This window comes from Mytilus galloprovincialis, chromosome 3 (genome assembly GCF_965363235.1).
Source record: "Mytilus galloprovincialis chromosome 3, xbMytGall1.hap1.1, whole genome shotgun sequence".
NCBI classification, from domain to species: Eukaryota; Metazoa; Mollusca; class Bivalvia; order Mytilida; family Mytilidae; genus Mytilus; species Mytilus galloprovincialis.
This window is the reverse complement of record NC_134840.1, coordinates 80,967,058-81,039,146: the sequence shown is the minus strand read 5'-3', so window position 1 is coordinate 81,039,146 and position 72,089 is coordinate 80,967,058. Positions and strand designations below refer to the sequence as shown.

Below are 72,089 nucleotides of genomic sequence, written 5' to 3'. Positions count from 1 at the left end.
AATGTGTTTAACATCCTTGAAATTTTATTTGTTTTCAATAAATCGTCTATCACACTTTTAAGTGAGCAGTTTGCAGTCTTTCTAAGGATATATCTCATCCTTGATTTTTTTTGTTATACGTTTTACAGTGTCCAATTATTTGTTTTTCATTTATAGGAACAGTAAATATTCGGTTACGGTTATAAAAACCAGTATGCTTTATAAATCTTATTCAATTTAGCTTTTCTTTTTTTATCCATGAGAAATTATAAATCTTATTCAATTTAGCTTTTCTTTTTTTATCCATAAGAAATTATAGAATATTATATGGAAGAATTTTGTCAGACAAACTATGGTATACCAGAGTCATTAATCTGCTTATAGGCTTTGTGATTTGCGGCATGGTATTTGGCTATTATGCTATTGTTGGAAACTAGCATCTGTAAGAAAATCGAGAATTTCACTATTATTATTTGTTTCTATTAGATACTAATTTTAAAATCGTTTTAGCTTTCAATTAGTGTTGTACACACAATCATGGAAAGGAACTACTGAAAAATTATTTGAAAACTTGAAAAACAAACAAACAAACAAAAATACGAAAAACACACAACAAATCTTTAAAAAAGACTAACAACAAAACAAAAAACAGCAGTTCATTTGTAGATGTGAAAACACATTTTTTTTTTATAAAAATCTAAACGCTTAAAAAGGTTTTGAAAAAATTGCTTAACAATATGGTAAAAAAATTGAGATGTATATCGTTTTCTTTCATTAATGGGCGGAGCTTCAAGATGGTCTATCACAATATGTTCGTTTTGTTTACAACTGATTACAGTGAAACATGGCTGATAACCACCAGATAGTGTCTTTCTGTTGTATATTCTTTTTAAAACTGATTTGTTATATCATAAATGTGGTAAGTTTTTTTTCACATTTAAACTATAAAATACATGTAACAAAAATACAAATTACTTATGTTTACATGCTTATAAATTGGGTTAGTTCTTATGCTTATGAAATAATATGCGTAGGCGAGAACAACTTTATTCCTGTTTTCACGGTTTCTTGTCACGAAATTTGTCTGTGTATTGTAAAGGAATGCTTCTTTGCGCCTACTGATTGCTTTATTTGTTCTTACTTCGAATGTACATTCCTGTAGTTCTATAAATACGTAATACTTAAAGTAAATAGTCATATGTAGTGACCTGTCTAAGAGAGGTCCTGTGTTTTATATCTGTTGTTTATTTAGAAAAGGTATGGGTGGGTAGGCGCTACAACAATAGTTCGCCTGATTATTAATCATTTAAAGGAAAACGTCTTTCGAAAGGAGTGTCTGATCTCATAGTCTCTCCTCAACCAAAATTTTCCACTGCCAAATGAGTGTAAAAAGTTAGCAAATTTAAATGTAATTTTTTAAATGTACAGCATATTAATCTGTTCATGGTTGATGGGAATAAAAGAAACCACTATGTTTACGGTAAATATCAGTTGTCACGCTGTTTGTTATGTTTAATATACACGAAAGAGAATACTAATGTACTAATACTTGTATAGTACATGAAGTAGAAAAGTCTACTGAAGAAAAGACAATCATTAATATAATTAATAAAATGTATAATGCATACAGTCTATTTAATTTGATTTGTCACACATGTCCATGAAAAATCTCCGCAGAGAAAAATGTTTGAAGCTTCCGATGATATGCCTGAAGTAACACACATTTTGCTTTCATTAAAAGTTTTAATTCTTCAATTTTTTTTTAGATTCCATGGTTAAGTAATGGTTCCATTCCAAATCCGTCCTGGATTATACAGTATCTGTTACAAAAAACGTTTAAAGATGACAAGTTGAAAAAGTTAGAATTTCTAACACAACTTTACCACAAGCAAGGTTTATTTCGTTTTGACAGTAAAATCTATATTTTCAACCAGAAGCTAGCACAAACAGCTATCAACAAGTTGGAAAAAGGAGCAGAAAATTACCTAGACAACTCTCCACTTAAAGATACATTTTTAGGTTCATCTCAGAAAAGTCCCGAAACAAGACGTGCTATCGCATCCTTGTTCAGAAAGACATCTATAGAAGAAAGGGCATCATCGATGACAGAAGATATTAAAAAGATGTGTTTAAAAATGAAGCAGCAATCACTTAGATCTGTAAATATAACTCATTGGTCGTTACGTCTAGCTTTAGACATTGTCGGCCACGTGCTTTTGCAGTTAGATCTGAATGCATTGGACGGCGAACAAGATGAATTATTAGAGTGTATAGTGACAATTCTTCATAAATGTTACGCTCTAAATGAAATTTCAACAGACTCTGACGAATTTAAGCAAGCAAACGAGGGCCTTGATCGGATCACTTCAAATATACTTAAAGATGCTCTAGAAAAAGACGATACTACAATACAGAAACGGCTGGTTGTTCAATTGCACGAGGCCTGTGGATTTGAAGAAGTGAGTATTTCCCTGTAGCTATCAAATTGCATAGTTTTCACAGGGACTTTCTATGATCTTCTATGCTCCCTGATTTCACTAACAAAAGTTGTTTTTTTGTGAAACCCAAATTCAGCAATATTTGTGTGTGTAAAGGGAGAATAGACAAGGGAAAGAATACTACATATTACTGTGTCCAATCAAATATTGAAAACCTATCAGCAAGTCTAGAATAAACAAATAGATTTGTTTTGCATTTCAATGTTGAAACACTTCATTAATCATCTTGTCTTATAATGTAACAAATAGACTCCTTCTTATTATTTCAGGCTAAGGACAATATGAAGCTATTTTTGATGGCTGGAACAGAAACAACAGCTTCATCTATTCCCGTGGTGTTCTCATTGCTAACTGATTATCCTAACATTCAGGTAAGTGCTATCTTTTCGGATTTTGGTTCTGGAATTATTTTTTTTATTATTGGATATGTCACATTTCCGTCTAACCTTGTAAGAGTTGTCTTTCCGTATGATAAATCTGAAGTTATTAACCTCTAGATCTCATTATGCTTTTCTTAGTCGGTTGTTTGCTACATTTCTTAAAGCTAATACACCTCCTTTATGTCTTTGGTCGACACTGTTTCACATAAGACAACGCAAAACTGTATAATCTTATATGTTCAATTATAGCTAATTTTGATAATAAATCTTAATTTTTCATACTAATTGACCAAAAAAAAACAACAACAAAACACACATACAGCACTGTCATTATATAAATAACACATAAAAGTGCACTCTCATAGTGGTGTGAGATTCGCCAAAAGTTAACACAATCTGCCATTAATAAAACATTTTGTTTTCGAAGGAAGAACTAAGAGATGAAGCAATAGATCGATGGTCGGAAATTATGGCGGAACCTACCACGTCTTTACCAAAAATAGAAAGCCTGATCAAAGAGGTCCTACGACTTTATCCAATAGCACCTTTCATTAGCAGACAAAACAATGTTCCTGTAAATCTGGGCAACATACACTTAGATGAACATGTTAGTTTCAAGAAAGAATGCAGTATATTAGTAAACCTAAGCTACATTCACTTATTCAACTTGTCAAGTTTGTACAGATAATAGTATACAGTGTCTTCTATACTACCTACAGTACTTATATTATTTGGTATTTTACAAATAATAATGAATTCAACGCAAACATTTCATATTTATGTATAATCCTTTTACTACAGAATTAAACTTATTGTGTAGAAGTTATCGATGTGAAACCGTGTGTCGAAAAAGTCGAAGTGTAAGCTGGGAACTGTATATGTCAATGTATATGTTCCTGGTGTGAGTCACTGAGCGGCCCAGTTTACTCCTCCATAACCTCTGCAAAGTTTATCATCCCTTTTATTCTCATTTTTGTGTCTTTTATTTCCACTTTCTTGGAACCCCAGGATTGAATTCATGTACATCCTACAAGTATATAACACAGTGATATCGACATAGTGTTGTCATAGGTTACGAAAGTAGTTTTAGCAACGTGGTGTATCAAAGTGTAAACAAAGTAAAAAAATTCTAAGGACCAATCACATTCAAATATTTATAAATATGTTATTAAAGCCATTTAAGAATGATAACATGTGGTAAAACTTTGAAATTTGAAACTATATCTATTAAATGAAAAGCGAAAGATATAAATGAGATATTCAAACAAATCGAAATTAAGCTAACAATGCCGTGGCAAGAAACGAAAAATGACCAAAAGACAAACACCAGTACACGAAAGCCGAATCACAACATACAAAACTAAAGACTGAGCAACAGGAACCCAACTGTCATTATCCTTTTTTAATCTTTGCGATGAAATAGCAGTGCGCGATCAAAACCTCAGAAATTGCAGGACATTAAACACGGAATATGTCTTCGTGATATATAATAGGAATTGATTTATTGAATAACACAAACATGTCCCATTCCTCATTTAGGTTACGTTTGATAATATGATACTTCTAGTATATGCTTAATTTTTGACAATATTTCATTTCAGAGTGATGTCGTTATTTTCACCTGGGGAATTCACAGATCTCCGTACCTGTGGAAAGATTCAAAAGTTTTTAAACCATTCCGCTTTCTTGGAGAGGAATCCTTGCAATCCAACATGTATATACCATTTGGAGCAGGATCTCGAGTGTGTATCGGACAACATATGGCTGTACTGGAACTGCGATTAGCTATTGCAATCTTACTTCATACATTTACATTTTCAAAGAACCAATCCACTCCAGACTTAAAGTTTGTTGTTGACTGGGCCCATGCTGTTGTGCACCCAGATAAAGATATGATGTTTACATTACAGAATGTTTAATTGTCTTTTGAATAGGGCTCTTCACAGTTAATTCGGCCATATTGGATAGGGGCAGATTTTTATAATGAAGGTATAAAGGTAAAAATGGTGTGAAAAATACGGGAAAACATCATTAAAACAGAGCAGTTGCTTGGAAGCATGCATAGGATTTCCCATAATTTCATACTATTTCCACCTCTTTTAAAAAAAATCTTCCCCTCTCAAAAATATAGCTGAACTAACCGCAAAGAGCCCTATTCTTAATAACATGCATTTCAAAACAGCTTGGACAAAAGATGCATTGGCTAACGGGTATTGGTATATGGTAACTGAATAATATTGCTACATTTGTCGATTGGGCTATATTCATGACCAATTTCAGAAAATTTAAAAGTTACAATATGAGCACTAAAACGAGTAAAATAAAACATTCAGTGCCAAATATTTCTTTGTACTTTTTAGCAAGACATTTTTATCCATAGTCGATGCCAATCACGATAAAGTTAAGCCGTCATTCAAATCCATGACTCATTCATTGCTGTGACTAATGCCGTTTTGCATTAGTATATCTATTCAGGAATGTTTAGATTAAGTTAGTGTTTGAAAATTGAGCTGCTTGAGAAAATCTATACAACAGGACAAACTTTATCTTTTATTGCGTATTTGAATGTACCAAAATTTATCAAAGTCGTAGACAAGCACATATATAAGCGCACTCGCATAAGGTTGGTTTCTATCTGATATTTCAGCGCAGGTTTGACGGCATGTATGCGTTCCAAAGTACGATACAAGAAAGTTCTGTATTAGACGATTATTGCTTGCAGATTTCAACATAAGGTTGAACATGTTTATTTAGTCTAAGATGCATGCTTTTTTTATTAGTTGTTAGTGGCTTTGGACTAGCTGTCAGTAACTGCGAGTACTCTCAGATCTGTATTTAGTGTATTTTTGTTGTTGTAATATGCAAGTACCTGGCCACGTCAACTCTGTGAAATATTTGAATTTGTATCCATTTGTTGAGGTAAGCCTTCTCAACTGATTTTTATAGTTCATTCTTATGTTGTGCTGTTACACCACTGTCCCAGGTAAGGGGAGGGTTGGAACCCCGCTAATATTTTGCATGTATGTGCTTGTCCCAAGTCAGGAGCCTGTAATTCAGTGGTTGTCGTTTGTTTATTTGTTATATATTTGTTTTTCGTTCATTTTTTGTACATAAATTATGGCTTTGCTCATTGTTGAAGGACGTACGATGACCTATAATTGTAAATTTCTATGTCATTTGGTCTCTTGTGGAGAGTGTTCTAATTGGCAATCATACCACATCTTCTTTTTTATATTATAAAAGAATACCTAAGTCTTGATGACAGTTGTATTGTGACCTGTTCAACATGCCTACGAAATAAACCATTCATATTTTAGAACACATAATCATATATAGCAGTCCACACGACAGCCTAAGTTATTAAGCAATAACAATGACAACTGTTTAACAAAATAAGTTGTTCATTTAAGGTTTACCCCTGCACACGTTGTTATATAAAAATAAGGATGAGTGGTATGATTGCCAATGAAACAACTATCAGCCAAAGTTCGAATAAAGTTGATATTTTATACTTATTGACTGAGTATGAGTAGTATAGTAAAATTATTGTACACCGAGGTGCAACTGTTGATCGGGGTACAATAAACTTACGGGTCACCCGAGGCGTAGCATCTTCATGGTTCCATGAAGTTTAACTGGAAATTAACTACTAGTTCTAGTATTACAACAGTTGTGAAATGAACAAATTAATTGACAATAGCATGGCTTTAAATCGGTGGTATGAATTTTCGCAATGGATTTTGAAGTTTCAATATAAAATTGAGAATGGAAACGATGATTGTGTCAGAGACAACAAACCCGACCAAAAGCAGGTGCTTAGTATTTACGAGTTTAAGAGATGTGCGAAATAGATATTTTAGGAGTTCTTGAAACAATTTTAAACCAAAAAAGTAACATTTGTAGGTCCGGCATCTATTGCATTTCAAGTGATTCGTCGTTTTACATCAACATTTACACAAATATCAGAAAATATTATTTTGCTAGAAACATCATGCAAAATATTTAAGATACGTTTTTGCTAAAGCTCGAGATACTAACATATGAACCCACCATAAACAAATTAGAATATATTTTACTCAATATAAACTTTTCATGTGCTTGGTTAAAAGTACTAGGCATAAATTGAATTATACTTGTTGCCTTGAATCATATTGGTTGCTTAAGTATCAAGGCTCGTACAAGTATATATGTGGTCTAGCGGGACGTCTACAGTGCAGGCGATTTGGTATCACGATATCTCAGTAGCATGGGTTCGAATCCCGGCGAGGGAAGAACAAAAAAATTGCGAAAGCAAATTTACAGATCTAACATTGATGAGTTGATGTTTAGAAGAGTCGCTCTCATGGTCGTAGAAAAAATCGCAATCAAAGAAAATTTCGGACAAATCATACCTATATTTCGGACCTAATTTCTATTTCAAAAAACAACGGCAGACATTATCTGTTAACAAAGCTCTGTTCATTACCGATTAATAAGTTAAATAAAATTTTAGAGGATTGCAACACAATTTCATATAGTAGTCCTAAGTATGAAATCGTTCAAATTATAATGGCATATTGTTATTCTAAACTGTTTCCTAAAATTGATCGTCCTGAAGATCATAAAAACATTTTATTAAAATAAAGTATGTCAATAAAGGTTTTGATTTTGTTAATATTACTGGTATTTTTAGGTCGTATTTTTAACGACCATTCTGTTAAAGAACAAATTCCTGCATATTTTGATAATACTGAGCTCCCTCTTATTTGTTATATTTACAAGTAATCTACCCGTAAATTTGTGTTTAATTACAGCCAATTGTGTAAAGATGTTAATATTAGTGAAAATACACCTACTTCATGTAATTGCAGTAATTCCAAATACATTTATGGACCCATTTCCCATGTTATAACATGAGATCTTAACATCGTTCAAGACCGAGAGTTGAAATCATTCCTCAGTAAAGGACCTAAATATCGACCCCCTTCAACTATTGATTGAAATGAGTGTCGTGATATCATCCACGACTCACTCCGTACTTACTGTTTGAAATGGACAAAACGGGAAAAAGCTGACAAAAAATCTTTGGACTCTTTTTTTAATTCAGTAATAAAAATTGTTGATATACGTATTCAACATTTTAAAGAACATTTTACTCTTAACAATAACCACAATAAACCTATTTCTCGTATCAAACATAGAATGAAATTCAAAACAGTGTGGCTGTGGCCATTGATTGACACATTAACTTCATCCATTGACTGGGACAATTTACGTGAACGTTTGTCTGTAACGACCACTTTTCACGACGTACCTACGATAGACATTTAAACTGTGGGGTCACCAAAGGTTTCTTAACGCCTTTAATTATAAAATAATTCGAAAAATTAATCATGAATAACCTTTATGTTTTGATTTATATAATTGATATAAATCAAAACATCGTGTTATTTCTGATTAATTTTTCGAATTACTTAATTAAGGTGTTGAGAACCTTTGGTGACCCCATATTTTAAGTGTCATTAAAAAGTACATAGTGAGCAGTGGTCGTTACATACAAACGTTCACCTAAATTGTCCCAGTCAATGGATGAATTTAATGTGTCAATCAATGGCCACAGCCACACTGTTTTGAATTTCACTCTAAACTAAAAGAACTAGCCAAGGAATTTGTTTTTGTCCCGGCCGATAAAGCTGCTAATAATATTATTATTGTTTGACGTAAATTTTACATTGAGGTTCTACAAAAAGAAATCACCAATTCACCAACATTCCAACTGACTCCATTTTCAGAAAACGACATCTGTAACAAACCTAAACTTTTAGCTACCGCTTTACAAGCAGAACCAAAAACAATGAAAGTCCCAACTATGTATTGGCTTCCGAAACTACACAAAACACCTTACAAATATAGATTTATTTCGTCTTCAAGCCGTTTTCCACTACTAAATTATCTATTCTTCTTACCAGTACACTTGGTACAATCAAAAACCTGATAATAAATTGTTCAAATAAGGCCTTAGAAAATAGTGGAATTAATTACTTTTGGAGTGTCAAAAACTCGTTGGAAGTACTTGATAAATTGCATGCTTATATTGGTGATTTTGAATCTGTTCAAAGTTTTGATTTTTCTACCCTATATACCACATTGCCTCACATTCTCATTAAGAAAAAATTCACACACCTAATTAAATGGGCATTTAAAAAGTCAGAATGTAAATATATATGTTCAAACTCTTTTAGGTCATTTTTTAGTAGCAATAAACAAAAACAAAACTATGTCAATTGAACATGCTTTGATACTATATCTGCCCTTGAATTTTTATTAGATAACATTTTTGTTCGCTTTGGAGATTCCGTATATCGTCAGGTTATCGGAATTCCAATGGGGACTAACTGTGCACCACTTATTGAGGACCTTTTTGAGTTACAATTTATGACAAAATCAGCAAAGACCCATCGAAACAACATCTGATACAAAAATTTAATAATACTTTTAGATATTTGGATGATACTTTAGCTCTCAATAATGACGGCTTCAGTATGTATACTAAAGAAATTTATCCTGTTAAACTTACTTTAAATAAAGCTAATATTAATAATGACCACTCCCCTTTCCTCGATCTTGATATATATATCATTAACGGAAAGCTTAGTACTAAAATTTATGATAAAAGAGATGATTTTTCATTTCCTATCGTTAATTATCCATTTTTAGATGGTGACGTTCCCTTGTCACCATCTTACGGTGTTTATATATCTCAACTTGTACGATTCGCTCGTGTATGTTTTAGATTTTAGATTTTAACGAAAGAAATTTATGTATTACTGAAAAATTATTACACCAGGGTTTTCGATATCACAAACTAGTCAAAACATTTACTAAATTTTATCATCGGTATAAGGACATCATTCGTAAATATAGCTCAACATGCAGACTTCTTATATGTTCAGGTATTTCACATCCAATATTTTATGGAAATATTCTTCATAAAGCACAAAAATGTCAGTATTCACCTCAGAAGCTAACAAAACCTTTATATAGACTTATTAAGAAGGGATATAGTTACGATACTGTTGTCAGGTCATTACAGATTGCATATTTTGGCGTTAATATTGATTCACTTATAGGGTCTTTGCATCGGAACTAAATACATTTAATATTAATAAACCAGTTGTTGGCATGACACGGGTTATGTTCTTCTCATATATGTTATGATGGTATGATACTAAACCCCTCACGGGGAGGATTGTGCCTTATATTCATATGATGAAGACATAATTTTTCAATCAGTTTAATTGAGGTCCGGAGCTGGCATGTCAGTTAACTGCTAGTAGTCGTCTGATGTTATTTATGTATTATTGTCATTTTGTTTATTTTCTTTGGTTACATCTTCTGACATCAGCTTCGGACTTCTCTTGAACTGAATTTTAATGTGCGTATTGCTATGCGTTTACTTTTCTGCATTGGCTAGAGGTATAGGGGGAGGGTTGAGATCTCACAAACATGTTTAACCCCGCCGCATTTTTGCGCCTGTCCCAAGTCAGGAGCCTCTGACCTTTGTTAGTCTTGTATTATTTTAACTTTTAGTTTCTTGTGTACAATTTGGAGTTTAGTATGGTGTTCATTATCACTGAACCAGTATATATTTGTTTAGGGGCCAGCTGAAGTACGCCTCCGTGTGCGAGAATTTCTCGTTGCATTGAAGACCTGTTGATGACCTTCTGCTGTTGTCTGCTCTATGGTCAGGTTGTTGTCTCTTTGGCACATTCCCCATTTCCATTCTCAATTTTATTGTATATACATAATGTACACAGCCATGTATCACCATCATTGCTGGTGATCCGATGGATAAATCTGTTGTAGAGTTGTCACTGACTCAGACGTACTTATGTATATTTAACGCATTTAGAACTAAACTGTGCGAAAAAAAACAACCCCAAAGCATAAGGAGGCTTCCCCGAAAAAGTCACCATTCAAGATTTACACACAATAGCAAAGTTTAACTTTAATCTCTCTCTTCTCTCTTTCTCTTTCTTAATTTTTTCATTACTTTTGGTTTTTTATTCGTATAGAAAGCAATTGCAAATTAAAACTTGCACGGATTGCCATATTAAGTGTGTACTTCGAGCACATTCGAAAAACTTAGTCCAGTTAACTAATCAAATATGAAGTTATGTAACCTAAATTTTTTATTACTGTCCTGTAAAATTATTACAACATAAGTTTCAATATAGCAAGATAATCGCTAATACCGCCTACGATCTTCTATAATGTTCAGTCTATTTTATTTGATATGATTTATTAGATTTCTTAAGAAATAACAAAACATAATATTTGGGATATGTTTTAAAAGGCTGAAAATAATAATAAAAAAAAACACCCCAGCAACATTGGGACATTCAATAAGATATGTGACTTATTGTGTTAAAGCTAACATCCCTTGAAAAGAACCCTGCATTAGTAGTAAAATTTATTGGGGTATGTTGGGGTAAAATTTTCTGCACATAAATGTAACTCGTTTCTAGGGTTCGTACCAGAACTGTTTTTATTTCTTAAAACACATAAATTTCAATATCTATACTGAACCGCAAAATAAACGTCGTTTTTTTTTTTTATGGAAAACCCAAATTTTCAAATGCATTGAAAAAAAATATTTATGTATTTCGGTTTAGGTAAATAACCTTCATATGATGCTAGGATTATGTCAAAATCTCTGTTACGGCTGACTGCTTTCATTAATTCGGGCGTTCTCATAGTGGTTTCGCTGAGTCCGTGGGACGCGTTTCGCAGTCAAATGTTATTATGATGAGATACACGTTGAATCCGTGCCTCTATAAGGGTATTCAAGAGGTGCGAAGTTTTTGTGTCATCATAATCTGTTTGATGCAGTACCGATGCCACGACTTAACCGGGGACTTAACCCACTACACAGAGAACAGGCAATATGACGTTTGAATGCTAGAACGTTTATCTGAACGCCACAATGCAACAAAGAATACAAATGACCGTCCACGTACTCAACGCTAATGGCGGACACACACGCTACTGACTGATATAGTGATAAAAAACTTTATCGATGAACAGTGAATGAACTGAAATGATGAGAATTTGTTAAATAACAAGGTTTTTTTTTACGCCCATTCAATAAAAAATGTAGCATTTATCTTTCGTTATGTTTGCCTTAAATTACTGCGACGTTTCTTTTGCGGTTCAGTATATATAAAAGTGTATCTATAAACTGCTGAAAATTGTCTGTTTTTTTTTTTAAAAAAATTACAAGTAATTTATTAAAAAAGGACATAAAAGCTAGCAACGTATAATGTCGCTGGTCGCACAATTTGATGGCTTGGAAATTTTGAAATTAGTTTAATTAATCTAAGAACCCAAATGATAACTTAGTAATTTTATCAGTGATATAGTTTACCTACGGTCAAAATGATGGACTATTTCACATCATAATGTTACATTCTCATGTACTATAATCAACCTTGATAGCTGGTAACGTGTTCTCATTTGGTCCGGTTATTTAATGAATGGGTCTGAAACTGCCATATGGTTCCCAAATATAGAAATTAATGACCAATTTGGTGAGAATCTCAATTCCTTAGTAGAATGAAACGTGCTTCAAGGTCATAAGTAAAGATGATCAGATACGTTCATGGTTTGAAGAAATTACCAGAAGTATATTTGTGTAAATCTAAATAATGGTAATTGTGTCACCTAAAAAATCCTTCTAAGTTCATAAATATTCTATTATAATGCATCAATTAAGTCTTTGTGTCTTCTCTACTATTAATTATCTTTTTGTCTTTTTATTTTTAGCCATGGCGTTGTCAGTTTATTTTCAATCTATGAGTTTGACTATCCATTTGGTATCTTTCGTTCCGTCTTCTTTGCACCAATTAAACTTTATTCTGGCGTTTTATTGTCAATGGGAATTACAACATCAAACCCATAATTTCCATTTTTTTTAGTTTATTATAAAATTTTTCTAAAAGACTTAATTTTGAACAAGGATTTGAAGGAGTTTATTGGTGTGCAAACTCGACCATGCAACTCACTCTTAAAAAGAGTGTACTAGTATTATTAATAATGATGTAAATATACTGCATGTTAAATGGAATGTTTTTAAGAGCGAAAGGCAGTATTTATTTATTAGCAAACTCCGTATATCGAGTTTAATTCCCTAAAAATGCATTGAGCATTTTGTCTATATCTAAAGATTTATGAACGCATAATGAACTATTTCGCCTATGTATGAATTCATATTCATGACTTCAAGATACTGGCTTATACTCGTAGCCGTTCCTTTTTTTTTTTTAGATTTTTGACCGGTATGAAATCAGGCTGTCTGGAAGGCCACATAGCACATAGCGTGATGTGAAAGTTCATGCTTTTCGTACTATAATTGGTTATTTGCTAGATCCACGTCCATTGTATAACATATGAGGACGAGAAAAAAATATAAATCAAATAAGTTGATTCTGCAAAAAAAAGGAAAAACAAGACCTGGGAATGAGATGAAGCAAGAAAATGTAAATCAGATTTATCACAACCTTATATGCAATTAATACTGACCAAATACAACCATCATAAAACCAAATTTAGAATACAAATATAGATAAAAAAATGTGGTATGAGTGCAAATAAGAAAACCACTATAAAGGGCCAAAAATGACTAGTATAAAACAATACCGACAGGAAACCCAATGGACCAATGTATAAAAAAAACTTGAAACGAGAAACACTTACGAACCACACCAACAAACGAAAACCACTGAACAACAAGATAAATCTGATATCAATTAAGTTTGCATATTGATTGTTTTTTAAAGACTTCGATATGTATCAAGGGAATCCAGGTGCCGATGTTGGCGCGGTTCATCCTTATGACCCCAACTTACTGGGTTTTCTCCGATTCGATAAAGTCTAGAAGGTGAGACAGGTATGATGTTATCTGTAGTGGTTTTAACAAATTTATTAAGTTTATTTATTAAGTTTGTGATTAGGTCAGTGTTGGTGTAGTCTTCAGTTTTCTATGTTGTGTCACTTTGTATTATTATTTGTCTGTTGGTATTGCAACCAGGTGGTTAACTATGCGGAACATCATTATGACTTTGTTTGTAGTTCTACGCTCTCATAGGGTTGGTCATTGCAGCTGGTGTATAAGGTTTGTTACACTGGTGGTTTGGTGCTAGTCACCAGTAACAAATCTTGCTGCCCTACGTTGTACCATTTCCAAGTTGTGGATGTTGTTTGCTGTGTTTGGATCCCAAATGATGCTTGCATACTCCATCTGTGGTCTCACAAGGGTCTTGTAGCATAGTTCCTTGGTCTTTCGTGGGCATTGCGATATAGTCTATTTCTCTGCAGAAAAGCCCTGGTGGTGTTGGCTTTCCTTACTACTTGGTCTATGTGAGTAGTCCAGTTCAGTTTGTAGTGGATGTTGGACACCAGATATTTTGCACATTATACTTCCTCTAAGACCATGGATGATATATGACTCTCTAATTGGTTTTCTCTTGTTGGTAATGTGAATGACTTGGCACTTTTTGGGATGGAATTCCATGAGCCAATCATTCTTCCATTATTGTAGGGTCTCCAGGTCTTTTTGTAGTAGTTCTGCATCTGTGGTGTTTTTTATTTCCCTGTACAAGACGCAGTCATCGGCAGAGTCTAACTGATGATTTGTTTCATATTGATAAGTGAAATGAGTAGGTCAGTTAAGGACCGATTTTGGCCTCAAATTTTAGGTTCATCTAACGAAAGATTTTGAACACTTTTTAAACACTTAAGTGTCTATTTCATATAAAAAAAAACATGTAGTATGATTGCCAATGAGACAACTATCCACAAAAGACCAAAATGACACAGACATATACAACTATAGGTCACTGTACGGCCTTCAACAATTAGCAAAGCCCATACCGCATAGTAAGCTATAAAAGGCCCTGATAAGACAATGTAAAACAATTCAAACGAGAAAACTAACGGCCTTATTTATGTAAAAAAATGAACGAAAAACAAATATGTAACACATAAACAAACGACAACCACTGAATTACAGGCTCCTGACTTGGTACAGGCACATACTTAAATAATGTGGCGGGGTTAAACATGTTAGCGGGATCCCCCCTAACCTGGGACAGTGGTATAACAGTACAACATAAGAACGAACTATAAAAATCAGTTGAAAAAGGCTTAACTCAGTTGATTTAATTAGTTTATGTGAAAGATTTTAACAGAAACGCTCCGATTCAAGTTTAAATATGGAAAATCTATCAAATATGCTAAAAAATGTCACTTTACAGATGCTTTTTTGTCACAAATGAAAGTGGCTGCATCCGTGTTCATCCTTGTTATGTATTATCATCAAATAAAACTTACATTTCAATATTAAGAATGAACACGAATGCTGCAACTTTCATTTAAGACGGAAACCGTCTAAAATTTAACTAAAATGTCTTCTCGTTTAATAGTATAGATGTTAAAATTGTGAAGATTTCAGTAATTTACCATGACTTAATGATGCTAGTACCCGATATATGTGCATTGTATCGTTTAAAAACCAGCTAATATTTATGTAGCAGAAGCATTCTACTTTCCAATAAATAACTAAAAGTTTACATTTTAACAATTTTGTAAAACTGCTATATTTTGGGGCCAAAAAGGGGTCTTACTGAACCAACTCCTTTCACATGTGGAGTAGGAAATTGCCACATGTGGAGCAGGATATGTTTACCCTTCCGGAGCACATGAGATCACCCCCAGTTTTTGGTGAGGTTCGTGTTGCTGAGTGTTTAGTTTTCTATGTTGTGTCGTGTGTACTATCTTTCGCCCCTCTTTATCAAATGTTATGAAAAAATAAAAGTACAATCCAATATGTTCATGCATAGATATATCATATCAGTGAATAAATGAAAATAAGTGCAATCATACACGGATAATATTTCATAATCTTAAATGAGATAAGAAATATTATGAACAGTACTGTTAGGGCCAAAATAAGTGATGCAGTCAGTTTGAACACAGATTCTCTTTCTGGACAAATACAGCGTAAAAGGATATTGTCATTATTATTGAACCCATTGGTCACCATGTCTTTAATCTAGGGTCAGAAGTTTGCGGCTGTAATCTTGATAATATTTGACCACGGTGTACCAAATAACCTTAATGGACTCAACAGAGATAAGCCAATAGAAAGACAAACTTTTTCAGAGAGCCACCACCGGTGTTGTTCTGGTGTTAGGAAGGCCAGGATAGGTATGTTTTTTTTCAGTTTGTAAATTATTTTAAAGGTTTAAAGCAACATAAAACAAACATACGAACACAAATTTTAAAAGTTTTGTAAATACACACACACTGCACTGTTCCTTGCAAGTGTGAGCTAGTAAATTGAGAAATATGTTCTTGGCATTAAAACATCAAGTAAAAAGGGAAGATCATCTAATGACATACATGAAAATTACCACATACGAAAAAAAGCACACTTTTTTTTATTGTTGTTCTCTGTCTTACAGCTGAGTCTCTTTCGTTTTAAAGTGCAATTCTTTACCTTGGTATTCGCTGATTCGTGCACAGCAATGAACAATATGCCAAGAACCACTTCCCGTTCTTCTTGCATTCTATTGATTATGACTTTCTAATTTTCTTATAATATTATGTTTTTTAAACCTGATATTCAAAGATTTAAATGTAAAAGTGCGATTTAAAAAAAAAAAGAAAAAAGAAACTGTTTACCAACAGAAAAGTTAAATTCTGCAGTCGACGAGAGGAGACCAGCAAAGAATTGCAAAACAACAAAACAATGAAAATTTACAAAACTAACCACAAACCGGGGGTAATCTCTGGCGCTTCTGAAGATGTTATCAGATCCTACCCATGCTGCTAGGGGTGACTAATTTATTACATGGTGATTAAAGAAGAAAAATAAAAAAAAAAATTGCATTGAAAAAATGTCAGTCCTAAAGATGTTGTGAAAAATCCAGAATCTGAAATAACTTATACCGTCAAACCAAAAGGTTGTCCCAAGCATGAACAGCAGAAATGTATATTTATACTTTCTCTGGAATTTTGCTAAAAACTGAATTTATTCAAGCAATGTCACAATCAAAAGTTTGCACGCAGAAAATTACGTAATTTAAAAAAAAAAAAAATACGCTGAAAAATTAGGGTCTAAAAAATTGCTTAAAAATATAACCAGCTTCAACAACTTTTTGTTTATTCTAAGACGTGCAAAGGATTAAAACTGGCCCTTTCATTTTGGTATTATCCTAAGTTGGACATTATTCTACTAAATTTAAAAAGAAATATTGTGAAAAAACGATAAACACAACTTTTATTAGGTACAACACAGTATATATACTAAAATTATGAATCCTAAATGATGCCAAATTTGTATTATAACGTCAATTTTTGTTTTATTTTTCAGTATTTAACATAAATATTTTTGGTTACCCCTGCTCCAAATTCTGTTTGTATCTAGGGATTATCGGTACCCGTTAGCACATTTGTTGAAGAGCTTTTTTTATTGTAAGTTGTGGCAAATGTTTTCAGAAGCTTTAAAATTATGTCTGCAAAATACACAAAATCCTAAATTTTTGAGCACATTTCCCGAATCTGTTGACTATGGAGCATGTTATGTTCTTTCACTAAATTATTTGTTTTACACAGAATTAAAGCTTTAAAAAAGAAAATGACTTTGTGTGAAAACTCAAAGTGTATTCTTTTTTCGAATACTAAAAAGTAATTTAATAAAGTTGAAACTCGACAATATTTGAGGACAACTGAAGCTATGAATAAAACCGGGAGTCAAGTCAAATGGACACGTCATCTGTTGTGTACGCAAACTAGAAGCCACATTCTATTTTTAGAATGAAATTCAAAACAGTGTGGTTGTGGCCATTGATTGACACATTAAATTCATCCATTGACTGGGACAATTTAGGTGAACGTTTGTATGTAACGACCACTGCTGACTATGTACTTTTTAAAGACACTTAAACTATGGAGTCACCAAAGGTTCTCAACACCTTAATAAAGTAATTCGAAAAATTAATCAGAAATAACACGATGTTTTGATTTATATCAATTATATAAATCAAAACATAAAGGTTATTCCTGATTAATTTTTCGAATTATTTTATAATTAAAGGCGTTAAGAAACCTTTGGTGACCCCACAGTTTAAATGTCTATCGTAGGTACGTCGTGAACAGTGGTCGTTACAGACAAACGTTCACGTAAATTGTCCCAGTCAATGGATGAATTTAATGTGTCAATCAATGGCCACAGCCACACTGTTTCTTCACATTTCTTACTTCAGACAAGTTTAGCTTTATCAATTTGTAATTTACATTTCTCATACCAAGCTGACATTTCTTCCTTTCATATTGGCATTTCTAACTTCGTATAAAAAAGAAGAAGTGGTATGATTGCCAATGAGACAACTCTCAACAAGAGACCAAAATGACACAGAAATTAACAACGATAGGTCACCGTACGGCCTTTAACAATGAGCAAAGCTTTCATGTGACATTTTTTACTTTCAAGTTTTCATTTCTAACTTCGTTGTTGACTTTTCTCAATTCCAAGTCAATATCATTCACTTTACCGTTGACATTACTTAATTCCAAGTTGATATTTCCCAATTCAAACTTGGATGTGATCAATGTAAACCTGAACAATTCTCAGTTCCAAATTTTATGTGATGAATTAAAAATTGACATTTCCTCCTTCCCACTTGACATTGCTTATGCTGTTCCAACTTGAAAGCGAAAATGTAAACTTGATAAGGGTGGACGTTTGGTTCCATTAAAACGTTAAAACACGCTGCAATTGTTTGCACCTGTCCTATGTAAGGAATCTGATGACCAGTAGTTATCTGTGGTTTATAAGTGTTTCTCGTTTCTCGTTTTGATATAGATTAGACCGTTGGTTTTCCCGTTTGAATGTTTTTACATAAGTACTTTTTGGTGCCCTTTATAGCTGTGCGGTATGACCCAATGCTCCGTGTTGAAGACCGTACTTAGACCTATAATGTTATGGTTTACTTTTATAAATTGTGACTTGGATGAAGAGGTGTCTCATTGGCACTCATACCATATCTTCTTATATCTGTTGAAAGTGGGATATTTAAACATGGAAGTGAGAAATGTCAAGTCTGAATAGAGAAATTTTAGCTTTTAAATGAGAGATTTCAACAGCAGAATATCCCTGCCGATCTTTTATTTTTCGTCATTATTTTAAAAATGATTATAAATGTGGACGCATATCAGTGTGGATAGTATGTTGAAATGTTTGACTCAATGCTCTTATACTTTGTACTTGTTTGGCTTTATAACTATTTTGATCAGAGCGTCACTGATGAGTCTTATGTCTAGACGAAACGCGCGTCTGGCGTATAAAATTATAATCCTGGTACCTTTGATAACTTTTTACACCACTGGGTCGACGCCACGAGGGTATCACCAGTCCAGTAGTCAGCACTTCGATGTTGACAGGAATATCAATTATATGGTCATTTTTATAAATTTTCTGTTAACAAAACTTTGAATTTTTCGAAAACTAAGGATTTTATTATCCCAGGAATAGATCACCTTAGCCGTATTTGGCAACAACATTTTGGAATTTTGGGTCCTCAATGCTCTTCAACTTTGTACTTGTTTGTCTTTATAACTATTTTGACCTGAGCGTCACTGGTGAGTCTTATGTAGTCGAAACGCTCGTCTGGCGTATTAAATTATGATCCTGGTACCTTTGATAACTTTTTAAATAATTGTTCACACAAACAGCCAGCACGCGGCTAACGATGACATTATGATGGACATATACACATGTAAGTGCACTGAGTAGCGGTCAATATGAATTTTCAATGACGGTTTGACTTGATTGATTCAGTATTTCTCTATGAGAATGCCTATATTATTTTTTCCGTGCAAATGAATTGACAAATAATAAGAAAGAAAAAACCTTGCGGTCAAGTTTATTGTATAAAGCAGTTTATTGAGAAGAGCAAAATTAATGTTCCTTCAATATCAGGAAGAGATTACCTAAGCTGTATTTGGCAGAACTCTTTTTGAAAGTTGGAACCTCAATGTTCTTCAACTTTGCATGGCCTTTTAAACTTTTTTGATTCGAGTATAGGGGTTTTTTTTTTGTAGTCAGGCGAACAAAATTTTCATCCTGGTATCTATATAATGTTTAGTGTATGTGGCACTAGGCCGGTCATCTTTGATGATCATATATCTGCAACAAAATGAAAGTATACTAGTCACAAATCGGAACGCATTTGAAATTACGATAGTGGTTGAGTGCCTATACATTTTCGGCCATAAGGTGTCTTCCAAATTCATTTTCTATACTTTTGGTGTGTCTATATCTTCAGCGTTTAACTCGTGTTTATTTATCATCCGAAACCTTGTCTTAATCTTATTCACGGTGCTTCTTCGGGTCAAAATGTGACATCCTTAAGAACGGAGACAATTTGTTAATTTTAGATCGGATTGTTCTTAACCTTGCGACTCAGTGAAAAAAACATTAACGAGAAATAAACCGTTCTTAATTACCGAGACACTTCTGTAATATCGGACATACTATATACGTCTTTCATTTGTTGCTTCTAACTGACCTATATTCTTACACTGGCATAGTAACTGACTTTCTACCACCATTATCGCATGATTTATCACTGGACTGAATAATTCCTGATTCTGGAATTTTTAAATCCATCTAGTGAGATTAGACATGAGCTTCCGCTTTTGATTCTTTATTATCGAACTAGTATACTTGTTGACATACTAACTTTGTAACTTTTCGTCTCTATGTTAGTTGTTTGCTGTTGTTTTTTTTTTTTTTTTTGCTTCGTGAGTCAAGTAATTTCCAAGTAATTCTTTATTGTTTGTTCTCATGTTATGCTGTTACACAATTATCCTATGTTGGGGTCGGTTTGAGCACCCATAAAATTGTTTAACCCGGCCACATTCTGTATTTGCTAGGGATGACTGTAATTCAGAGATTGTCGTTGGTAAATGTCTAAAAACCGGATAGCCTTCCGGAGCACCTGAGATCACCCCAAGTTTTCCTTCAAGAAGGAAGTGTTACGAAACATACTGACTTTGCAAGTTTTAAGTTTTGTTCATATATGTTCTACCTCCACCAGTCGAATATTTTGTGAAGAAATCACTGAGTTACGACGTCACTGTAAGACGCCCAAGTTTGTTTTTTTTTTTCAGTCACAAAGGAATCCATCTAACTAAGAAATATTATTTTCCATAAAAATGGTTAACTACAAGTTTATACAACTTAATGGGTTTTTAGATTGAAAACTACGTCCAGTGGCAAATATTTCTGTCATATTCATGGTTAGAACAACTGACCAGACATTCAATAGAAATAGGGAATTTCTATGTGTTTATTTGTTCAAAAATATACAGGTTTCGATAGGCGAATCTACCTAATAAATCCTATAGATGACTTGAAAAGGGTGGTGGTCAGACAGACGTTAACGTTCGTTCTAGTGTATAGTACGCTTCTATTTATTTTTGTCGTTTCGGCCCATAAACTAAAAGATAATGACATTGAAAATGGAAATGAGATACATGTCATAGGGACAACAACCCGACCAAAGAGCAGACAACGGCCAAAGGCCATCAATGGGTCTTCAACGAAGCAAGAAATTCCCGTACCCGGAGGTGGTCCACAGCTGGCTCTTCAATAAAATTGTACAATAGTTCAGTGAAAAATAGATTTACAGAGCATAATAGTTTTCTTATTATATTAGGGTGAGGGTCTACCAAATAAATTCTATCATGATTATTGTTATAATAAATATTTACCATATATTTTCAACTTTCAGATTATACGAAGAATGTATGTATATTCTTAGAAGAGGGAAAATTCAGATACTAAACTTGTAAGTGAAGTTGTGATTTTTAGTTTTCTGTGCCCATTTCCATAAATTTCAATACTACAAAAGCATAATAAAAAAAAAAAAAATATACGGATTTTTTTAATATGTATAAAAAAAAATTCCTGATTAGGTTTTTATGAAACAGTTTTTGTTATTGACGAATATATGAGAAGTCAATCGGGAAATCCATACAAAGAGTCTCAAATAAAAAAAATGGATATACAACTTAAAAATGATTTTCGGAACAAGTATATACTTAATATAAAAAAGAAGATGTGGTATAATTGCCAATGAGACAACTGTCCACAAGAGACCAAAATAACACAGAAGTTAACAACTATAGGTCACCGTACGGCCTTCAACAATGAGCAAAGCCCATACCGCATAGTCTGCTATAAAAGGCCCCGATATGACAATGTATAACAATTCAAACGAGAAAACTAACGACCTTATTTATATAAGTTTTATTTTAACATGGTGATGTCACAATTCTGATGGCGAACAGTTATGAAAAAAAAAAAAACAAATGAAAACAAACATTCTATAAATTGTTCTATAGTAGAAAATGAATAAGTCTAATAGGTGTATTACCATTAAAAAAAATGGCTGTTTTTATTTTGTATGTGTTGATTTTTTGATAATCTTTATATTTCTACATTCTAGTTCATGATGCCACCTTCCAATGTATTAGAGCCAATTCCTTGTGTTTGCATTGGGGAAGGAAATCTCCTGCTCTGTTGTCTGCAAAACCTTACTGAACTAAGATTCAACGTTATCACCGTATTTACAAATACTCCAGCCGTTCGGAAATACTGCGAAGATGGAAACATTTGTCACTGGGAGAGAGGAACTAACATGGAAGATGTTTTAAAGGACACAGAATTTGATTATTTATTCAGTATTTCAAATCCACGTATAATAAAAGAAAATGTTCTCAGGCTGCCACGTGTGATGTCAATCAATTACCACGATTCCCCACTTCCGGCGTATGCTGGTGTCCACTCTACAAGCTGGGCTATTATGAACGGTGAATTGAAACATGGAATCAGTTGGCACGTGGTTGAAATAGGAATAGATACGGGCGATATTCTACAGTTTAAGGAGGTAACTGTTGCTGACAACGATTCAGCTTTGACTCTTAACCTTAAATGCCAGGAAGCTGCTAAACAGGCATTTTCAAATCTGCTCTCAGATATAAGAAATGATACCGTCGAACGACAGATACAACCACAAGTAGGGCGATCATATTTTGGTCTGTATGCTATTCCTCCAAACGCAGGAGTCCTATCATTTGACTCTAAGTCACAAGAAATATACAATCTAGCAAGATCACTTGAATTTGGTAACCATAACAACGCACTTGCTAGTCCAAAAATTGTTACAGCATCAGGGGAATTTCTTTTAGTTACGAATGTTGAACCAGCTCGTGGAGACATCTATAAATCTGGAGATCCTGGGTGTATTTTAGATATTGTTGACGATACTCTAGTCGTTAGCACAGCTGACAAACCCCTTTTCGTTTCATTTGCATATTTAGATGGCACCCATCCACTTCAAAACACTTACAAAGACCACAGTCTATATACAGGAGCAAAATTGACAACTGTCAATTTAAATACTGATGCACTGGTAGACATAAAGAAGAAAGAACAGTTTTGGAAGAATAAAATGGCTGCTTATGAACCTACAACTTTTTTCCGTCAACGTATGAATGTAGTTGCCGGTATCATAGATGTATCAACTGAAATCAACGTCAAAACAGCTGTTATGCAATTACCCAACATCCCACTACCAGTTGCTTTTGAGGATGTTAACGATTACCTCTCAGCTGCTTTTCTGGCATTTATGGCCCGTATATGTTGCCTCAAAACTATATGTGTAGGTATTTTAGCAGATAAGGATAAAATTTCAGAGGCAGCTCTTCCTCTGTATTCCGACATCTGTCCTGGTTTATTCAAAATCAACATCCGTGACGAGTTGTCCTCTATTTTGCACTCTTGTCATGAATCACTACAGAAACACCACTCGTCACACTCGTTCTTGATGGACATGTTCTATCGATATCCGGAATTGAGAGGCCGAAAACAAGTTCCGCATCATAATATTGTACTTGGAAGTCTGATTAAGAAATCATCAGAGCGGGAATTTATAGAAAAAGTTCTGCATGACTGCAACATCCTGCTTCTATTTGAAAATTTTGGAACTGAGATGCATTTGCTTTATAATGAAAGACCTTCACAAGACTTTGAACACATTAAAGACGTTTTGAAGCATTTCCCTACATTTTTAAAATCTATGGTTGAAATTGGAAATTATGCCAAACTGTCAGAAGTATCCATGGTTTCAACAGAAGAGTTGCGAAAGCTTTATCCAATGTATACTCATCCGGAGATCATTGCAGAATCACCCTTTACAGCTTTTGAAAAACAGTGCAGGGCTGCACCAAATAACGTTGCATTAACATCTACGCAATGCAGCATGACCTACAAACAATGTTACAACGAGGTAAAGAGGTTAGCTAAACTCATAAGTGATTGTGACCGTTCTACTCAGTTCGGGAACAAAATTGTGGCATTGCACCTACCAAACTCTTTGTCTTACGTCATATCAGTCATGGCCGCCGTTCACGCAGACAAAGCGTTTCTACCATTGCCTTTAGACTACCCACCTGAACGATTGGGTTTTACCATGAAAGATGCAGATGTTAACATTCTTATTATGACAACCGAAACATATGAAAGATCCGACTTCACAAAAATCAGAAACATTGAAACAAAAGTTGGTACTGTTGGCGATGAAGACATAGTCATAGTAGAATTCAAGCCAGAAGAAAAATCCGTTCAAAGAAACCAACGTGAACCTAAGAGAAAATCGTCTTCTGTACCGTTGGATAAAGATATTTGTTACATTATGTATACATCAGGATCCACTGGCCGACCAAAGGGTGTACAAGTTACAAAAACAGGAGTTCTCAATCTTTCAAGGGCACAAATAGAACTGTGGAGTCTAAATGAAAACGATATCATAGCCCAGTTTGCATCGATAGGATTCGATGCTACTATATCGGAAATATTTACAGCATTGTTTTCCGGTGCAACTTTAGCAATACTACGAGAGAATGAACGATTAGGTCAAGAATTTGTCGTTTCCATGAACAAACTGAAAGTCAATACCATTACTTTACCACCATCAGCTCTTAATGTTTATAAACCATTAGACCTCCCGAATTTGGAAAAAGTCATAACAGCTGGAGAGCCTTGTACTTTAAATACTGCAGTCAAGTGGACGTCATCTGGTAGAGATATACAATTCTTCAATGCATATGGTCCAACCGAAACAACAGTTTGTGCAACAAACTACAAATTCAACAAAGGACTTGGACATGAAGATGTCAACAGAGACATTCCAATAGGAAAGGGGATTCCTGGCGCATGCGTGTATTTATTTGACGAATTTCTACAACCTGTCCCACCTGATGTTGTTGGAGAAATATACGTTGGTGGTTTAGGCTTATCAAAAGGATATATAGGACATGCAAGTCATCACAACACAGATAAATTTATCAGGAATCCATTATCAGATGATGTACTTCTTTACAAAACCGGAGATCACGCCTTTCAGGATCCTGACGGCACATTAACATATATAGGTCGCCTAGATGATATGGTGAAAATTCGAGGCCAGAGAGTGGACCTCAGTGAAATAGAACAGGTTCTTATTCAACATCCTAAAATAGATATTGCAGTTGTTGTAGTCCATAGATGTCAAAAACTCAAAGAAATGAGCATTGCGGCTTATGTTTCTCCAACGTTTGTTTACACGTCAGAACTAAAAGAGTATCTTACAAAAGTCCTGCCAAAATATATGATTCCAACGTATATTAAAAAGTTAGAGGTAATAGATTATCCAATGACGCTAAACGGAAAAATTGACAGAAAGCTCTTAGAAAAGGACGAGTCCGTGCATGAACAACAGCAGTATGTTGGATCAAGCCACTTAAATGAAACACAGCTTGCTATTTCTAAGCTTTGGTGCAACCTTCTGAAATTCGAAGAGTCGTTTGCTTACACTCTTCATCGACAAAGTTCGTTCACAGAACTCGGTGGCAACTCTCTTCAACTGGTTCTTCTGCAAAGGATACTAGAAGAAAAACTCAGCGTAAAATTATCATTCACCGATCTAGGTACTGCCGATACAGTTGAGGAGTTTGCAGAAGTTATAAAACGCAAAAAAGATGTTCTGAGAAAGTCGTCACAGTGTCCCACTAAAGATAAACACGACCTGAGGGATTTGATTTTAAAAGATTCCCAGATAGCTTTTGATGATCGAACACGTGTTGGTAAAAAAGGAACCGTCCAATTTCAGTATTTTTCTCCGTGTACAGCTAAATGTAATTTCAAATATCCAAGGAACATACTTATATCTGGCGTTACTGGCTTTCTCGGAGCTTACTTACTGTCACAGCTCCTGGAGCAGACAAATGCACATATATGCTGCATGGTTAGAGAAACGACAGAAGCTCGAGGTCTTGGAAGGATCATAGAAAATCTGCGGCGATACAATTTATGGAAATTCAGTTACTCTACAAGAGTGGCAGTAGTTATATCTGATCTTTCCCAAGAGAAGCTTGGAATTGCACCTGATATATACAACGCTCTTTGTAATGCTATTGATGTGGTATTCATGAATGCTGCAATGATGAATTTCAATACTAATTACGAAGATCACAGAATTGCGAATGTCGACAGCACCAAAGAATTTGTTAAATTTGCCATGACAGGAGTTCAAAAATATATATTTCAGACTTCTTCACTAAGCGTATTTCTGTTTCCATCGGAACCAAAAACTGGAGAACCACAACATCGCATGTGCTATGAGTCTGAATTTTTCGACGACCCTTGTACTGTTGAAGGTGGCTATGGTCAAAGTAAATGGGCTAGCGAAAAAATTGTAATGGAAGCAATAGATCATCTACCTGGCGGAGCAATATTTAGACCGGCAAGAATATCCGGATGTTCCGTTACTGGATCCGGACCCAAGAACGATCTTTTTGCGTCTACTTTGATTGGCATGAGAAAGTTTGGTTATTATCCCGACATGGATTTTCCATTTGACCTTACACCGGTCGACTTTTGTGCGAAAGCAATGGTAGAAATTGCCGTCCGAATTTGCAACGAAAGTAATGGATTTCCCAAAGCCTACCATTTGTTTAACTCCAAAACATTCCCTTTTCGTGACATTTTCAAAGGCATGGACTTAAAACCGTTGCCTCTAAATGACTGGAGAGAGAAACTGAAAACAGCTCCAGAAGAATACAAAGAACTTATTCCTCTTACACCATTTTTTATGTCCCAGTTTTGGGACAGAGCAGCTCATTGGCCGTTCTTTGATACATCAAACACCGACAAAATGATTTCCAAAGAAACAAAGGACTTGATGTTACATAGTACTGAACTGTTAGAAGTTTATAAACGCTTTTTTGGAATATCGTAAGCTAATACTAACAGGATTACAATAACGTGACTTGTGTGTATATTTATTGTTTTATTTAATATTATGCATTAATTTCTGACTTGGAGACTAATTATTATGTGTCACTGTGCATATTAGATTTTGAAATTTACTTTCCTACAGTAGAAATAACCATCAGCACTTTGAACAATTGAAACAAAATAGTCTATTTTTTAAAAAAGAATACCAGTACCGAAACATACAAAATGAAACATGGAAATGGTGAATATGTCAAAGAGACAACAACCTGATTAAAGAGTAGATAACAGCCGAAGCCAACTAAGGGGTCTTCAACACAGCGAGAAAATTCCGCACCCGGAGGAGTGCTTCTGCTGGTCCCTATCTAAAAATGTGTACAAGTTCACTGCAAATGGACGTCATGTTAAACTCTGAAACCAAAATTTAAAAAACATACAATATTAACATAGGCCAGATGTTCCTGACTTGAAACAGGCTAAAAAAATGCGTCGGAGTTAACATATTTCTGAGATCTCAACCCCCTATACCTCTAGCCATTGTAGTATAAAGGAAAACACACCAATCCGCACAGTAACACTCACTTTAAAAGAAGTCCGAATCAGGTGCCTGGAAAATGTTATCACTTAATCATAAAACGATGCACGGCTTACCATCAAGACGCTTTATCAATGACGATCGAATATAAAGGTATTTAAGGTCAAATTGAAGTTTTTCTTAGTGTTGATTGTTTAGGGTCGATACGTCAACAAAAAATAGTAACTTATGTCTTTTTAATATTCGATTGACTGAAAAAAAGACAAGTGAAAACTTTCTCTGCTAAACCAATGAAAACAAACATAGACAAATATGTTCGTCTGAAGGTCTTAACCAGTGTTGTGATTTTGGTGTCAACTGAAAATTCAACAAATGCGTCCAACTGAGATCAAAGTTTGTATTGAAACCCTATAGACAATTACTGTTTGCTTTGTTTTTCAAGTGCAGTTGAAATGAGACGAAAACAAACCTTGCAAAATGCTTTGAGAAGGTATAACCAAGTGCTGTTATATTGGTCCTGACAAAACGTCAAATATATCTTCAAGGGGAAAAGACGACCAAAGATCATCTCAAAATCTACAGAACCAAAAGCTAGATACGCTCTTCTCATTACTATACACAAGTTTTACTACTTTGGTGACAATCAAAATTTAAGTCGCAAAATTATGTCAAATGTTCTAATTTGAATCACTATAAGAATATACACTTTACTTTTCTTCGCAAGGATATAATAAAGCGTGATAAAACATACCATGCAGAAGCGTTCTGTGGAATTTTCTACCGGGTTCTGTTACTTTGTTCTAAATAGCCGTTTATCATTATTCCCATGTTTAAATATATAATAAAGAAAAAAATTAACCACTGCATTCAAAGATAACTTGACAGGGCTGTTTCTGTAAAGGTGTAGGCAGTTTAGTTACTTTTAAAAATTTGAAAAAGCTGCCAGCAGAAATTACGTTTTGATTACCTTTTGAGAATATATCATAGTACTAAAACTATTGGCAAGCCTTCAGGACTTCTTATAATCAATCAATAATCCTTGATTTGTAACACCAACCTCATTGATTGCATGATTTGATGTTGTTCGCTTACAAGGCATATTCAGGAAATAATTAAATTAAGATTAAATCCAATATGCATTTTTTGCACGATATTTTGAGTGAAATAAAGGGTGCGACTTCAACTGTCACTTGAAAATTGATTATATTAGGTTTGGGCAGAAGTTGTCTTTCCCAACAGGACAATTACGGATCAATGAGAATTCTTGTTATGGACCTTTAACGTACGACGAACATGATAATTTATTTACCTACTCGAGGCATCAGATTAAACATTTAAACGGAACGCAGGAAACAGGTATGGCCAATTTCCCGTGAATTCTTTTCATTCGATAAGATAGGTAAATCATGTTTTAGATAGTATGAACGATGCTAATTATAGTACATTAAAATACGTCACATTATCTATGTTCATACCTTGAATAGGTATTCCTTAAAAAAAAGGCCAAGACTATTGATTTTTTTATAATGATGTTATCTAATTGTTAACAACCTTTATGCGCATAAAGTACCATACCACGTAACTTGTTAAGAAGCCTAATAATATCGAACATTCATTCTGAATTTATGTATATCTGTAATAGTCCTGGTCTTTAAGACAGATTTTATCGTTTATAAGATAAGATAAGATCATATATACTAAAACCCGACGACAACATCTGACATCAGTTGGTCATAGAACATCTTGTGTTACAACCACACAACACATGTAATATGGCCTTTTCTTGCATTTTAACAAACACAACAACTTCTTGATGTTTTACTTCAATGTAAATATAACGGAATTAGATGTGTCATCAAAGTGAGAGGGTTAGCGCTATAAAACCAGGTTTAATCCACCATTTTCTACATTTGAAAATGCCTGTACCAAGTCAGGAATATGACAGTTCTTGCCCATTCGTTTTTGATGCGTTTTGTTATTTGATTTTGCCATGTGATTATGGACTTTCCGGATTGATTTTCCTCTGAGTTCAGTGTTTTTGTGATCTTACTTTTTACATACAATCACGATTTGTATTGATTTGATTTGTTCTGTGTTATTGTTTTATTTTCTGATGACTTATATGTTCCGGTTTAGGGACAGTGGTAAAAATGTCAGTACTAGTATCTACACAGTTGGTGAATTTGGAACAAAATTGCTGTTGATCATGTTGACTGCATTTGTTACATGTAATACAATGTTCAAAAAAGGTTTCCAAAAATTGTTTGTGTTGTTTTGAAACTTGTATACAATGGCCTTATTTTAAGTTATGTGTATATTACACATGCAACATTTGAGCTTCATTGCTATATAATCAATTCTCGTGTTATTGGTTATGTACAGGCATCTACTCCAGTTTGACGGCAGTTTCTCCTTGCAAATATGTAATAAATGTGAACACGTGAATAGAAAGTAGTTCAAGATTATGTACAGTCTATATAGGAATGCACAAAATAAGTGATACATTATTTTTTCTTTAATAAAATGATATATAGTCAAAATGATCCAGAATGACTCTATGAATTAAAAAGGCACTAGCTATGAGATATATAAAAAATCTAAAGTTTGATTTTTTTCTGTTCAATCAATACTGAAAGTGAAATAGTGAAATAACAATTCGCTTTTTGCAGCCAAAAAGGTTCAATTTTGTCAAATTACGCTAAGAAACGTTGATAATTAGTTATTCACTTGCAAGTGAATGAGTCGACCTCTTTTAAATCCGTATTCATGTGAACTTCAATTTAACCCCTAGCTAGAGATTGACAACGCATGCATTGTACGTGTACTGGTTATTTAAAGAAAAAGAATGTCAACAATAAAAGTAAAACTACGGTAAATCATTTGATTACTAATTCGATGCACATAAGATCATTCGTGTACGATTAAAAACAATGAGAAACATCTATTTTTAATCTATAAGATAAAATCAAACAGACCTATAAAAATCCAATTGCACGTGTTGGTTTAATCTATTCATATCTTCATTTATGTTTACATCGCTTATATGGTCATCTGAGGTCAAATCGTATATAATTAGATGGCGTATCGACTAAAATACACACAAAACGAACCTATATATTATCTACCCCATGCTCTGTAAACTGTTTATTTTAGACTTTTGATAGTTTGGATAAATGTTTTACATTGTTATAAATCAAATATGAGAATTTGAGTCAAATCAGTGACCATGAATATGACAGCTAGTGCCCCTTTAAGCAAACATCCGAAAAAATATGATAAAAACATTAATATCTAATGTTTCAACACAAAAAAAAATATCAAAGTATCTAAGTGAGATTCGAACTCTTTCTTCATAAAATTCTTTCCTTCCAGGTTCTAGGCTCTACCAATTGAGCCCCGACGGTACATACATTTGTTACTGGTATTAATCAACTATATAGGCACAATTTAGCGATGTTCCACTTTTTCATTTAAAAGTTGTTTAGATATTAAGGACACACTAAACCAGTTTCATTTTTGAGGGGAAAAGTTGTATAAATAACAACGATAAAAAAAAAAAAACAGATTTTTTTTTGGTTTGAAATGTCCTTCTTGGGGATTCCCTATTTTTCCAACCTGACAACACCCTAAATTCCGTAAATTTGTCTTTTGTCCTTTTTTAGGGTTGAATTAACTATCTTTCACACATATCATGATATATAAAAATCGAGATATTGATCAAAAAGCATTTTTATTTTTTGTTTTTAAAGTAAATTTTATTCTTTCATCACTTTTTGAAATTGGCCCTTCTGTGAAAACAAATATGGGGAAATTTGCCTACCTCTTTTTATACTTATTCACCGACCAAATCTACTCCTCGAAGAATCGAAACGATGTTGATTTTCTGTATTGAAACAGCTATTTGTTTTTTTATAGTGATTAAAATTTCATCACAATGTTGAATACTGAACCCCAGTTTTTGACTTTTTTCCTATTATGTCTGTTTTGCTCACATATTTCTATCATGTCATTTAAATGAAATTCTATGCGACCATCCATCAAGTGAGAGGTTTGACTAAGACTAAGCTTGATTTTTTTTTACATAAGGAAATGACTGTACCAAGTCAAGAATATGACAATTGTTTTCATTTCGTTTGATCGTTTGATTGTTTGAGCTTTTGAATTTGTCATTTTCCTTTTTTAATTTCCGTTGAGGTACGATGTCTTTGTTATTTTACTTTTTATGCAAGGATGCATGTATTTATATATCCCCATTCAAATCATGGGATCCAACCTCACAGATATTACCCATACGTTAAGTACTATTCAATAGCGCCCAATGTACTGTTTGTCTTTTCGTGTGAGTTCTTCTTGGCAATGCTCAACTATAGTCTTGCTTCAAGTAGAAATTATTTAATCTTTATAAACACTTACCAATTTCAATATTGTAAGAATATAACAGCAATAAAGGCAAGAACGTAGAAATAATATTCATCAAAAGACAATTTTAATACTGTAACTAGCCATAAACAAACTTATACGGATGTGTTTGACAGGTGATAGCCTCCATTATTCTATCTTACAATGTGGCGTAAAAGTGAATGTGACAGCAACTAAAAACACGAAAAAACATCAATTGATCAATGAAAAACGCTTTCCGCATTGGCTTTTATCAGGAACGTTCAACCAAAGAAAATGTGAACGTCAAGGATATTTACAGACCTGTAGCCTTGTGAAAAGGGCTACTAAATACTTATATAAATACTAGAACAATATGAACGAATGAACATGAAAACAATAGCCAAATCTACCGAAGGTCAATTTTGTCTGAGGAATCGGGAACCTTAAGAAAGCAACATGAGAATTTATCTCACCGTACAAACACGATAATGATTAACGTAGATTGTCCTTGACTACTCGGTGTCTTCCTCGAATGCCAACATTTTATATGTTACATATTCCTTGAATGCCAACATTTTATATGTTACATATTCCTTGAATGCCAACAAAAATATTTCAATATAATTATGTTTATATAATAACAATAGGTGTTTTTATAAGTATTTAACTGTTTAAAATAATTAATGAACTTTTATAGAAATGCAACATTTTATCACTTTCTCATCATGAAGGAAAAATAGTAGATTTTAGAGGTAAAATTATAATGAATTTTAAAGAAATAAAGAAAATTAAAACGTATTTTTAATTTTTATCAAAAAATATGTTTGGAATGAATATGTTAATAACATAAGAAATATTAAACATTTTAATGAAATTTAAGTTTAATACAATTGTTTCAAACTAAATAAAGGATATAAGAGATTTGTTTAGTTCCATATCAATTTAAATATTTTATTAGTTAATATAAACTATATGAATTTTCAGTTGTACAATTAATTAAATTTAAAAATAATTAAGTTAATTTGATAACTTCTAAGCTGGAAACTCTACAAAAGTTTCAAGAAAATTCATGAAATATGGTTAAAAGAATTCAGATGAGTTGCGAACATGACAAACAACTAAACAATGTTATTTTACGAATCACTTACGATTAAAAAGGGTGTAATTGTAAAACCAAGAAAAATATCCTAAACAAACGGAAATAAACAAAATAGTAATCTTACACGAGATACAAAGTTTCAAGAAATTTAATCAGTAATATGGTCGGAAATTACAGCACACACAACTAAAGAAATATTGAAAAAACCTCCAAAGTCCAAAGAGTCTATTGTAGAATTTGTGCAACCTGGAATTCCTTACAGTCCTGACAATATGCACATATTGACTTTGTGATGCAAGACTTTTGAAAGTTTCATTTTAAGATAACCCATATTTGTTCAAGCAGGAGCAGCAAAATATGATTTTTAACAACTTAACAAACATGAACTAGATTTAGCTACCTGTATTTACCTATCTGTGTAATTAGTATGATTGTTTTGATAAGCATGCACTTTTGTTCTGATAACTACTTGCACCTATTTCTTGAACGTCAACATAATTTTACAAGTAAATTGTCGGTAGATCAAAGGATGTTGGCATTCAAGATATAAACCATTACTCCCATCTAAACCCTTATCATAAACGCCGATCAGACTGACCCACATATCCAACCAACTGATCACATATGTTAAACTCGCATAATATTTCAATTCATTAAAGTATAATTTGCAAATGAGTGTTATACACGTATTGAACTAACTGACCAACATATTCAACTCGCATAATATTTCAATTTCTTGAAAGATAATTGAGTTATTTCCAGAAAAAAAATAAAACATCAGATATTCCCCTAACCTAGAATTTGGTTTTTCTTATCAAAAACAAAAAAATCACAGATATTTCTACTTTAACGCTACTATCATATGTATGATGGCTGTTAAAGGTTAGAAAAACAAGAAAGCATGTAGTTTATATAGTAAAAATATAAAATGATTAGGAAATCGTGTTGTATTTTGAGTCATACAAATGTTGGTGTTTTAACTTATTGTAAAATTCAGGTGCGTACCACAAAACGTTTATTTTCCAGTCAACCTTCTATTGAACAATTTTTAATAAAAGGAGAATGTTTATGATCGATATAAGCATAACTCGCGAATAAATAATTAAAAAATTCAAACTTCATTGGCAAATAAAGAAGGAAATCGTGATCATTGAACATATACTCTTCCCAACTGGTCAAAGAAAGTTTAGGATGTAGTATTACTTGGATTTATCAATGTAAATAGTAAAATTGAGAATGGAAATGGGGAATGTGTCAAAGAGACAACAACCCGACCAAATAAAAAACAACAGCAGAGGGTCACCAACAGGTCTTCAATGTAGCGAGAAATTCCCGCACCCGGAGGCATCCTTCAGCTGGCCCCTAAACAAAATAGACTTAATTTACTAATCAGGTCAAGGTACAATACGCTTTATAATATAAGTATGTAGAACATCATCACTGCTTTTGAAGAGTATAATATTGGAAAATTCCACTTTTATCGTCTGTTATACCAATGCATTGTTGAATATCAAAGTCACCGATTAAAGAAAAGTTAGCAGCCGATAGCAACACTGGTGTATGTCCAAATATGACCATGTGTCCACCTTTCTTCACTGTCGGTACAAGACATTCAAGAAGATGTTCTGCTTCTGTCGACGTCACTACTTCTGAATTTAGAAAACGAACGAAGACAACATCCGCAGAGCCTGCCGATATTTTTGGTTCCATGGCGTTGCCCCAATGTACTTCATCCACTCGATTTCTAGCAAATTCTATCATTTGCTTGCTCAGATCTTGTCCGATTGTAAGGCTTTCTGGAAAAGCCTTTTTGAGAGTTGACAGGAAAATACCAGTAGAACAAGCTGGGTCAAATAAAACCAACTTTTGTGAATCAAGTGTTTTCAGAAATTTTACGGTATATTCTCGTATCTTTTCTTCACCACAGCCAAGCATTTCATCAAACGCATTATCAACAACCCAGCCTTCAGAAGGTGAAAACAATTCTGTCCTGGTTTTTTCATTTAGAAGAGAAAACGGATAAACTAACTCGACATTACGTGTTTTATTATCTGTAATATCCATAATTATCTTTAGTTTTTCCTCATTTGTCAATGGATGGTAGTACACATTGACAAATTTTTCAGTAATTCTTTGGTCAGAAAACATACCAAGCAGCATACTGGCCGTTATCAAACTGCAGTGAATTTCTGGAATTTTATTTTTTATCCACAAGTCTGAAAGCAATTTTCGTCCTATCAATCTATAATTGTGAGGACCAATCTTAAATGTTAAGAAGAATATACTTTGTGGCAGAGCCCAATGTTTCTCAGAAAGTTTCTCCAATTGTCTGGTGTTCACTTCATTCCATTTCACATCCCTGACAGTTTTGTCAGTGTTTGTAATTCGAAAGGCGATGTAGCGGTTTAGTTCAGACTTAATAAGCTCCAGTGTACTGTAGTCTGTAGGATGTTCTTGAGCTTCAGATAAGGCATTTTCCATGAGAATATTTGCCTCAGTAAACTGGGCTTCCGCAAGATCTTGTCGTATACGTACGAACTGCTCTCTCAGATTATCATCGTACATCCCTTTGAATATACCATTATAGCTTGTAATTGCTTCTGTTAACGGAGAAACGATTTGGTACGACATTTTGCAGTAGCAACTCGCAAAGTTTACCACAGGTTCTGAATCCGCGCTCTAAACTCTCGATCACTTAAAACTGAAAACAAGGAGATAAGAAATCAGTTTTCTTAAATAATTGTTTTCAAATATTGGATAAAATAAATGTTTTCAGATGTATTTAAGATTTTATGAAAATATGTTTTTATCTTGAGATAAAAATATGAAGAAATGTATATAAATTGGAATGAAAATTGTCCTTAGATATTATGCAAACTTGTTCTTAAAATACATGTATTTTGCAAAAAAGTCTATCATTTTGTTTTAAAGAAAGTTAATAAGACTAAATTTTAAAATATACACTATGAAAAAAATGTATTTGAGCATTTGATTTAATCTTGGTTTTTTTTTTAATTTTCTTGGAGATTGGTATTTTTGCTATTTTTCATTTTTGCAGAAAGATGGCATATGACAGCAGAATGAGTAAAAACTGAGGTTTTCGAGATATGCAACATTTATTATCTTATGTTATTAAGAAATTTCATTAAGACGCATTGATAAGTTTGTAACTATCTTTTGTTGGAAACAGTATGTTGATGTTTGAATGTCTTTTAATTATTTGTTTTTAAGTTGCTGTCTCTTTGATGTATGTCCCACATCTACTTTTTGAAATTTTATGAATGACTTTTGACATGGAACAATAGAAAATTGAAATAATATTTTTTCTTTTTTTTTTTAAAGCAGGTCTCATATTTCTTGATCGCCTTGAACGGCAAGGACAGGAATAAGACACTTTGTCGTGTAGACATAACAATCTAATTTTAGATATATTAACATTTACATTTTTTTAATCTTAATATATTTCCCCCCATTTTTTATTATTTATACCTCATGCATGCATCATCTTAATATGTTTGCTTGCAGACGAATTTTTACCGTTAGAAAATTTTTCTGAAATTTGCTTCAAATAAACATAAGTAAACTCAAATTTATACAGTGAATATTGGCCAATCATCGACCGTATAATCCTCCATTATAAAAAATATTTTATTAAAAAAGAAATTCATGTACTATTAGGTAGTTTATAGTTGGTAAATATATGTCATTATTTCAAAACATTGTTTTGTCTTATTTTTTAAAAACATAGTAGATCAACATGAAATATGGTCTTACCTTTAAAATACAGGAGTCTTTATAGAACCAAAATAAAAAAAGAAGAATATTTGAAGTGTTTCTACATTCAGCTACGCATACAAAAAAATGAACTATGCCTTTAACTCTAACTGTTAATTTTCTGAAATTGTGACACAGTTGAATAGGAAGTCCGATAGATTTTAGTAAACCATACTTTCCATGGAAAGAACTTTATATTTGTGTTATATAATTAGCCCACACAAAATTGATTTTCCTTAACCGATGAAGCATGCAATCATACGATTTTGTTTATAGAGGGAAAACCTGCTCATATTTTTTGGAAATATTATTTTCTTGAAGGTATTGATGTTATATGTTTTTACTTAAACATTTGACATAGCTTGTTCTGTATGCGACATACCTTGCACGACCAGTGCAATGATTTAAACACTTGAGATTAAAACATGTAATGTGTTTGTTTTATTTTTAATGTTAATTACAAATTCTATATAGAATTTCAGAGACAAACAAATGATATATAGAACTTCAAAGACAAACAAATGATATATAGAATTTCAAAAACAAACAAATGATAAAAACAGTTCTTTGAAAACAGACAGACTTAGAATAAAGATGTCGCATGCATTAATGTGTCATCATATATTATTTTTATGTTTAGGAGAAAAGTATAATTAATTGATATCCTGAAAAATAAATTGTCTATTATAGAATATAGTCGACTCGGTTAACACACATTTTTAGTTTATTGTTTATGTTTGATTTTTTTCTAAGAACAGACGAAGTAGGACAACATCGTATTGAAGTTTAAACACTGTTGTAACTTACAGTAGAAAAATGACTACCTTTCACAGACTAGCGTCTTCAGTGTGTCTTTTCTGTTTAAAAGTGATTGGTTATATCAGCAATACGGTGAGTGGTTTTAGTATATATATATATATATATATATATATATATATATATATATATATATATATATATATATATATATATATATATATATATATATATATATATATATATATATATATATATATATATATATATATATATATATATATTGTTTAAAATAAAGTAAAAAAAAAACTTAAATTATAAGTGAACACAATTTAATGACAAACAAACATATAACAATAAGCTCCATCATAACAACAGTTTGATGCATTATATTGTAAGATATATAAACGTGCACATTTCGTAATTTTGAAAGTATACTCAATTATTTTCACCTAATTTCACTCCCGGTTTTTAGTGGAGTTCGTGTTGTTTCTTATCTATTATTTATAACTGTTGATGTAAATGGTTTTGTGAGTCTTTGTTTCACCTTGGTTTTGATTGTTATTGTCTTTCATCCGCTATGGGATTTTCATATTCAAAAGTACCTGTCGACCACATCACTTTGATCACAATCAGATTGAAAATGTCTGTTTGACATTTAAAATATGATTTACTCTTATAAATAGGAAATTGAATTTAATATTCTTACACAAATAATATTCAAAATTTAAATTCAGTACTGGGTAAGAGTGAGGGCATTTGTTATTTCCTGACGCGCAGAATTTATTCTTACATGTTTTAAAGGATTAACATTTTTTACCACTTCACATGAATGATTTTGTGTTGTTGTTCTGATTACTATTTTGAAATTGAGAATGGAAACAGGGAATGTGCCAAAGAAACAACAATCCAACCAAACAGCAGAAAATAAGCCCAAGGTCACCAATGGTGGTCATCAGAGGCGGGCTTCAATTATCCCTTTATCAAAAATGTGTAGTATTTCAGCGAAAATGAACGCAAAACTAATAAATGAATCTAATTTTTAAAAATTCTGTCTGTTTATAAATAAATCATATGATTAGAAAAATTATGGAATTTTATTGATTAAGTAAACTGAGTTTATGACATGTTATATAACATTTTATTTTATTATACTCGAAGATTCCATAAAGCATCTATTATTTCATCTGTTATACATATACCAACTGTCTTACTTATTGTGGTAACTAAGGGAGGGAAAATTGTTGTACGCAATTAAAAGTTGAAAGATACAGCTCAATTTAACGATTTTTTAATTGATTTACACTATTGAAAAACAAGCTATATTCAAGGCATCCTGAAGTGTATATTTTAAATATACATAGGTGCGGGAGTTCTCGCTGCATTGAAGACCCATTGGTGACCTTCTGCTGTTGTCTATTCTTTGGTCGGGTGGTTGTCTCTTTGACACATTCCACATTTTCCATTTTATATATGATATATATTTTCTATTCGTTGGATATTTTTTCAGCTTTTGATTTTGCAACTTGATAAGGGACTTTTTGTTTCGAAAGTTTCATTGAGTTCGTTTTTTTGTCATTTTTATTTTGAATTATTGTCAGTTTTTTCAGTTGAATGCTTTCTTTATTCCAGATGCCATTACCAAAGAGTGGTTCTATTCCAAGTCCGTGTTGGGTTGTACGTTATATGCTGCAGAAGGCATTTGGGAATGACAAGCTTAGCAAGTTAGAGTTTCTTACACAGTTTTATCATAATGATGGTCTCTTCTGCCTTGATAACAAAATTTACATATTTGATCAGAAATTAGCACAATCAGCCATCAATAAACTAGAGAAGGGTGCTGAGCATTACCTAAACGATTCTCCACTTAAAGATACATTTTTAGGTTCATCCCAGAAAAGCCCGGAAACAAGACGCGCTGTTGCATCTTTGTTTAGAAAGACATCCACAGAAGAACGTGCATCTTGGATTTTTCAAGATACCAAAAGGATGTGTTCGAAAATACGACTGAAGTCACTGAAATCTGTAAATATTACAAACTGGTCATTACGAATGGCTTTAGACATTGTTGGTCATGTACTTTTTGAAATAGATCTTAATGCTTTGGATGGCAAACAAGATGAATTATTAGAGTGTATGGTTACAATTCTCCACAAATGTTATGCGCTTAATGAAATTTCTGTAGATTCTGAAGAATTTAAACGGGCAAACGAAAGCTTAGACCGAATAACTTCCAACATACTCCAAGAAGCATTAGAAAAAGAAAATACAGCTTTGCAAAAAAGACTCGTGGTACAGTTATACGAAGCTTGTGGATTTGAAACAGTAGGTTTTTTGTTTAAAATCCCAGATTTCCATAGTAAAACATGTTTTTCAAGCATTAGTTGTTTCCTAGTTGATAAGTTACTTTTTTTTCAATATAACATGATGACAACTGCTTCTTATTTTAAGCGTAGTAATTCATTTTACGAAGAAAAAAGTTATAGGCCTTACATTGTATTTGCGTTCAATGAATTAAATAAATTATTATTTTCAGGCTAAGGATAACATGAAGTTGTTTTTAATGGCTGGAACAGAAACAACAGCTTCTTCAATTCCTGTTATTTTCTCTTTGTTGAATGATTTTCCTGATATTCAGGTAGGATAATATCTTTTAAATTATTTTAAGGATTAAGGTATTTTTACCTCATAATAAAACATTTGATTTTATGCATTCGTGTTTCTTTTTTTTTAATTTTGATTTTTTCAAACATTGAAATACCATCGAGAACTAAAAATTGATTTAATACATGTAGCACTTAAACAATGAAAACAATACTTTACAAGGTGCATGCGTTAAAAGCGCTTTTTTAAATTAGCTACATCAGGAACGCTCAAACCCGAAATTTGGAAATCCAAAAATGTAATAGAATCGGAACAGTTGAAGGTTGCAGTCTTGTAATTGACTGCTCCGTAGGCTTACATGCAAAACAGCTGATCTTTGAAAATAATAATAAAAAAAAAATGCTACATAGAAAAAAAATTTCATATTCAGATCATGTATGTACTAATGTGAAATTGTGATTTAATTGAAAAAAAGTGGGTCATGTCACGAAGAATAAAAAGTTACGTAATCCTGAAGTCAAAACTTTTGTTTTCTACTTTCTGTTTGCTGTTTTTACTAGGCCGCACCACTTCCAGTAAACATGATATCCTTCGACTTTCCTGGATTGATATCCCCAAAAAGATGCAAGATTTTTTTAAAAATCTACATATATGTTTCAATACAGCATAAAACTATAATCAAACAGAAAAATTGAGTCCATAAAAAAATTCAGAAAAAAATGGACTATTTTGTTTCCCTCCATGTTTTGACATGCACCGGAAACGGTACATGAAGAGCTATATGACCAAATACGACATAAAAATAATAACCAAATCTATAAAATATTCCTTTGTCTTATTTGTTCACATATCATTGTCAATATGTTGGAATTTTATGTGACTGTCAAACAAGTGAGAGGTTTAGCTTGCTATAAAACCAGGTTAAGAAAATGCCTGTTTGATGGGTTTGAGCGTTTGATTTTGCCTTTCGATCAGGTACTCTCCGTTTAGAATTTTCCTCGGACTTTGGTAATTTTGTGATTTTAGTTTTTGCCTGAGGGATTCGGAACCTTAGTTTCTTAATAATTTCTAAATTTAGAAACTGAAAATTTTTGATTTTTAACTGTTGCTTTCGAACGAACTTGATAAATAGTTTAACAAAATAGGTAAAGATTGAAATACTTCATTGAGATAATAACACCACAACAAGTACGGTTTTTAAAAATAGAACTGCATTCATATAATATGTAAATCTTTTAATCGTTCCAATTCTATAAATGCAGTGAACGAAAAAATATATACTATCAAGGAATTACCAACAAAGTCACAAAAAGGACGAGAATTCATTTCGATTTGACAAAAAGGAACGACTAAATAGCCTCGATTTGAGAAGTTGGGACATGCGGGACTAACAGAGTAGTTTGAAACCATAACCTTAACCTTTCAATTGCGAAATTTATTTAATTAAAATATGCCTTGATTACCATGTATACTTTAATCAGTATTATATATTTTTCATATGAATATTAAACACTGAATGGTTTTTTTTTTCTATCGCGTAGTTACTGCTTTGATCTCTGTCATTTTTTAATTAATAAGAATCTACTGCTTCTATTTGACATCATACATGAACTTTTTAAATATTTTTTTATTATCTTATGAAGAAACAAATTTGATGAAAAATAAGCAAAAGTAATCTGGTTAAGATACTATAAATTAAAATGCATCATAAAACTTTTTCTCTCTTTGCAGCAGGAGCTTAGAGATGAAGTTGAAAACAGATGGACTGAAATATTGACAGAACCTACTACTTCTCTTCCAAAAATAGAAAGCATGATGAAAGAAGTTTTAAGGTTGTATCCTATTGCGCCTTTCATCAGCAGACAAAACAATGTTCCTGTAAATCTGGGCAATATTTACCTAGATCAACATGTAAGTTTATTTGTTAAAAGAAGGGCGAAAGATACTAGAGGGACAGACAAACCCATTGATCGAAAATTAACTGACAACGCCATGGCTAAAAAAGAAAAATACAAACAGACAAATAGTAGTACACAAGACACAACATAAAAAACTAAGTTCTAGGCAACACGAACCCCACCAAAAGCTGGGGTTTATCTCAGGTGCTCCAGAAGGGTCAATCTATGTAGCATTCATTTAGATCAGAATAATTACACAAGTTTCAATAGATAATAGATGTCATATCAGTCAATGTAGATAATATTCATTGAGACGACCGTGACATTTATATTTTAAGTTTTGAATGGGGAATTATACTTGTGTAAAAAGTAGAAAAGTCAAATGTTTTAATACTATTGCAAGATGAAAATTCTTAGACTGTATGTTCTATAAAATATCTTTGGAATGTCTTAGTATCCACATCTGATTCACGCCGGTTTAATTAGGTATAAAAAATATTGAAGTAAGATCCAGTTCTTCGTATTTAGTTTTAGTTCCAAAGAAACTTAGAACAGACATATGATTATCTTTCATAAGTGTAGTTGGGGTGTATGTTGAGTTTCCAAGTGAATTGTCAATACCTAATGCATTTATTTAGCGGCTTATGTAATGCCATTTACAAGAACGAATTTTGTGTGGGGCTTTATTTTTAAGGAAAACAATATATTCGTCGTGCATGTAAGACAGGTGTTTTGCAAAATTAGAGTGAGTAAAGACGGTCCATAATGTGTATTCATTAATATAAAAAAGACAATGTGGTATGATTTCCAATGAGACACAATCTACAAGAGACCAAAATATAATTCATAGACAGTTTTTCAATTCTGATTTGTATAAATGATATCACATTTGTAATCCATTCCTTAGTCCATTCGTAAAGAGTATATATGTCTTCCTTTTTGCGTTAAACTCTTTGCCTAGCATAATATTCGACTGAAACCATCAGGATTTTGAAGAGTTGTTTATAATCGTATAACATATGTTACAAAGATGTCCAAAAAGACATATAGATCAGGAACATTAGCAAAAATGAAACAAGAACACAAAAAATTGCGAAAAAGTAAAATCACAAAAATACTGAACTCAGAGGAAAATCAATTCGGAAAGTCTATAATCACATGTCAAAATCAAATAACAAAACGCGTCAAAAACGAATGGACAAGAACTGTCATATTCCTGACTTGGTACAATTTTATCAGTTGTTTTCCATTCTTTCATGTATTCTATATTTTTGTGATTTTACTTTTTGTATCTTTTTCATTGTGTAAAAATTATTGTACTTTAAGGGGTTAAAGTCTGATAAAATATAAATCCTTCCACATTTCGATTTTCCGTTCGATATGACCGCGTCGGTACGTCTATTCAAAACCGAAGTTAACTAAAATTAACAAAAAAAATAAAAATCAGACGTTTTGAATAATTTGCTTATACAGTTACCATTTTTATTGCGCATTGATAATCACGTGTTTAAGCAACTTGAAATACTCAAGTATAACTACTTTCTCTTTTAAGATTTTCAGAAAACATACATTTACGAAAGAATACGTCGATTCAATACTATATATGATATGTATACAGAAGTATATAAAAAGACGCAACCAGTAAATTAATTATGTACCAGAAAGTCTAGATTAGTCGCTATTGCGCATAAAAATTTGCATAGTATATATAAATTAAAGTTCAAAATGCTCTTAAATACTTTAATTCAGTACACGAAAAAAATCAAAAGGTTATTTAGTTCTTTTCACCTAGGCTTTAAGAGAAATATTACATATATTGTTCAGCATAAGTATTGAACTTATGTGACCTTAACTTGTAAATTCATGAAAATTATAAGGATATACATTTGATTTTTTTTTCAAATACAATAATTCAAAATAGTATCTTAATATTTTACTTGGAGTTTGTGTTGTTTGTCTTATTTATCTGTTTTTATATTACTTTCTTCTTTCGCTCATCTTCAAAATTTTATTGATGTATTTTTGGGTAGAATAAATGTATTATGAACTAATATTTCACAAGAAAACATCATTTTTTTTTATTTCAGAGTGATGTAATCATATTTATCTGGGGAATTCACAGATCTCCGCATCACTGGAAAGATTCAAAAGTTTTCAAACCATTCCGCTTTCTTGGAATGGAATCCTTACAGTCCAACATGTATATACCATTTGGAGCAGGATCTCGAGTGTGTATTGGTCAACACTTGGCTTGGATAGAACTTCGTTTAGTTATAGCAAACTTATTGCATGAATTTACGTTTTCAAAGAACCCAGCAACTTCAGATTTAAAATTTGTGGTCGACTGGGTGCATGCTGTTGTGCATCCTGATAAAGACATGATATTTTCATTAGAGAATGTAGAACATGACTAAAAGATATGACCAGATATTGCAGAATATATGCAAATAAACTCATCATAGATACCAGGATTAAATTTAGTATATACGCCAGACGCGCGTTTCGTCTACAAAAGACTCATCGTTGACGCTCGAATACAAAAAAGTTAAAAAGGCCAAATAAAGTACGAAGTTGACGAGCATTGAGAACAAATAAACTCATCATAGATACCAGGAATAAATTTAGTGTATACGCCAGACGCGCGTTTCGTCTACAAAAGACTCATCAGTGACGCTCGAATCCAAAAAAGTTGAAAAGGCCAAATAAAGTACGAAGTTGACGAGCATTGAGAACAAATAAACTCATCATAGATACCAGGACTAAATTTAGTGTATACGCCAGACGCGCGTTTCGTCTACAAAAGACTCATCAGTGACGCTCGAATCCCAAAAAGTTGAAAAGGCCAAATAAAGTATGAAGTTGAAGAGCATTGAGGACCAAAATTCATAAAAGTTTTGCCAAATACAGCTAAAGTAATCTATGCCTGAGGTAGAAAAGCCTTAGTATTTCAAAAAAATCAAAAATTTGTAAACAGTAAATTTATAAATATAACAATATCAATGACAATTCATGTCATCACAAAAAGTGCTTTGTATAACGGGTTACTCCTCACATGTATTCAAGCTCGCCTTTAAGTTGTTCGCTCATGGTGTCAAAATTTTAAATGTGTTAACTAGCTGAATTTAAGACATCTTCTACTAAAAAAAAAATCAAGATTTATAAAATCTAAATTCTAAAGAATTAAAACTGCTGTTAAACACATCTGATACAATACTATTTTACAGATTTCTGTAAAATCTTGCTTTGAAGGACTTGAAATCACCATAATGGATATGTAGGACATTGCATTTCTATAACTTCGATTAAATATATTTTTGATAAAGCATGTCATTCAAACTTATTTTTTGAGTAATTTTCTTTCTTTGTTGATGATCCACTGGTGGCCTTCGGTTGTTTCTTATCTTTGGTTTGGCTGTTGTCTCTTTTATTCATTTCCCATTTCTATACTCTATTTTACAAGAGTCAATTCTGTGAAAATTGGAAAACATTTCCTCAAGGTTTCAACTATATCCTTACTAGTTATACTCTAAAATTTGGTTAGTCAATTATTCTACTGAGATGTGAACCTTCCAATTTAAGATTTCTATTTCGTTTTTATGTTGAGGATTTTTTAAGTAATAAGTTCAACATTAATTGAATATACTATTATTCCACACTAAGTCGGTCTCATATTGGTAAAACAATTAAAATTAACCCTTTTCAGATATGCAATAAAGTAACACACGTCCGTAAAAACTGAACTTTTTATCAGCTATTGAACTTAAACACCCATGTTAACTTTAACAATTTTAAAAAGGCTGTACAAAAAAACTTTTAAAAGAGGTGCAAAAGATACCAGAGGAACAGTCAATCTCAAAAATAAAAAAAAAAAAAACTGACAACGCCATGGCTTAAAATGAAAATGACAAACAGACAAATAATAATACACAAGTTACAACAAAGAAAAATAAAGACAGAGCAACACAAACCCACCAAAAACTGGGGGTGATCTCAGGTGCTCCGGAAGGGTAAGCAGATCCTTCTCAACATGTGGCACCCTTGTGCTGCTCATGTTATTACAAATCCGTTATTTAGTCTAATTCGGTAGGTCACATTCATGAAAAGGGAAAGGGATTGTAGTTACGACGTAAGAACCAACTCATGATGGCGTCCGTAAAATGATTTCAACTTCAAACTTTCAAAAGTGAGCAGCAACCCTTTATCAAGAAAATCCTGATAGGAAATAGAAGCGCGGGAATATCGTATCAATTGGGAGATATAAACTTGTTATGCATGCCTTGCTGGAATGTTGCTACATAGAAATGGAAAGTTCACAATTGGGAGGCTGAACTCATCTCGTTTGTCGTAATGTTTTATTTTCAACCGACCCTCGTTGTCAATTTCTAGATGTAAGTCAAGATATGAGACAGACTTAACCATATCTTTGAATCCTTTATCACTAGTTCTATGGAATAGAAGCGTTCAACATAGTCACCAAATTTTAAATTATTTAGCGAGAGACATCATCTATAAAGCGGGAAGTAAAGTTAAAGAATATTGCTAACTTCTTATTTTCATCCTAAGCAGTTCCTGTATGAAGTCAGCCTCATAATAATAAAGAAACAAGTCGGCAAAAAGAGGGTCACCATTGGTTCCCATTGGAATGCCGACAGTCTGTTGAAAAATGTGTCCTCCAACGTAAAAACTATGTCAATCTAGAAATCAAGCGTCTTGATAGTGTCAGTTTCAGAGAATTTTTTGTTTGAATCAGTTTGGTCCTTTACAAAGTAGGATTTATCCGTCCCTAGGACAAGATACTGGTATCTACGTTGGCGATTCTTTTTTTATGAAACAAAGCAATACCATTCACTACAAGGGGAACGAAAGATACAAGAAGAGCAATCAAACACATAACTAAAAAAAACCTGACAAAGCAATGGCTAAAACAGAAAAAAACAAATAAAAGTACACATGACACAACATAGAAAAACTAAAGACCAAGCAACAAGAATCCCACCAAAACACTGGGGGTGATCTCAGGTAACCCGGAAAGGTAAGCAGTTCCTATTCCACGTGTGGCACTTGTCGTGTTGCTCATCTTATTACACACCCGGTAAATAGTCTACTTCGGATGTCAGATTCGTGAAAAGTGAACGTATTATAGTACGACATAAGGAACGTATCCGATATCATCTGTGAAACGGATGTTCCATAACAATTAGCCAACTCATGACGGCGTCCGTAAAATTTACGAAGTGATGATTTCAACTTCATCATCTGGAACTCTTGGTTTAATAGCTTCAGTGTGACCAGCAACTCTCTACCTAGGAAATATGTTACCCGCCATGACATTTGCAGGCTTATGGAGGTAGAACGTCATTGTTAGAAAAATTATACACATGATAAATATCGAGATTCAATGAAATACGTATTTGTGAAGAAGAGATAAACACTTTCCTTGGCTTCTTTTTTTCTGACGCCGAACTATACATCATATATAAGTTTTTAAGAAGTTTTACTTTATCGTTTGAAGTGAAAAATATTCTAATCTACATTTTAAATTGATACAAAAAAAAATAAAAAAATTCTGCTCTATATATTTACTTTCATAGATGCAATCTGAAATATATCCCTAACAAATGCACCGTATAAAATGCATATAAGAGAACACCTACTTATAAACTGTTACGCGTCGCATACTTAGTATAGAGACATGCATAATAAAGCTAAATTAAAACTAGAGGCTCTCAAGAGCCTGTGTCGCTCACCTTGGGGTGCATATTCATAAACAATGGACACAGATAAATTCATGACAAAATTGTGTTTTGGTGATCGTGATGTGTTTGTAGATCTTACTTTACTGAACATTCTTGTTGCTACAATTATCTCTATCTATAATGAACTTGGCCAAGTAAAATACATTGGAAAATATTTTCTAGAAATTTAGAAAAATTTTTGAAAATTGTTAAAAAATTACTATTAAGGGCAATAACTCCTTAAGGGGTCAACTGACAATTTTGGTCATGTTGACTTAATTATTTATAGATCTTACTTTGCTGAACATTATTGCTGTATACAGTTTATCTCTATCTGTAATAATATTCAAGATAATAATAACAAAAAACTGCAAACTTTCCTTAAAATTACTTATTCTGGGGCAGCAACCCAACAATGGCTTGTCTGTTTTGTCTGAAAATTTCAGGGCAGTTAGATCTTGACCTGATATACAATTCATTTACCCCGCCCCTGCGCCCGTCAGATTTGCTCTAAATGCTAAATGGTTTCAGAGTTACAAGCCAAAATCTACATTTTACCCTTATGTTCTATAATTAGCCATGGCGGCCATCTTGGTTGATTGACAGGGTCACGCCACACATTTTTAAAACTAAATACCCCAATGACTATTGTGGCTAGATTTGGTTAAGTTTGGCCTAGTAGTTTCAGAGGAGAAGATTTTTGTAAAAGATTACAAAAATTTAGAAAAAATTGGTAAACAATGACTATAAAGGGCAATAACTCCTTCAGGGGTTAACTGACCATTTTGGTCATGTTGACTTATTTGTAGATCTTACTTTGCTGAACATTATTGCTGTTTACAGTTTATCTCTATCTATAATAATATTCAAGGTAATAACCAAAAACAGCAAAATTTCCTTAAAATTACTAATTCAGGGGCAGCAACCCATCAACTGGTTGTCCGATTCATTTGAAAATTTCAGGGCAGATAGATTTTCACTTGATAAACAATTTTACTCCTGTCAGATTTGCTCTAAATGCTTTGGTTTCAGAGTTATAAGCCAAAAACTTATGTTCTATGTTCTATTTTTAGCCATGGCGGCCATCTTGGTTGGTTGGCCAGGTCACGCCACACATTTTTTAAACTAAATACCCCAATGATGATTGTGGCCAAGTTTGGTTAAATTTGGCCCAGTAGTTTCAGAGGAGAAGATTTTTGTAATAGTTAACGACGACGGTCGCCAGACGCAAAGTGATGAGAAAAGCTCACTTGGCCCTTCGAGCCAGGTGAGCTAAAAGGGAATTCTTAAAGCTTACTTTGACAAATTTGAAACTAACCTCATTTCAACAAGTTTACATGTTCTCAAATAGAGCTACAAAAAAAAAATGCTCTGCTTTATAAATTTTCTTTCATAAATGGAGTCTGAAATATATCTATAATAAATGCACCGTATCTAATGAATATATGAGAACACCCACTTATAAACTGTTACGCGTCGCATACTATGTTTAGAGACATGCATGATAAATCTAAATTAAAAGACGAATTTAAAAAAAAGGAATTATTATTCTTAAAGCTTACTTTTTACGGAAATGTTGTTAACCGTGCCCGGAAATTTAGAAATGATCCATGTAAACTTGTCGCTCCTTTAAAAAAACTTATTCTAAAAGGTTACCTATTCAACACCGTAATAAGATCATTGAATATTGTTTTTATTGGAATAAATATTGATTTTGTTATCAGTAGATTAAAAACTAACTAAATTTTACTAGTATGTTATATATATACATATTCATGGATCTACAATCTGTCGATACCTGTAACTTGGCATTGCACAAGGTCATGTTTTTCTCTGGCTGTTTATGATGTCTTTACACTAAATCCATTGGATGTTGGATGTGTACGGATTGATAGTTTAGTCTTAGATGCATGATTTTTTTTATTAGTTGTTAGTGGCTTTGAACTAGCTGTCAGATAACTGCGAGTACTCTCAGATCTGTTCATTGTGTCTTTTTGTGTCGGGATGTATACGTACCCGGCCACGTCCACTTATATTTTTGTCCATCTGATGAGTTAAGCCTTTTTCAACTGAATTTATAGTACGTTCTTATGTTGTACTGTTATGCCACTGTCCCAGGTTAGGGGGAGGGTTGGGATCCCGTTAACATGTTTAACCTCGCCACATTATTTATGTATGTGCCTGTCCCAAGTCAGGAGCCTGTATATTCAGTGGTTGTCGTTTGTTTATGTGTTACATATTTGTTTTTCGTTCATTTTTTTACATAAATAAGGCCGTTGGTTTTCTCGTTTGAATTGTTTTACATTGTCTTATCGGGGCCTTTTATAGCTGACTATGCGGTATGGGCTTTGCTCATTGTTGAAGGCCGTACGGTGACCTATAATTGTTAATGTCTGTGTCATTTTGGTCTTTTGTGGATAGTTGTCTCATTGGCAATCATACCACATCTTCTTTTTTATATTTGACAAATATTTAACTAACTTCATTTCAACAAGTTTAAATTACATGTTCTAAAAAAGAGCTAAGAATTGTTTGTATTGTAGTAAACTTAAGTCTTTGAAATTTTATTCAAATACGCTATTGAACATAACTAAGAGGCAATAAATACAATAATTTTGTATTTATAAATTAGTGCCTTCAATAAATAAAAGCCGTCATAGAACAGTCTCATTTCATACCGATATTCGAAATGACTCGTTTCATTGCTATTACAACAAATATGTCATAATAACATGACAGAGAGTTTTGTTTCGGAATATTCTAGATAAATATACAAAAAACAAATTTTAGACAATGTACCCTCCTAAGCCTGGAAGTGGCTAGTCACATATAGTTAACGGCGTTTTTCTCACAATGACGTTCTACCTCCATAAGCCTGGATATGTCGTGGCTGGTCACATATATACAAATAATATAGTTAGAGGCTTCTTGACTGCTAGAACAAAATAATGAAAGATATAATAATTTTAACGAAACAATATTGTTTAAAAAGATATCACTAATATTTACTGATTAGTTCTGATGTAGGCTTTAGCAAGAAGACCGGACGATAGAAAAAACATCACATGCGAACTTAAATGTAAATTAAAAAAAAGACAAACAATCAAATTGAAAGTATAAAAAAAAAAAATACAATGGACTTTACGTAAAAAAAATAATTCAGTGTCTTAAATTGGCTTATGAGCACGATCACATTTTAGACATAGTGTTGTTAATAACTGTATAACATCAAATTTCTATTGTAAGTCTACATTATTAGATGAAGTGCTGAGAAATGAAGTTTTTTTTTATATTTTGCAAAAAAAAACAAAATACATATAAAAAAATAATATGCAGACTACTGAGAATTATATGTACTCAATGAACAATATTTAAAATATCAAAAAGTTAAGTTCATGTATAGTACAAGTAGATATTTTTATTTTTTAGAACCTACGTCTTGGCATAAATTATGTCGTTAAAATGAAACATGTAGCAATCTTCCAAAAATAACACAGGACTTGAAACAGCTTAGTTCCGAGAAAAGTAGGAGGAAGCTGTGTCACGTGATACTATTTTTTGAAAGGCACTGCGTATTCTATATAATTTATATAAGAAGGGCTATAACTGTGTCTTTCGAAATAATTCGATCTATTTATGATATCGTCTCCTCAATTTATGAATTCAAACTACGTAAATGAATTAATAATTATTACCGTTTGACCGAACAGAAACCGGTAAATTATTTCAGAAGGTAAGAGTTTCTATCTTTGTTCTTGTTTCCACAAATTTATTGAAGAAACTGAAAACGTTGTTGTTAAAAGTAATTAGTCAATAAGATATATAAATACAAACAAATATTTGTAGTCATCGGACTTTTGTTAAATATTTTTTTTTAGAAAATCATATATGTCCAAAGACAAAAAATACCTAATATACTAAATATCAAATGGTCATAAATGTTTTGTGAACAAAAGGGAATAATTTAATTTTGGATGTAACGCGTCTTCTGATTGGCTGACGTTATTTTGTTATGAGCCCATAGACATAATTTAGTCATGTGACCGTGACGTCATCAACGTTTTTTCATGGTTTTCTACGGTTTAAAATGGAATTTAGAATTAAATTATAAGAAATGACTGTAATATTTTTTCTGTCTATTCGAAATAACATAAAAAAATGTGGTGCACACTGTTAAATAACCCGCTACGCGCGTTATTCAGTGTGCACCAAATATTTTATGTGATTTCTTCATAGACAGAAAAAATATTACAGTCATTCCTTAAAGAACACAGCGATAAATAAATCAGAATCATAAGTCAAAGAAATTAAACAAAAAAAAAAAAACACATTTTTTTATTATAAAAAAACAAAATAATCATACAACACCGATACAAAATTCATTCAATTTTTACTGGGCACATTTTAAAGTAAACATTCAAAACAATGGTTAAAGCAGATAAATAATTGTAAGAAAATAAAAAAAATGTATCTTGTACAAATGGTTGTCTTGGAGTTTTACAGTGTTAGTTAATATACTGAAAAACAGAAAAATCCTATTGAAAGTCTTTAAAAAGATGATGTGATGGAACCTAAAATTTAATTTATTTTGCAAAAAGCTCAAACGAATACAATTATGAATATAATGTGATAATGCTTTTTCTTATAAGTTCAACACCAAAACCATTGAATTGTATTGTGCTTTTGTTAGATTTTCTTTTACTTATGATTTCTTATATCGTTTTAATAATGAGACGGAAAACCGTTGGGGACAGCGGCAAAGATAGCTTCTGATTTATCAATCTTTATATAGGAAAAAATCTGAAACACATTTACCACCAGACTCAAGCTGGCAGCCACTTTTATCAGCCAATCAAGATAGCAGCCACTTTTTTTCCAGCAGCCAATTTTGATGATATGTCTAAAAAAATAATAATTCAGTGTCTTAAATTGGCTTATGAGCACGATCACAATTTAGACATAGTGTTGTTAATAACTGTATAACATCAAATTTCTATTGTTAGTCTACATTATTAGATGAAGTGCTGAGAAATGAAGTTTTTTTTTTTATATTTTGCAAAAAAACAAAATCTAATATAAAAAAATAATATGCAGACTACTGAGAACTATATGTACTCACTGAACAATATTTAAAATATCATAAAGTTAAGTTCATGTATAGTACAAGTAGATATTTTTATTTTTTAGAACCTACGTCTTGGCATAAATTATGTCCTTAAAATGAAACATGTAGCAATATTCCAAAAATAACACAGGACTTGAAACAGCTTAGTTCCGAATATTTTTTTTTTAGAAAATCATATATGTCCAAAGACAAATAATACCTAATATACTAAATATCAAATGGTCATAAATGTTTTGTGAACAAAAGGGAATAATTTAATTTTGGATGTAACGCGTCTTCTGATTGGCTGACGTTATTTTGTTATGAGCCCATAGACATAATTTAGTCATGTGACCGTGACGTCATCAACGTTTTTTCATGGTTTTCTACGGTTTAAAATGGAATTTAGAATTAAATTATAAGAAATGACTGTAATATTTTTTCTGTCTATTCGAAATAACATAAAAAATGTGGTGCACACTGTTAAATAACCCGCTACGCGCGTTATTCAGTGTGCACCAAATTTTTTATGTGATTTCTTCATAGACAGAAAAAATATTACAGTCATTTCTTAAAGAACACAGCGATAAATAAATCAGAATCATAAATCAAAGAAATTAAAAAAAAAAAAAAACCACATTTTTTATTATAAAAAACAAATAATCATACAAAACCGATACAAAATTCATTCAATTTTTACTGGGCACATTTCAAAACGATTTCAAATTGTAAATTCTACATTTTTTTATTCGGAAAATTTTTTCCTCCGAAAAAAGTGGCTGCTATCTTGATTGGCTGATAAAAGTGGCTGCCAGCTTGAGACTAGTGTGAATAATAAAAACAAAATAATCACCGATACAAAATTTATTCAGTTTTTACTGGGAACATTTTAAAGTCAACATTCAAAACAATGGTTAAAGCAGATAAATAATTGTAAGAAAATAAAAAAAAATGTATCTTGTACAAATGGTTGTCTTGGAGTTTTACAGTGTTAGTTAATATACTGAAAAACAGAAAAATACTATTGAAAGTCTTTAAAAAGATGATGTGATGGGACCTAAAATTTAATTTATTTTGCAAAAAGCTCAAACGAATACAATTATGAATATAATATGATAATGCTATTTCTTATAAGTTCAACACCAAAACCATTGAATTGCATTGTGCTCTTGTTAGATTTTCTTTTACTTATGATTTCTTATATCGTTTTAATAATGAGACGGAAAACGTTGGGGACAGCGGCAAAGATAGCTTCTGATTTATCAATCTTTATATAGGAAAAAATCTGAAACACATTTACCACCAGACTCAAGCTGGCAGCCACTTTTATCAGCCAATCAAGATAGCAGCCACGTTTTTCTAGCAGCCAATTTTGATGATATGTCTAAAAACCAAAAAACTACATGAGAACCAAACGTTCCGAAAATCGATCAATCTTTACTTAGTTAAATGCAATTTATTGGCGGAAATCGACAATTTCACAGCTTGTACTGATTTTTAAACGGCATTTCATTCCGTTTTAAATATGTATGTGAAGCTTGAGGTCAGTTCGTTATTTGATATTCGATAATTGATATTCAATATCCAACCGGCGGCGAGCAGTCGGTTCAATTTTCAAATTTAGTTGAAAATCATTAAAAAGCATAAGGAAAAAGATATCGTTTTATGACCCTTTCAAGCTGCCGAATATAAACCCTTTTATAAGTTGCATATTTGTCTTTATGTAATAAAGATTTTTATCATTAAAAGGCCACGAAAGATTCAACAAAAATGTAATTCAATATATATGAGATATGGTTTTGGTCGATGGATGTTCATGACGGACCTGTAGTACAAAGTATATCACTGGATTTCAGCTCTCTGTCTAAGTGTATTATTAAAGTACTTTGCTTTGAGCTCAGTTCATTGTTATGCAATACATTCTTTGTGAAATAAAGATTCGACAGACAACTCTCATGTACAAAGATTTGTCAAAGTAGTGTCACCTCCATGTACAATGTAAGTATATTAGGGAGATAAAAGCATTCTATGTTGATTTGAACCAAACATTTTATGGGGGCTCGCGGGTCTAAATCATTTTTTTTTTAATTAAATATAGGATTTCGCTATATTTTTCTATAAAAGAACTTTATCATATACTTAATAGAAAAATGAAATTAAAAAATGGGGTCACCGTCCATTTACGCTCACAATCTGCTTTCGAAAGAAGCATACATTTGTGTAAAAGTACTTATTTTCTGTTGAACTGATAGGAGAAAAAGAGGTAATATCGAAATAAAAAAAGAACTAAATTACAGAAATCGCTAAAATTTTACAATTATTTAGTTTATGTACAGCTTATTCGAAAACAACAATGAAAAATATAGGTCACCGATAAGTTAAAAAAGATATTTATATTATAGAAGTTTTAATGCCAAAAATAATGGCATTTTTGCACCAAAGGGAGATAATTTGGAGCTTTTTCAATGATAATTACATTTTAAAAGTCACCGGGGCCAACACGAATTGATATTTTGGAATGATTTTTGTAAATAATGGCATTTTTGCACCAAAGGGAGATAATTTGGAGCTTTTTCAATGATAATTACATTTTAAAAGTCACCGGGGGCCAACACGAATTGATTTTTTGGAATGATTTTTGTACCATATGATAAAGTAACAACTACGAAAGGTAATTGATAAAATTTGTAATGAAAAATAAATGTTTGATTTTTTTCTGAAAATCTTATACCCGCGAGCCTCCTTATGTCCATTGACAAATTTAAAAAAAAAAGAACAAATTTACCTGACAATGCTACTCCCGCTACTAGCAATATGATGCTAGGTTGTTTTAATACATCATTACTGCCTACTGATGACTCTGTTCTGAGTGTAAATGGTCCTTCAATTATGTTAAAAAAACATTATAAGGCCTATCTAGCCTTATCAATTTCTAAAACTATATTTCATTGTACATGTTCAACATTTTTGTTCCACCGCAAAAGTTTTTGCGGTTGTATATTGGTATCATGTCGTCCTCTTCAGCATCGTCTGAAGACGGATGGTTTCCGGATAATAAATTTAGTATAAGTAAATAGAAATCAATAAAATTTAAACACAATGCTTATAACCACAAAAGGAAGCTTGGGATTGGTTTTTGTGGTTATGGTCCCTAAAGTTTGGGAATAAGATGTCCAAAGGTGCCCAAAACAAGCATTTATCTAGTGTCAGTACAAAAAATTGTGTATAAGTATTTCAATTGTTCTGAAGTTGTACCACAATGATTAATACCATAAGTAGAAGGTTGGGATATATTTTGTGGGTAATGGGGCAAATAGTCTAGGAATAAAGGGCCAAAAGGGGTCAAAAACAAGCATTTATCTAGTGTCAGTACAAAAAATTGTGTACAAGTATTTCAATTGTTCTGAAGTTGTACCACAATGACTAATACCATAAGTAGAAGGTTGGGATATATTTTGTGGGTAATGGGGCAAATAGTCTAGGAATAAAGGGCCAAAAAGGGGTCAAAAACAAGCATTTTTGTAGATTCAAGACAATAACTTGGAGTTATCTTTTTTGTCCAGAATGGTTGTTAAATTACCTAAAACGAATGCTTTATGCAATGTTCTTTGAAAATTGGAGTTATCTTTCTTTGTCAAGAATAGTAGTTGAATCAACTTAAATCAATGCTATATACAATATAAAACGCAATATTCTCTTTACTACCAACTGATAAATTAAAGCAGTCTTTAATAACCATTCAGTGATTACAAGCACTTTGATGATCATTCTAGGATTATGCCCTTTTGAAAATGGAAAAATGGAAAAAATTGAATGATTTTTTAGTTTCTGTTCTCTTATAAGTAACTTAAGTTTGTCTCAAGTAAATTTAATGAATTGTGTATATAATGCTTATTACCTCTAAACTCAGTTTAATTTCAATTTTTGGCTCTTGAGTTATGTCCCTTTATAACGTTATATGCTAGCGGGGGCATTATCTTTGTCCCTTTGGACACATTCCCCATTTATTTTTTTAGAAGTTACTATAAATTAATATTAATTTTAACCATGACTGTACGACATTTTATATTTTAATATTTTATGATGTATTTAAATTAGTAGTTATTGTTGCAAACTCCACTAGAAATTTGAATTCAGATCAATTTTGGAATAAGGGAAAGGAGGTCAGTTTTTCTTATTTCAGATTTCAGAAATTAAAAAGAAAATTTCTTCAAATATTTTTTTTTTTTAAAGGATTAATATTCAACCGCATAGTGAATTGCTACAAAGCAAAAAAAAATATTTTTAGTTCATAAGACCTCATTCATTCTGTGTCAAAAACCGAAGCTGTGTCAACTATTTAATCACAATTCAAATTCAGAGCTGTATCCAGCTTGAATGTTGTGTCCATACTAGCCCCAACCGTTCAGGGTTCGACCTCTGCGGTCGTATAAAGCTGCGCCCTGTGGAGCATCTTGTTCATTCATTTGTTTATTTCTTAATTTGTGTGAATTAACATTGTTACAGTAAATTTTAATTACTACACTTTCATACCACAACAAATATTGAATTGGTACATGTATCACTTATATTTGTATCCATATAACAAAAACAAAAAAATGATTAGGAATAATTTTGCAATACCTTTTGAATACTATAACTTTTTAGATATTTAGACATATTAAGACTAATTAAGGTGGTACCTAACACTACAGGGAGATAACTCTGTAAAATAAGCAGAACGTTTTAATGACGTTATGTTCTTAAGGGAATATTAAGCTTCTCAATGATCAAAATAAGTGTTTGTCAAATGCTATATAACCAGTGTAATTTTTCTGATTAAACGGTTGGTTCAATTTTTTTTATTTTTTTATATTTTTGTTAAAGGGTCAAAGTAAATAATTTGTCAAAATTTTAAGAAAATTAAACGAACCAAATTAATTTCAGTTCAGGTGTTAGGTACCACCTTAAGTAGATGTAGATATACGCTTGACATGCTTGAAATTCTATCAGATTTCTTTGGAGCAGTTATGAGTCTTTGAAGCATGCTCACAAATGTTCTTTTGGTGAAATCATTTTCATATTGGTCAGAATTTGTCTTTGCTTCGACCGGCTTTGGAGGAGATATAATCAAAGATTTGATATAAATCAGCACAGAAGTTTACTTCCTAGCTCATCTAGCCCCAAGCATCATGTCAGGCATTGTCATTACTAAAGACCCATACATGTATTCTAATCTGAGGAACAATTCGACATTTTAACAAAATATTTTACTAATGATACTGACAATCCACCACAAATACATACAAACAAGATGTGGTATGATTCCCAATGAGACAATTCTCCACAAGAGACCAAATCGACACAAAAATTAACAACTACAGGTCATAAACAATGAGCAAAGCCAATACCGCATAATCAGCTATAAAAGGCCCCGAAATGACAATGTAAATCAATTCAAACGAGAAAACTAATGACCTTATTTATGTTCAAAAAAATAAAGAAAAAACTAATATGCAACACATAAACAAACGACAACCACTGAATTACAGGCTCCTTGTATCATGTTCTAAAATCTAGATATCATCTCCCATTTAGAAAAAAAAACACGTGAAAAAAATTAACCTATTATGTGTTGCTCTGCTAGCTACAAAATGTATCCAAATATCAAAGATGTAGATCATATTCTATCATAATCATTTGGTAACTAATTCAATTACTGTCTCCTCCATTCCCGTCTTGAACATAAAAAAAAATTAAATAAATAATACTCCTAATGCTCAGATTTGTTGTCATCGTGCAACACAGTTAATAACACCATAAAGGAAAAACATACAACTCCTTTTGTCTTTAGACACTGTCAAACATCCAAACATACTATCCACACTCATCTGTGGCCACACTAGTTCAATATATAATATATAAAACAAAAACGATCACTCCAAACACATTTAAAAATATAAAAAGAAAAATATTTATGGAAAGCCAGAAAAAGAAAAACATAATCGATAGTGAAAACCTACCGAAGACTGCTTAAATGACGGTGTGACTGGTCACCCCTGGCGACTTTGAACCTCTGTGGTGTCCAGACGGGCCCGGATGCCAGAAAAATATTTAAGTGGGGAATAGCCTGGGTCATACCTTTGAAATGAGCTAGATCCAGTTCGGAACTTTGCCGTAGGAATATGCCGAAAAGTACCGAATGTGTGGTTGGTATGGAAAATACGTAAATGGGCGACTTTAAACCACTGTGGTGGCCAGACAGGCCCGGATCCAAGATAAATACTTAATTGGGGAATAGCCTGGGTCATACCTTTGAAATGAGCTAGATCCAGTTCGGAACTTTGCCGTAGGAATATGCCGAAAAGTACCGAGTGTGTGGTTGGTATGGAAAATACGTAAATGGGCGACTTTAAACCTCTGTGGTGTCCAGACGGGCCCGGATCCCAGAAAAATATTTAATTGGGGAATAGCCTGGGTCAATACCTTTGAAATGAGCTAAGTCCAGTTCGTAACTTTGCCGTAGGGATATGCAGAAAAGTACCTAGTGTGTGTGGTTGGTATGGAAAATACGTAAATACGTGAATTGTATTGTGCTCTAGTAGTCAAGGATAGCTTCTGATTTATCAATCTTTATATAGGAAAAAATCTGAAACAAATTTACCAGATATATGATATACTTTAAGATACTTAAATAAAATATTTAATTTCGATCCGACGAAGACAATCTTTCTACTAGAAGAAATAAGTATTTCAACTTGGTCAATTTGTTAAGTTATTAGACGATTTAGAAATAGTAAAAATTTACAATAAAATTGAGAATGAAAATGGGGAATGTGTCTAAGAGACTACAACCCTCTCAATAAACAGTATATGACAGAATGTTAAGAATATTTTGAAGTTCATTAAATATACAATTGTATTCAAAGTAAATTCAATGCAACTGTGCTTAAACTCCTTAAACATTTAAAAGTAATGTTTAAGGTATAATGTGGAACATTTTTTGTTGTTCAATTTTTGTCAGAATATACTTACGAATTATCCCTGCAATATCCCATAATCCACATTTTGTGAAAATTCAATCGCCACATTTTTCAGAGGTAAATAGACAAAAAACAAACAAAAACAAAAACAACAACTTCAACGAAAAATTGAAAGACAGTTTGAATGTTTAAAGTTGTGTAAATAACTTTACAAAAATAATTTTCACACAAATAGCCAGTACACGGCTAACGATGACGGACATATAGTGGACTGAGTAGTCAATATAAATTTTCAATGACGAATTGGCTTGATTGTCTTAGTGTTTCTCTATGAGAATGCTAAAATATTTTTTTTCCGATCAAATGAAAATTCAATTATAGAAAAGAAAAAAATCTTGCTGCATAAGCAGTTTATGAGAAAAGTAAAATTATTTTTTCCTTCAACCCCATAAAGAGATTACATAAGCTGTATTTGGCAAAACCCTTTTTGAAATTTAGAACCTCAATATTTTCAACTTTGTATTTTATTTGATCTTTTAAACTTTTTCAAGTATCACATAGAAATTATTGTAGTCTGGCGTACAAAACTTTCATCCTGGTATCTATGATGAGTTTATTTAGTTCAACGATTATACGACCTTCTTTCATCATATATCGTCCACAAAATGAGAGTACTAGTCACGAATCGGAACGTATAAGAGGTTACAATAGTGTTTGAGTGTCTATTCATTTTCGATCATAAGGTGACTTCTGAATTCATTTTCTATGCTGTTGGTGCCTATCTCTTCATCGTTAACCTCACATCTATTTATCATTAGACCCCTTGATCAAATTCACGGTGCTTATTCTGGTTAAATTGCTATGGTAGTATTAGTCGTTGTGTAATACAGTGCTGATTAGCAGCGGTTCCCAGTAACTGCAATTTTCAAAAAATTTGGCAAATTAATGTATTGATTATTATTAAATTTTCTTAAAATTAATAAAAAGGAAATTCTTAACCAAAACATTTATTTCTATCGCAAGAACAGATATATATCATGAATAAATTGGCATAATAGGTTTGTCAATAAAACTGCAACTCATCGAAAATTACACCAACAGGAAAATTTAGAAGGCATCATCAGACCATCATTGTTTAACTTATATTATAGCTAGGTTTTATTTAAGTTCGGATCTTAACCTTGCGACTAAGTGAAAGAAAACATTGACGAGAAATAAGCCGTACTTAATTACCGAGACACTACTGTAATATCGGACATATTTATATAGGTCTTTCATTATTGCTTCTAACTGACCTATATTCTTACACTGGCATAGCTACCGACTTTCTTCCACCATTGTCGTATGATTTATCACTGGACTAAATAATTCCTGATTCTGGACTTTCTAAATCCATCTAGTGAGATTAGACATGAGCTTTCGCATTTGACTCTTTATTATCGAATATAAGTATACCTGTAGACATACTAACTTTGTTACTTTTCGTCTGTATGTTAGTTGTTTGTTGTTGTTTTTTGCTTCTTGAGTCAAGTCATTTTCAACTACTTTTTATTGTTTGTTCTCAAATTATGCTATTACACAAGTATCCTATGGCTGGGTAGGTTTGAGCGCCCATAAACATGTTTAACCCGGCCATATTCTGTTTTTGTTTGGGATGACTGTAATTCAGAGATTTTCGTTGGTAAATGTCTCTGATTATTGTTTTTTTTATCGGGTATTAGTATCTTTAAAAAAACAAGTGTTTTTCTGACTTTGCAAGTCTAAAGGTTTTTCCCACACTTAAGTTACAACTATTTCTCAAAGCGGCGGGCTCTGAAATCATAGTGTAAATAAATATTAACATTTATAATCTATTCTGTTTCGTTCATATTATGTTCTTCCCCCAACAGTCGGATATTTTGTGAAGAAATCACCAATTAACGATGTCATTGTAAGACGCCCAAGTTTGATTTTTTTCAGTCAAAAATAAATCCATATAACTTTTAAGAACTAATATTTTTCATAAAAATTATTAACTACAAGTTTGTACAACTAAATTGGTTTTTGATTGAAAACTTAGTCCAGTGGCAAATATTTCGACCTAATAAATCATATAGATTTGATAAGGGTGAAGGTCAGACGTCGTTAATGTTTGTTCTACAGTGTACGCGTTCATGTATTTTTGTCGTTTCGTCCCTTAAACTAAATACATGTATAATTGGATATAGGAAGATGTGGTGTGAGTGCCAATGAGACAACTCTCCATCCAAATAACAATTTAAAAGAAGTAAACCATTATAGGTCAATGTACGGTCTTCAACACGGAGCCTTGGCTCACACCGAACAACAAGCTATAAAGGGCCCCAAAATTACTAGTTTTATTTAAAACCATTCAAACGGGAAAACCAACGGTCTAATCTATATAAAATTTAAAAAACAACGAGAAACGAGCAACACGTATAAATTACATAAACAAACGACAACTACTGTACATCAGATTCCTGACTTAGGACAGGTGCAAACATTTGCAGCGGGAATAAACATTTTTATGGATCCAAACCTTCTCTCTTTTTCTGAAACAATAGCATAACATCACAACATAGAAAAAAAAAACACAATAAAATATCAATTGGCAGGCTTAACTCAATCAAAAAACGTACATTATTAAAACTTGATCATGATCATTGTTATAATAAATATTTATCTTATATTTCAACCTTTTCAGATTATATGAAGAATGTATGCATATTCTTAGAAGAGGGCGATTTTAGTTACTAAATCTGTAAGTGAAGTTGTGATTTTCAGTATTCTTATATTCAACAGTATTTGAATACGACAAAACCATAATAAAAAATATTGTGTCTCTGATTTTCTTACGAATAAGGTTTGTATGAAAAAAGTAAAAGTATAAAAATATTGAACTCCAATGAAAAAATCCCTAATCAAAAGGCAAAATCAAAAGCTCAAACACATCAAACGAATTGATTATATATTCCTGACTTGGTACAGGGATTTTCTTGTGCAGCAAAGGGTAGATTGAACTTGATTTTATAGCTAGCTAAACCTCTCACTTGTATGACAGTCACATGAAATTCCTCTAACTATTTTGTTCTTTGAAAATTTCTGAGATCTAAATCGGTAAATCAATACAAAGACTCTCAAATTAAAACAAAAATGATAAACAACTTAAAAATGATTTTCGGAACAGATATATACTTAACTCTATATTGAAACATGGTGATGTCAAAATTCGGAATAGTTAGGGGGAAAAAAACACCCAAAACAAGCATTTTAAAATTTGTTCTATTGTACATAAGTCTTATGTGGATGAACATAAACAAAAATGGTTGTTTTTATTTTGTGTGTCTTGATTTAGTTAATCCATTTTTTTTTTACTTTTCAGTTCATGATGACAACTTCGAGCGTAATAGAGCCAATTCCTTGTGTTTGTATTGGGGAAGGAAATCTCCTGCTGTGTTGTCTGCAAAACCTGACAGAACTAAGATTCAACGTTATCACCGTATTTACAAATACTCCAGCCGTTCGAAAATACTGTGAAGATGCAAACATTTGTCACTGGGAGAGAGGAGCTAACATGGACGAAGTTTTAAAGGACGCAGAATTTGATTATTTATTCAGTATTTCAAATCCACGTATAATAAAAGAAAATGTTCTCAGGCTACCACGTGTGATGTCAATCAATTATCACGATTCCCCACTTCCGGCGTATGCTGGTGTCCACTCTACAAGCTGGGCAATTATGAACGGTGAATTGAAACATGGAATCAGTTGGCACGTGATTGAAATAGGAATAGATACGGGCGATATTCTTCAGTTTAAGGAGGTTACTGTTGCTGACAACGATTCAGCTTTGACTCTTAACCTTAAATGTCAAGAAGCTGCAAAACAGGCATTTTCAAATCTGCTCTCAGATATAAGAAATGACACCGTCGAACGACAGATACAACCACAAGTAGGGAGATCATATTTTGGTCTTTATGCTATTCCTCCAAACGCTGGAGTGCTATCATTTGACTCTAAGTCACAAGAAATATACAATATAGCGAGATCACTTGAATTTGGTAACCATAACAACGCGCTTGCTAGTCCAAAAATTGTTACAGCATCAGGGGAATTTCTTTTAGTAACGAACGTTGAACCAGCTCGTGGAGACATCTATAAATCTGGAGATCCTGGTTGTATTTTAGATATTGTTGACGATACTCTAATCGTTAACACATCTGATAAACCCCTTTTTGTTTCATTTGCATATTTAGATGGTACACATCCACTTCAAAACACTTACAAAGACCATAGTCTATATACAGGAGCAAAATTGACAACTGTCAATTTAAATACTGATGCACTGGTAGACATAAAGAAGAAAGAACAGTTTTGGAAGAATAAAATGGCTGCTTATGAACCTACAACTTTTTTCCGTCAACGTATGAATGTAGTTGCCGGTATCATAGATGTATCAACTGAAATCAACGTCAAAACAGCTGTTATGCAATTACCCAACATCCCACTACCAGTTGCTTTTGAGGATGTTAACAACTACCTCTCAGCTGCTTTTCTGGCATTTATGGCCCGTATATGTTGCCTCAAAACTATATGTGTAGGTATTTTAGCAGATAAGGATAAAATTTCAGATGCAGCTCTTCCTTTGTATTCCGACATCTGTCCTGGTTTATTCAAAATCAACATCCGTGATGAATTGTCCTCTATTTTGCACTCTTGTCAAGAATCACTACAGAAACACCAAACGTCACACTCGTTCTTGATGGACATGTTCTATCGATATCCAGAATTGAGAGGTCGGAAACAAGTCCCGCATCATAATATTGTACTTGGAAGTCTGATTAAGAAATCATCAGAGCGGGAATTTATAGAAAAAGTTCTGCATGACTGCAACATCCTGCTCTTATTTGAAAATTTTGGATCTGAGATGCATTTGCTGTATAATGAAAGACCTTCACAAGACTTTGAACACATTAAAGATGTCTTGAAGCATTTTTCTACATTTTTAAAATCTATGGTTGAAATTGGAAATGATGCCAAACTATCAGAAGTGTCCATGGTTTCAACAGAAGAGTTGCGAAAGCTTTATCCAATTTATACTCATCCGGAGATCATAGCAGAATCACTCTTTACAGCTTTTGAAAAACAATGCAGAGCTACACCAAATAACGTTGCTTTAACATCTACGCAATGCAGCATGACCTACAAACATTGTTACAACGAGGTAAAGAGGTTAGCTAAACTCATAAGTGACCGTGACCGTTCTACTCAGTTCGGGAACAAAATTGTGGCATTGCACCTACCAAACTCTTTGTCTTACGTCATATCAGTTATGGCCGCCGTTCACGCAGACAAAGCGTTTCTACCATTGCCTTTAGACTACCCACCTGAACGATTGGGTTTTACCATGAAAGATGCAGATGTTAACATTCTTATTATGACAACCGAAACATATGAAAGATCCGACTTCACAAAAATCAAAAACATTAAAACTAAAGTTGGTATTGTTGGCGATGAAGACATAGTCATAGTAGAATTCAAACCAGAAGAAAAATCTGTTCAAAGAAACCAACGTGAACCTAAGAGAAAATCGTCGATTGCACCGTTGGATGATGATATTTGTTACATTATGTATACATCAGGATCAACTGGCCGACCAAAAGGTGTACAAGTTACAAAAACAGGAGTTCTTAATCTTTCAAGGGTCCAAATACAACTGTGGAGTCTAAGTGAGAACGATATCATAGCCCAGTTTGCATCGATAGGATTCGATGCTACTATATCTGAAATATTTACAGCATTATTTTCTGGTGCAACTTTAGCAGTGCTACGAGAGAACGAACGATTAGGACAAGAATTTGTCGTTTCAATGAACAAACTAAAAGTCAATACCATTACTTTGCCACCATCCGCTCTTAATGTTTATAAACCATCAGACCTCCCGAATTTGAAAAATGTCATAACAGCTGGAGAGCCTTGTACTTTAAATACAGCAGTCAAGTGGACGTCATCTGGTAGAGATATACAATTCTTCAATGCATATGGTCCAACTGAAACAACAGTTTGTGCAACAAACTACAAAGTCAACAAAGGACTTGGACATGAAGATGTCAATAGAGACATTCCAATAGGAAAGGGGGTTCCTGGTGCATGCGTATATTTATTTGACGAATTTCTACAACCTGTCCCACCTGATGTTGTTGGAGAAATATACGTTGGTGGTTTAGGCTTATCAAAAGGGTATATAGGACATGCAAGTCATCACAACACAGATAAATTTATCCGGAATCCGTTGTCAGATGATACTCTTCTGTACAAAACCGGAGATCATGCTTTTCAGGATCCTGACGGCACATTAACATATATAGGTCGCCTAGATGATATGGTGAAAATTCGAGGCCAGAGAGTAGACCTTAGTGAAATAGAACAGGTTCTTATTCAACATCCTAAAATAGATATTGCAGTTGTTGTAGTCCATAGATGTCAAAAACTCAAAGAAATGAGCATTGCAGCTTATGTTTCTCCAACGTTTGTTTACACGTCAGAACTAAAAGAGTATCTTACAAAAGTACTGCCAAAATATATGATTCCAACGTATATTAAAAAATTAGAGGTAATAGATTATCCAATGACGCTAAACGGAAAAATTGACCGAAAGCTCTTAGAAAAGGACGCGTCCGTGCATGAACAGCAACAGTATGTTGGATCAAGTCACTTAAATGAAACACAGCTTGCTATTTCTAAGCTTTGGTGCAACCTTCTTAAATTTGAAGAGTCATTTGCTTACACTCTTCATCGACAAAGTTCGTTCACAGAACTCGGTGGCAACTCTCTACAACTGGTTCTTCTGCAAAGGATACTAGAAGAAAAACTCAGCGTAAAATTATCGTTCACCGATCTAGGTACTGCCGATACAGTTGAGGAGTTTGCAGAAGTTATAAAACGAAAGAAAGATGTTCTGAGAAAATCGTCAGAGTGTCCCACTAAAGATAAACACGACCTGAGAGATTTGATTTTAAAAGATTCCCAGATAGCTTTTGATGATCGAACACGTGTTGGTAAAAAAGGAGCCGTTCAATTTCAGTATTTTTCTCCGTGTACAGCTAAATGTAATTTCAAATATCCAAAAAACATACTCATATCTGGTGTTACAGGTTTTCTCGGGGCTTACTTATTGTCACAACTTCTGGAGCAGACAAATGCACATATATGCTGCATGGTTAGAGAAACGACAGAAGCTCGCGGTCTTGGAAGGATCATAGAAAATCTGCGGCGGTATAATTTATGGAAATTCAGTTACTCTACAAGAGTGGCAGTAGTTATATCTGATCTTTCCCAGGAGAAGCTTGGAATTGCACCTGATGTATACAACGCACTTTGCAATACTATTGACGTAGTGTTCATGAATGCTGCAATGATGAATTTCAATACTAATTACGAAGATCACAGAATTGCAAATGTCGAGAGCACCAAAGAATTTGTTAAATTTGCCATGACCGGAGCTCAAAAATATATATTTCAGACTTCTTCATTGAGCGTATTTCTGTTCCCACCAGAACCCAAAACTGTAGAACCTCAACATCGTATGTGCTACGAGTCTGAATTTTTCGACGATCCTTGTGCTGTTGAAGGTGGCTATGGTCAAAGTAAATGGGCTAGCGAAAAAATCGTTATGGAAGCAATAGATCATCTACCTGGAGGAGCAATATTTAGACCGGCAAGAATATCTGGATGTTCAGTTACTGGATCAGGACCCAAGAACGATCTATTTGCGTCTACTTTGATTGGCATGAGAAAGTTTGGTTATTATCCCGACATGGATTTTCCATTTGACCTTACACCGGTCGACTTTTGTGCGAAAGCAATGGTAGAAATTGCCGTCCGAATCTGTAACGAAAGTAATGGATTTCCTAAAACCTACCATTTGTTTAACTCCAAAACATTCCCTTTCCGTGACATTTTTAAAGGCATGGACTTAAAACCGTTGCCTCTAAATGATTGGAGAGAGAAGCTGAATACAGCTTCAGAAGAATACAAAGAACTAATACCGCTCACGCCATTTTTCATGTCCCAGTTTTGGGACAGAGCAGCTTATTGGCCGATCTTTGATACATCGAACACCGACAAAATGATTTCGAAAGAAACAAAGGACTTGATGCTACATAGTACTGAACTGTTGGAAGTTTATAAACGCTTTTTTGGAATATCGTAAGCTTATCCTAACAGAATAACAGAAACCCTTTTAAGCACTACTTCTGATAAAAAAAAATACATTTGTGTTCATGACATGACTTGTCTGTATATTTATTGTTTTATTTAATATTATGCATTAATCTCTGACATTGAGACTTATTATTAAGTGTCAATCCATTTTGTATATATAGTCTATTTAAATTCAATTAAACCATTATAGATATTGTCTATTAAGTAGATTTTCATTTTGAATTATAATATAACTGTTGAATTAATTTGCTCGTTATATCATATATATATATATATAAAATGATAAAATTCCCTTAAGGTCTATGTACATATAAGATTTTAAAATGTTCTATCCTGCAGTAGAAATAACCATCAGCACTCTTGAAAAAATAATCTTTTTTTTTTTTAAAATACCAGTACCAAAACATATAAAATTGAAAATGGAAATGGGGAATATGTCAAAGAGACAACAACCCGACCAAAAAAGCAGATAACAGCCGAAGTCCGTCAACAAGTCTTCAACGCAGCGAGGAGGGCCTTAGCTGGCTCCTATCTGAAAATGTGTACTAGTTCACTGCAAATGGACGTCATACTTGGACGTCATACTTGACTCCGAAACTAAAAAAATTCGTAAGGGTTCCACGGAACCCAGTGTCTCGCCTACTTTTGTTGTTAATCGCAGACTCAACAAAAATGAGGAAAGACATCAATAAAAATTTCCCTCTCGATACTGTCTTTTGATTGAAAGAAGCTTCCAAGTTTGGTAAAAAATCCAGGATAGTTTATGAATCTAATAAATGTTTTATAAACTTTAACTGCAGACTCTATGTAATGTTAACTGGAAGAAAAACTAAGTCCATTTATAAGTAAAATACGGAAAAAGTGAATTCTTTTTTTACAAAATTTACTTCTGAATAATATCTTATGATCAGAAACAAGTTTTTGTCTAAGTTTGGTAGAAATCCAGGATAGTTTAAGAACATTATAAAAATTTTAAAAATTTAAACCACAGAGTGAATGTTTTGTTTCTGGCAAAAAAACTAAGTCCATTTATAAGTAAAATACGGAAAGTGGAAATTCATTTTTACAAAATTTTCTTCTTGACACTATCTTATGATCATAAACAAGCTTCTGTCCAAGTTTAGTACAAATCAAGGATAGTTTATGAAAGTTATTAAAAATTTAAAAACTTTAACCACAGAGTGAATGTAGTGTTTCCTCGCAGAAAAACTAAGTCCATTTATAAGTAAAATACGGAAAAGTGGAAATTTATTTTTACAAAATTTTCTTCTTGATACTATCTTATGATCATAAACAAGCTTCTGTCCAAGTTTGGTACAAATCAAGGATAGTTTATGAAAGTTATTAAAATTTTAAAAACTTTAACCACAGAGTGAATGTAATGTTTCCTCGCAGAAAAACTAAGTCCATTTATAGTAAAATAAGGAAAAAATGGAATTTTATTTTTACAAAACTTACTTTTGGATATTTTCGTATGATGATAAACAAGCTTCTGTCTAAGTTTGGTAGAAATTCAGTATAGTTTAAGAAAGTTATTAAGATTTCAAAAACTTTAACCACAGAGTGAATATTTGTGGACGCCGCCGACGACGCCGCCGACGACGCCGACGACGGAATGTAGGATCGCTTAGTCTAGCTTTTTCGACTAAAGTCGAAGGCTCGACAATTAAAAAAACCAACATACAATATTAACAAAGGCCAGAGACCCCTGATTTGGGACAGGCTAAAACTAGTGCAACAGGGTTAAACATGTTTCTGAAATCTCTCCCCTCCCCTGTATCTCTAGCTATTGCAGAATAAATGAAAACGCAGCAATATGCACAGTAAAATTCTACTAAATGAAGTCCGAATTGGATGCCTAAAAAATGTTATCATTAAAATATAAAAAAATGCACGGCTTATCATCAAGACGCTGACAGAAATTTTATTGGGAAAAAATCATAAGCTGACATTTTTTATACTACCACGACAAAAAATCTACAATCGTTTTGCCTGCGTTTTTCTAATTTACATATAGACGTGTATGATGCTACTTGCCCAAAATGTAAAAAAGTACATTAAAATTTTCTGTCAACGCTTGCAGTAGTGTGTTCGTCTTGACCAGAATAAATCCAATTTTGGTTGAGATGTTCCATACAAATACACTAATCATTGATTTTTGTACGCAAGACGCGCGTTTCGACTACAAACGATTTATCAGTGACGATCTAATGGAAAGGTATCTAAGGTCAAATTAAGGATCCAAGTTTTTCTAAGCGTGGATTGTTTAGGGCCGTTTCGTCAACGAAAAACAGCGGCCTATGTCTTTCTAATATTTGGTAAAAGCTTCTCGTTCAAACCAATAAAGCCAAACACAGAAAACTAGGTTCGTCTGAAGGTTCTAGACCAGTATTGTGATGTTTGTGTCAATTGAAAATTAAAAAATGTGACCAGCAGATGTAATGATATGAAAACAAACATTACAAAATCAAAAAGGATCTGACAAGGTATTACCAAGTGATGTTCTCATAACCAACAGCTAGATACGTACTTCCCCAGGCTATACATTAAACAAAAGTAATATACCGGTGTTTAAAAGTCATATTGTTTGAGAAAAAACAAATCCTGGTTACAAACCAAAACCGAGTGAAACACATCAACAATGAGGCAAAACAAAAGAACAACAGGAAAATCGAAGTGCAACAAAAACAGAAACTGGCATGTCAAACCTCCTGCTTTATAAAATTGTTAAAAATAAACGAGTGTTACTACTTTGATGACGATAAAAATTTTAGGATGGGAAAAGTATGTCAAATGCACTTGATTGAATCGCTATAAGAATATACACTTTTCTTCTTGTCGCATGTATATAAAGCATGATATAGAAAGTATAATCACAAAAATAATGAACTTCAAGGAAAATTCAAAAAGGAAAGTCCCTAATCAAATGGCAAAACCAAAAGTTCAAACACATCAAACGAATCGATAGTAACTGTCATATTCCTAACTCGGTACAAGCATTTTCTCTTTGTAAAAAAATGGTGGATTAAACCTGGTTTTAAAGCTAGCTAAACCTCTCACTTTTATGACAGTTGTATCAAATTTCATTATATTGACCAAAACAAATAGACATAATAAGTAAAAATGTGAAAAGTAGGGTTTTTTTTGTAGAAATAAATGTGGTGTAGAAGTTAATACTAGGTGTTGATACTTTGGTCTTCATAAAAAGTCGTTATTACCAAAAGAGTTCATAAATCCCGTATTTAAATATCTTAATCTGACGATCCAATAAACTATTGCATTCCAAGATAACTTCACAGAGCTGTTCATGTTAATGTCTGTAAGAAGCCTAGTTACCTTAAATTATTGGAAATGGCTGCCATCAGAGGACAAGATTTATATTAAGGCACTCATGGAAATAACAGTCTGATTTCTTTTTAAGAACATATTAATGTTCGAAAAATACGGGCAAGGCAACAGGGCTTTTCGTAAAAAAACAAACAGATAAGCCTTAATTTGTAACGCCAATCTCATTGACTAGATCTCATTTATCGAAGAATCCAATCTATTTTGTTTTTCTTTGTCGAAACAGTTATTTGTTTTTATAGTGAGTAAGATTACATTACAATGTTGGCGGCTTTGCCCCAATTTTTTTTATTTTTTTTAATTTAGTATGTCTTTTTTGCTAGCATATAGTTGTCAATATAATATCATTCAATGCGACTGTTATACAAGTGAGGGGTTAAACTATAAATGTAGCTATAAACCAGGTTTGATCCGCCATTTTCTATATAAGGAAATATC

General features: G+C 32.8%; 4 protein-coding genes and 1 long non-coding RNA gene across 6 annotated transcripts; 4 read left to right on the top strand and 1 right to left on the bottom strand.

Annotated features, from left to right (window-relative positions):
• The first annotated feature begins 764 nt into the window (after positions 1-764).
• Positions 765-4,781, top strand: LOC143069095 (cytochrome P450 4Z1-like). 2 transcript variants are annotated; one of them, XM_076243549.1, is made up of 5 exons: positions 765-898; positions 1,746-2,438; positions 2,747-2,848; positions 3,285-3,464; positions 4,459-4,781. In XM_076243549.1, exons 1-5 carry the CDS (start codon positions 824-826, stop codon positions 4,774-4,776), a joined length of 1,368 nt encoding a protein of 455 aa, XP_076099664.1. In that variant the 5' UTR covers positions 765-823; the 3' UTR covers positions 4,777-4,781. The 2 variants fall into 2 exon arrangements, with proteins under 2 accessions (XP_076099664.1, XP_076099665.1); XM_076243550.1 differs by lacking the exon at positions 765-898 and adding an exon at positions 1,415-1,459.
• Positions 4,782-15,834: 11,053 nt separating this feature from the next.
• LOC143069093 (uncharacterized) lies at positions 15,835-27,319 on the top strand. Its single transcript, XM_076243548.1, has 3 exons — positions 15,835-16,102; positions 21,694-21,750; positions 22,411-27,319. The coding sequence occupies exon 3, from the start codon at positions 22,414-22,416 to the stop codon at positions 27,238-27,240; it is 4,827 nt and encodes a 1,608-aa protein (XP_076099663.1). The 5' UTR covers positions 15,835-16,102; positions 21,694-21,750; positions 22,411-22,413; the 3' UTR covers positions 27,241-27,319.
• Positions 27,320-32,235: 4,916 nt separating this feature from the next.
• LOC143069092 (uncharacterized) lies at positions 32,236-37,209 on the bottom strand. The gene is made up of 2 exons (XR_012976323.1): positions 37,025-37,209; positions 32,236-35,951 (listed from the first exon to the last, which is right to left on the bottom strand). It is a non-coding gene; the product is annotated as an uncharacterized LOC143069092 (long non-coding RNA).
• Positions 37,210-37,761: 552 nt separating this feature from the next.
• On the top strand, positions 37,762-44,750 carry LOC143069091 (uncharacterized). Its single transcript, XM_076243547.1, has 5 exons — positions 37,762-37,915; positions 39,413-40,105; positions 40,317-40,418; positions 42,116-42,295; positions 44,370-44,750. Exons 1-5 carry the CDS (start codon positions 37,841-37,843, stop codon positions 44,694-44,696), a joined length of 1,377 nt encoding a protein of 458 aa, XP_076099662.1. The 5' UTR covers positions 37,762-37,840; the 3' UTR covers positions 44,697-44,750.
• A 17,986-nt stretch (positions 44,751-62,736) lies between these two features.
• LOC143069090 (uncharacterized) lies at positions 62,737-68,504 on the top strand. The gene is made up of 2 exons (XM_076243546.1): positions 62,737-62,844; positions 63,466-68,504. The coding sequence occupies exon 2, from the start codon at positions 63,469-63,471 to the stop codon at positions 68,293-68,295; it is 4,827 nt and encodes a 1,608-aa protein (XP_076099661.1). The 5' UTR covers positions 62,737-62,844; positions 63,466-63,468; the 3' UTR covers positions 68,296-68,504.
• Positions 68,505-72,089: the final 3,585 nt, after the last annotated feature.

Bases quoted from the DNA above. Each gene is read 5' to 3' on its own strand.
- LOC143069091 (XM_076243547.1), top strand. From the start codon at position 37,841: ATGACTACCTTTCACAGACTAGCGTCTTCAGTGTGTCTTTTCTGTTTA. The intron at 37,916-39,412 runs GTGAGTGGTTTT...TCTTTATTCCAG, and splicing joins TTGGTTATATCAGCAATACG to ATGCCATTACCAAAGAGTGG. The intron at 40,106-40,316 runs GTAGGTTTTTTG...TATTATTTTCAG, and splicing joins AAGCTTGTGGATTTGAAACA to GCTAAGGATAACATGAAGTT.
- LOC143069095 (XM_076243549.1), top strand. From the start codon at position 824: ATGGCTGATAACCACCAGATAGTGTCTTTCTGTTGTATATTCTTTTTA. The intron at 2,439-2,746 runs GTGAGTATTTCC...TTATTATTTCAG, and splicing joins AGGCCTGTGGATTTGAAGAA to GCTAAGGACAATATGAAGCT. The intron at 3,465-4,458 runs GTTAGTTTCAAG...ATTTCATTTCAG, and splicing joins ACATACACTTAGATGAACAT to AGTGATGTCGTTATTTTCAC.
- LOC143069090 (XM_076243546.1), top strand. From the start codon at position 63,469: ATGATGACAACTTCGAGCGTAATAGAGCCAATTCCTTGTGTTTGTATT.
- LOC143069093 (XM_076243548.1), top strand. From the start codon at position 22,414: ATGATGCCACCTTCCAATGTATTAGAGCCAATTCCTTGTGTTTGCATT.